Genomic DNA, 62,901 nt, shown 5'->3' with positions numbered 1-62,901 from the left:
CTGTAGAGGTTAATCACAGTATACTAACAGGGGGTACAATTTGATTTGGTGGAGTACATATACATAATGTCTATGTCCTTGTGGATTAGTTGTTGGAGGACATTTGGGAAATATTTCACAGCTAATGTTAATGTTTCTTATATGCCGTCTTAAACCCCTAAGCATTCTTTGCATTCAGTTTGTGCGTGTTCATTTCGCAAGCCTTCATATTTATTTTAACATTCTAAGTGCTAAAATTAATATTAGGTATTTATTTAGACTAGATGTTATAGAAGTGAAGAAAAGAGTGCAGGCAGGGTGGAGTGGGTGGAGAAAAGTGGCTTGAGTGATTTGTGATAAAAGTGTATCTGCAAAAGTGAAAGGGAAAGTTTATAGGACTGTGGTGAAACCTGTGTTGTATGGATTAGAGACAGTGGCATTGAGTAAAAGACAGGAGGTGGAGCTGGAGGAAGCGGAGCTGAAGATGTTGAGGTTTTCATTGGGAGTGACGACGATAGACAGGATTAAAAATGAGTTTATCAGAGGGACAGTGCATGTAGGACGTTTTGGAGACAAAGTGAGGGAGGCGAGATTGAGATGGTTTGGATATGTCCAGAAGGGAGGGACATGGGTTATATCGATATTTAAAGATATTTAATTTCAGGGTTTTTTTTTGTTTTAAACAACTCCACAAACTTGTGAAACAGTTAGTTATGCTTTATTCATGTTTTTTATCATGGTTTTAAATTAGTCAGTTGGCAACAGATTTCAGTTTTATTTCACTGTATAAGAATGTCAGTAAAAAAATCACAATATTTCATTAATGAAATGCACAATTGTTTAAAAATGTTTTTATGCTGCATCATTATAATTTTTTATATAATATAATTTCATAAAGTTAAAAAAACTGTTTTGGGGGATAGCCCAAACCTGTTCCAGCATATCAATACCCCTATACACAAAGTGACTCAAGTGGCATGCCGAGAGCCTTGACCTCGAGCTCACCAAACACTTTTGGAATCATTTGGCATGCTGACTGCACACCATGCCTTCTTGTCTCACATCGTGCTGACCTCTCTAATGCTCTTGTGGCTGAAAGAGCAAATCCTATAACCATGTTATAGCTGGAAGTGGTGTGCCAATTCTGTATTAATGACAATGGCTTGGAATGGGATATGGTTAAACAAGCACATTCAATATAGCTGCATGATCAGGTGTCCACATACCTGTACTTTTGATCATATATTTTATACCCCAGAGTCAAATTAATTTTAACACTGTTTAACTGATGAGAATTCACCAATTGTAGATTTAAGTTGTATTTATTTTGGCATTTTCTCCACATAATCTAATTTAGATGTAGGATGATGTTGGACAGCAATTTGCAGGTGTTAAACCAATTGGATTTAAATCAAATGGAGTAAAGTTTCCTAGCTGACTAGAGCAGGTTATCTTCAAAAATTTCCATGTACTTGGTGTTATCCAAATTTACTTTTGCTGTTTCACAGTTTCCAGTTTCTCTTCCTGAATAGTAAAAAAAATATGTTTATTTTTTTAATGCTGTAAGGCAAATGTCTAAAAATGTTTTTCAAAAGAACAAATTTTTAAAGGCCAGAATTGTTCAAGTGTATCTGGGCAAACCCACACTAATTCCACATTAGCCCCATGTAGGTTAGCACATGCAGGGCTCACAGCAGTTTTGCCCTTAGGTTTTTTGTGGGCAATCAAATGTGATGAACTGGATCTTATCCATGCAAAACTAAACTGTTGTTAACTACAAGTGTTTACATCTTCACATCACAATCTTGTGATCTCTATGGACAAATCAACTCTCATCTATCTATCTCTCTATCTTATCTCACCTCACTTTAGCAATTCAAAAACAACACAAAAAACTAAACAACTAAAAGTATTTTTTTTCCTAACAAAGTTTTAGACTGGTGGTATTTTTAGTTTGTGTCCTAATGACCAGTACCAGAATTGATTTATTGATAGCACTTTTGTAAGTGGCTTTGGATAAGGGTAAGTAAAGTAAAGGTAAATGTAGTGTGAAAGGGAAGTTGTAAATCAGTGTTTAAGGATGAGTCCTAAAGCATAGACCTTAACCGCCAATTGTTTGTTTGTATAAATGGAATAATTATAAGTAGCTCTGGCAAAACCCTTTTGCTTGTGTTTTTGTTTTGTTATATAAATTGCTGGGGCATGAATTAGAACCAGGTGAGGTCCCAGGGGTTAATAAAGCACATACTAAATAGAGTGCCCCCCCTTTGGGACCCATTGTAGGTCAGCAACATGCCCACAGACCACTTTGGGTTTGGTGTGGACTGGCTAAAAAGGAGCCTACTTGGACCCCATAGAAAGGGCAGTATATAAAAAGACAAAAGATGATGCCAAGAAGAAAGATTATCTAGAAATACTGTTGCAGAACCTCTAGACATTATAGATCTTCCAGGAGTATAATGATTCTAAACATACCTCCAAACTGACTTAATAACAACAAAGTAAAAAAAATGGAGTGGCCATGACAAAACCCTGTATGTGGTCTGAAACTAAAAAAACTGTGTCCAAGCAAATCTGACAGAGATGCATGGAGGAAAAGAAAAGATAAGGAATGGGCAAAGTATAATGAGAAGCTTGTGGAAGGCTACATTAAAGATTTGATTGAAGTTGAGCAATTAAATCCCAATGTCATCAAAGTGTAGGTGTACATCTGACTCACTGAAGTGTGTACTTCTCCTCAAGCATATCAAATAAAATAGAAATTTTATAATAAGAAATACAAAAAAGGGTCAATTCGAATGATGATTCGAATTAGAGCAAATTAGAACACAATTATACATGCAAGAAGCAAAAATTCTTCTGCAAATACAAATACACAAAGTTGGTTCATCTCTACTTAAGCACTTGTTATGACTGCATCAAAAAACGGTATATTGCATATGAGCATGATTTTTATGATCCTAAATGCCAAGCAAAATGCAAAAAAAATGCATTGCAAACGATAATTGATAATGGTTTATTAAATAAAATATATTTCATACGTCACACAGCACCAACTTTCTCATTGACATTTTAAACACTTCCTATACAATATTCTTTCAGCTGCTTTGAGAAAAGAGCCTGGGGGTATGAGGGTATTGGGGGCAGCTGCTAGCTGTTAGTGTGAAGCTGAAGTGCTTTAATGTGAAGCCTGTTAGCAGTGTGAAGGTGGACTAACCCCAGCACACTCATTTTCTCTCCTTAACTGCCACACCACTGTTACATGGTGAGTGCAGCAGACAGTGGGAGATGGTGAAAATGAGGAAAACAGTATGAGACAATCGGTTCTCTACGCTTGGCTATAGCCAATGGGTTGTGACAGTTTTCTGTGGAAGATGGAATAATAAACATGGGACAACTCACACTTGGACTAAATGTTTTGGTGGCAGGACACTGCCACAGTGTCTTCTGTGTACCAGAGAAGGAGAAATCATTGCATTGCATTGCATCATGGAATCTTTTTGTTTGTGTTTTTCTTTGTGTGATATTTGAGAGCCACAGTAAATAATATATAGTAGGATTTTTTTGCAATGCAAAAAGCATTATTTTTCAAATGGCCACAAACAACAACATTTTCTGAATATATTATATATCTGTATTTTTTACAGTCTATCATTCTCTCCATCTCTCCATCTCTCTCTCTCTCTCTCTCTCTCTCTCTCTCTCTCTCTCTCTCTCTTTCTAAAGAACGAGTGCAAGCCGCTGCATAGTAATGAACTAAGCTGGTGTGTCTATTTGACAGAGAGAGAGAGAGAGAGAGAGAGAGAGAGAGAGAGACTGAAGAGGGGGGCAAGGACAAGTGTGTGTGTGTGTGTGTGTGTGTGTGTGTGTGTGTGTGTGTGTGTGTGTGTGTGTGTACTGATGCAGTGAGAGCTGTGAGGATAAAGCAGGGAGCAGTGAAGGGATGCAGAGGAGAATGGAGGGAGCCAAGTAATCCCTCTGTCTGTGTACTCTTTCACTCTTTCCTTTCATTTCCCTCCTGTTAGCAGACGGATAGTCCTGAAGATGACTCAGTGTATGGAATTTTTTCCAACTTCAATTCTTTGCAATTTTTCTCTTTCTTGCTCTCTCTCTCTCTCTCTCTCTCTCTCTCTCTCTCTCTCTCTCTCTCTCTCTCTCTCTCTCTCTCTCTCGCTCTTTCATTCTCTTTTACTATTTCATTTTTTTCTATCCAATAATACTACAGTTTGTCCTGGAGGGCCCTGGAGAATTTCTGTAGAGAGCGTTTGAGAGAGAGCTGAAAAAAAGAAGAGTGGGACCGGGAAAAGAGGCTGAAAGAAGAGAAGCGCACAGGAGGAAAGGAATGTGGCTCTGAGGACGGAAGAGCACCTGCTGCCCTTCACAACCTATTTCCTGGGTTGAAGAAATGATTGCAAGGAAAAGGCCATCGAAGAAAAAGAAAAAAAAAAGACTATGTAGAAAATCTCTTTTACAACCCTCGCATGAAGACAGTACTTCTAAATGAAGTGAATTTTCTCTCTGGTACCACATGGATGCCCATTTTGGCGGTATGTCATCAAATGTTTATATGTTAAAGGATGTTAAAATAGCTCACAGTTTTCTTCCATATTAATGAACATTTTGAAAATGAGAAAAATTGACTATGAAAACTCTGTACCTGATGGCTGTGTGGCTCAAATATCAGTTGGAGTTCTACTCTCAAAGGGGGTATTGGTGGGGGTGTTCAGAAAAAAGCACTCCCCCCTTCTTCTGTATTCTTTCCATCTAAGAGGCAGGGGCAAACAGCCAAAGCTAAAGCACAAGGGCTCATTGACGAAAATAAGAATGACGCTTGAAGCTGGGGCCCAATCTCTCCCTCTCTCCCTCTCTTCCTTTATTCTGATTCTAAGGAAAGTTTAAACTTTTCGGTTTTATGTTCCACTCACCAAGCCATGTTGCTTGCTTTGAGGTAAAAAAATATATGTATGTGCATATGTATATGTGTATGAAATGTAATTCTTTTCTGAATTGCACAGTAGGCATAATCTGGACAGATTGTGAAACATTTTGTCTTTTAAACACAGTTTTAACAGTTTTAAGCTCTCTGTCTCTCATGATCACACACTGAAGATGAGGAAATGCAGGTAAGTAAAGTATTCTTCCATTTGCTTCCTATATTTGGCCATAGCTCACCATCCAATATTATAATAAAGAATATTTATATAAAATTACATATATAGAGAGATTTTTCTAGAATATGAAAACTGCTAACAATTACACAACCTAAGCACAGTTGTATTAGTTCAGAATGAGTAAAAAAAAAAAACAACGGTATTTAAGAAATGCATGGGTTAGAATCAATCCATTTAGACAAACCAGCAAATTATTTAAAAAACCGTAAACACATTTATTGTATAATGTGTACACTGTATATTGGGAATCATTTAAACTATCATAAAAAACGTACGTGCCAGAAAGTTACTATATAGAAATTAGAAACGCTGCAACTTCTGCAGAACTTATTTAAGCATAATATTCTTTAAAACAAGAGATCTGTAATGTTTTTAAAAAAATAAAAAATTTGATTAAAAAAAAAACTATAACAACAGTAAATAAATGCCTTGGTTCCTATACTGCTACTGTATATGTGAAAAACGAATGTTTCAGATTTATTCCTAGTATTACGCAAGTGAGGCTTTCCACAAAAATGTGTAGTCTGTATCAGTTTGTACTCCGTTACTGCCTTAATAACTTCAAACAATTGATATTCAACATTGTCAAAGATTACATCCTACATTATAGGCTCAATTTCTTTCAGTGTTATTGGTTTTGGTTAAGAAAGACCATAAGTTTTGCTGAAGTCCTTGGTGAAGCCTAATTGCTTTTCTTAATTAAAAAACACAGTGAATGTGCTATTTTTCTATAACAGTGTGTCCCAAAAATGTTTGTGTCAAGCACCAATTTGGAATCATATATATATATTATAATAATAAAATTTAATAAAAATACTTTTTGTCTGTTTATAGTTACACTTGGCAACAAGTTAGTACCTGTAATCACTTGCATAATAGCAGCTTTAAACAGTCAAACTATTCTTCTTCAAATTGAAATAAATGCGCTTTTCACACTGTCAATGATTAGACTTTTTTTTGTTTTTAACTAATTTATTATTAATCATAGATGGCGAGATAAAGTTTCTATTAAAATAATGATGTTACACTAGTGCATTCTGTGCATTGCATAAACCTGTGATTTGCCTTTCAGCTGGTACTTCATACAAGGTTGCAGTTATACAAAATTATTCAACACCTGATTTTATTTTTTTTTTTTACAGTCTGCCTTTACCAAATGCAATGTAATTCAAATATGTACAAAAAAAAGTCTACCTTTATTTACTGGCTAAATCCAATTTTTCATGTCATGGTTTCATTCTGATCAAAAACACAACGGTTCCTCAGAGCAGAGAGTCCAGCAGCTGATCCCTTTAAAGACATCCATTTAGAAGGGACCTTTGATGTGTGCTACTTCACATATCAATGAAGCGTGCCCTATGTAATGCCCATACAAATACTAAAAATGGCAGGAAGGATAGGATCAGAGATGATGGACTTGTCGGCAACCAGAGATTTACATGGGAAAGGCAATTATGTTCGGTTTATTAACATCAGGATCTGGTCTTAATGCACTGATTGATAAGTTTTGCAGGCTTTCAAGATTAAAGCATCAACTGCTATTGGAAGAATAGAATACATTAGAATAAGATCTCAAATTAAAGAAAAAAATGTGATCATATTTGTGAAGAGCTCTAGCTATAACAGCATTTTCCAACAATTATATTTTTTAGACTAAATAAGCAGGTTGATTGAAAGAAACCCATTTCTTTTCAATTTTCTCATATTACCGGTAACTGGTAATATCACATTCTGCTGATGTCACATTTTGATAAATATATACACACTTTACAGACTGCAAATGTCTGAAATTGCTAAAACGTCTGAAAGAAAAACACCAAATTTAACAATATTAATTTTTAGAGCAATTTTAAGCGGATTATTATTAGGCATATATTAAGGGTTCTTCAAATACACTATAATTCACTGTAAATATTATTTAGGTTTGTTCAGATAATCCTTCTCTGAAATCTCAGGATTCAATCTGCTAATCTAAGAATTAGAATAATTATCATAATAATTGGCCACTTCAGTTGGCTACAATTGGCATAATAATTGGCTATCAAAATGATCATCAGTACAGAAAGCAAATGTGGACACCTGACCCTAAGATTCATAATGTTCTTTTTGAATTTCCTATTCCACATTTAGTTCATGTTTGCTGATCTATTAACCTTCACTATTCTGGGAAGATGTTTTACTAGATTTAACAGTGTGGTGTAAAGATTTGAGCTCATTCATACATAAGAGCATCAGTAAAGTCAGGTACTACTGTAGGATAAGAAGGCTTGGGGTGCAGACAGTGGTTCAATTTATCCCAAAGATATTTAATGAAGTTGAGGTCAGAGCTCTCTAGCAGGCCAATCAAAATCTATGCTGATCCATGTAAAAACCCTATCTTTATGGAGCTTGCTTTGTGAACAGGGACATTGTCATGCTGGAACAGATTTGGGGCTCCTAGTGGAAGTGAATGTAACATTGTAATGCTACCACATCCTATATAATGTGCCTTGAACCTTGTGGTAACAGTTTGGGAAAGAACCATATATGACTGGAAAAGCCAGGTGCCCAAATACTTATATCCATGTAGTGTATATTACATATTGACCATGACGGCATGGCTATAAGAGATATTGTAGGCACATACAACGGAACTAGAAAATGTATTAATGCCATAATACCTGTATAGGTAAACTATTTAATATATTAATGAAACAAACTTTGCACATGATCCCAAATCAAATAATAACAGGGTCGGATATAGAGTGAGGGTCCAATTACATGAACCTAAGTGATCCTAAATTACCTTTATACATACTACATGAAGGTTAAATAGATGTGTGGTTATAAACTGCAGTTGTAGTATGTGGGCATTACTATAGTTTTTTAGTGCTCAGTAATATCAGATTAACAATAATAACACAACAAAATAAACAACCCACTGAAATGATCCGTGTTCCTCGCACTACTCACACTCACCACTTTAATCGGAACACCTGTGCATTTGCCCATTCATTTGATTATCTAAACGATGCCATTGTGGCAGCAGTATAATACATGAAGTCAACTCGATTAAGGTCACAAGCTTCAGTTAATGTTCACATTAAAAACCAGAACTGAGACAACATGTAACTCCAGTTAATTTGACCATGAGATTAGTACTGGTGCCAGAAATAGGACAGGCAAAGCAAAGTTCTTCCAATCTTCAACTGTCTAATTTCTGTAATCATGTGCCCACTGTTGCCTCAGATTTTTGTTTTTGGCTGACAGAAGTGTAACCCGATGTGGTCTTGCTGTTGTCATCTAGCTCTTGTAGACCATCTGCTCCGAGGTTCGGCATTTGTGAATTCTTTATCATTCATTTAAGAGACTTATAAAATATCCCATGAGATCAGCAGTTTCTGAAATACAAATCAGCAACTTTTTCCAACAACCATGATAGGGACAAAGTCTAATTTTTTACACACTAAGATCACATTTTTTTTTGCATTTTGATAAGTAAGGTGACTTAATTGAAGCTCTTTTATCTAAATGACAATGCATTATCCTGCAACCATTGACTGGAAAAGTAACCAGTACACATATGTAGAGTTTATTTGGTGTATATAGTTGTTTCATCTCTGCTTCTCCTACTTTCTTATTTCTGCTCCAAAAAGTTTTTTCAGAATTTTATTACTGTGCTTTTCCCATGGTGCTTTTGTGGCTCCTTTTTAAAAAAGGCAAAAAAAAGACTGGATTCTTTTATAAAATGTAAAAAGGATTCATGGATAAATGTAAGTGCAAAAGTTTTATATTTTATAATTTATAAACCAAGGAAACTTGAAAAAAAAAACTTGAAACCTACAGTCCTCTGGAGTAGGCTCACTGTTTTCATTTTAAAGCCTAATCAACTACATTTTCATCTTAATATATAAAAGATATTAGAGGTCCACTGCTACAGAAATCCTGGTTATAAATTAACAAGACTGTATAAGACATAAAATAAGAAATATATTTACAGTAGATTTATATCTACTATTTATACCAACTAAATAATGGAGCAGAAATGTGTGCACAAAGCGTGACATAAAATTATGAACTGTAAATACCTCTGGTTTTGTAACATTGTATTGTATGATATAGAACTCAGTTTTATAGGCTTCGGTACACTACATGCTGCCAACTATGTAAAATTACACATAACACTACAGTGGCACTGCAAGTAGGTATACAGTGTTTTACTGGTCAACGCTATCTTGCGTTATGTGAATTTGTCCCACACTGTCTTGTGTTGTCTGTCAGTACTGTTTTTTGTCTGCACTGTTTGCACTCGGTTGCACTCGATGCACTTTATCTAGCTTTATGTTCTATGTTGTAGCTTTATGTTGTTTAGTGTAGCACCAGGGTTCCAGAGAAACGTTGTCTCATTTTCACTGTGTACTGTGTCCCACTGTGTATAGTAGAAATAACAATAATAAGCCTCTTGACTTGACTTGAAAAAAATAAGTACTCCATAAAGTATATATTTTAAACACAATTTATAAGAGGATTTTTCTACTTTACTAAAACTTTGGCAAAAAACAAAAAATCTACTTAGTTAATAATGTAATATATTTGAAATGGAATTGAAATATTTTTTTGTGTGTCATTTTGAATTACGACAAACACGTTTCCTTTGTAGATGCACAAAGATTATGTGAATCTGTTGAGCTGCCCTGGCAGCAGCTATGATCAGTGAAGTCATTTTCATGGCTTTTGTCTGACAGGAAAAAAAGGCCAAGAAGAACTCTAGTGTTGAATTGAAAATGAATGTTTGTGTAATTCCCACAGCATTCACCACGCCATAGCAACTGCTGAAAAAAAAAACCTTTTGATTAGCACTGTACCTTTTATTCTTTGGCATGGGCACCATGTTGCATCAAAGCGTGTTTGGAATGGCTTGTGGGACCAAGTGACTTTCAGTCAGATCTCACAACTAAAGCTGTAAGAGGAGCTCGGAGGTGGCTCGGAGTGATAAAAAAACTGAACCCGTCTCTGAGGAGTTATTTTTCAAAGAATAATCAGACACAAACACTTCAAACCTTTCAGCGCAGAACAAAAGTTGAATAATTTATTTTTTGTTGTTTATTTTTCCTTTTTTATGTTGATACAAGCTTTTTTAATCTTCTGGGTTGCCTGCAACTTGGTTTAAGTGGTTTATGCTGCATATGCTCTCTGATAAGACAGCGCTGTAAGGCGCTCAAAGCAGAACAACTTATTAGCATTTTGGTTTATTGTTGTTGTTCAGTGAAATGCTTCATGAATCACAACTGTGTTTTATGGCTTTCTATTCCTATGTGATTCTTTTAATATGTCATGTAGGGTTCAAAGCCATTAGATACGGAGTGGAAAATCGGCAAGAGTGAAACTGAGCTCATACGAATTATTCACAACTCCCAGTATCGCAATAAAGAAAGCCACACAAGTATTACAATATTGCACAAGATATTGTTTAATTACTGGTAGAGAGAGATATTTAAAGGGCAAAGAAGTAAAGAATTAGAAGAATAATATATTAATATTAATGAATCAACTATAAAGAGCAGAAAGGGATAGAAGACTAATTGGAAAGATTTTGTATCTTGTACTTTTTTCGCTTTTATATTTGAACCAACACTCTTAAGGAAGTTGTTATGCAGTTCATTTATCTTTATCATTTGAAAAGGAACTCAACTCTTCAGCCATCACGGAATACATATCCTAGGGTTTTAGTAGACTTTGGCTCCCACTTGCTTTTATGTGTGCATAGATACACCATTTCTTAATGATATTTTCTGTCTTGTTGGCTTCATCCATTTGCTAAATCCGTGGTCCACAAAATTCTGACAAAGCTCGCACTGACCAAAGATATCCATAAGAAGGGGTAAAGAGATAAAATGTTACACAGAATACCTTAAAGACAAATCCCAAGTCCAGTTGACCCTTGAGCAAGGCCCTTAACTGTTCAGTTGTAAGTTGTTCTGGATAAGAGCATTTGCCAATGAGAAACTGGGGTACCACAAAGATAGGTGCAAAACAATGACCTGCATGCCTCATTTCACCACATATATGAGATACTGGGTAAGGTACTAGACAGAAACCCTTTCACATAAAAACCAACACACAAGCCCACCTGAATCACCTCAAACCATGTGGCAAAATGTGTTATGGTCAGCGGTGGCCAATGTAGAACATTTTGGGCATAATTTTAAAAAATATATTTGTTGCAAAAAGAGGACAGATCTTACCCATTTAACACCATGTATCTAGTAAATAACTAGACTGTGGTGGAAGAATCATTGTATGCTTCTTTTCGGCTAGATCTATGCTCTGGTCAAGAGAAAGGAAATCAAAGATAGCTCCAAATCTGTTTTGTGTCAAAATCTCCAGGCCTCTATTAGAGAGCTAACGATGAAGAGAAATGTCACTTTCCGGCACACTAACAACTGAAAGCACAAATACAAGTCAACAAAGGAATGGCTTCAGAAGAACAAAATCAAAGTCTTGGCTCAGAATGGCCAAGTAATAGCTAAGATCTAAATCCTGTCAAAAACCTGTGGAATGATTTGAAAAATCCAAGAGACCATCTTGCAAATGAATACATTTTATAGACTTTAATAGATTTTTAGTATCATCCTTTAAAAACATTTTAAACCTTAACCCAAAAACATATATTTCATGCAAGGGGGTGCTTTAATGAATTATTATTTAAGCACTGTGTAAACATTTTATGGTATTTTTCCTCTCTTTTTCATCATTTTCCTTTAAAAGATTGTTTTTACCTGAATTTTGTGGGGTGCTATATCAAATTAAGTGGAAATATCTGAAAAAATAATCTGAAAAAATTGTCTCTCCACAATTTCATTTGTTTTGGAGCATGGATCTTTAAATTAAATCTAAATTTTAGTTGTTTCTACTGAGAAAAGATCATTTTTAAATAAACAATCCAGATTGCCTATTTCTTTTGATAGTATTAATAGCATTAATTATATAGCATTAATTATAAAATACTGCTTTATATTACCTGCGTAATCTTGATCATGGGGCATGTTATTCGTAGAGTCCTCAGTTTTCATTGTATTGTACTGGCTTCCTGTTCCACTACAGACCTGCACACAAACAAATCGCAAACATTACATTTTTTGTCTTTTTAAAAATTACTTGCCATTTTCATGTTGCAATTTTGACTGCTGATTGTATTGGCCTTGCCTCTGCATTTAGCTGCACAAATGTAAAGAACACATTCACATTCAAGTTTACCCTCTTTTGCATCATGGTTTCCTAGGATAGCAAATTCATCCATTCAGTAAGAGAATAAATAAACACTGAAGAGGGAGAAGACATGCACAGGCAATGCATGCTGATGAGCGTCACAGTAGCTCTCTAATCTGGTCAACAGGAGAGACATTAAATTTTCAGAATGAGAATAAGTATGATATATTCGGGAAGCATCACAGCAGAGGAGAATGGGGCATCTGCGCCTCCACTCCCTGGCGACATGAGGGAGAACGAGTGCAGTTGTAATGCCCGGCACGTTCCATGCTGGCAGATCTCTCTGGACTGTTGGAGCCCATTAAAATGTCTTGTAGTACAGGATAATCCTTTTGCTTGGAGCTGGGCAAAGCAATGCATCAGGAAGATATAAGCTTGATGAATAACCAAAATGCAGCTTAGTCCACATGGAAGTTGAAGCTCAGAGTGTGTGAAGAATGAGAATGAAAAGCAATCCTTTCTCTTGTATATGTGACACTGACATTGTTGGGTTTATATTGTGGATCAAATTATGGGCAAATATTAAAGTTATAAATAGCTTTGTTCCATGCTTCGTTTACACTATTTAGTTAACAGAATTTTTACCTTTTATGCCTGATATAAATATAGATACAAAGTGATATATATTCATTTTCTTTCAAATGTATTTAACACCTTTAAAAGTCAACAGATTTATCTTGATTCTTTACAAATGGCATTCATTACGAATAGCACAGAGATTCCAGACAATATTTTATTACAAATTTATTTGGGATTTTCACCCATTCCTCAAGGCAGATTTGCTTCAGGTTCATCAGGTTGGTTGGATCATCCATGTTGACTGCAACAACAAAAAACAAGATCCAATCTTCTTTAGATGCTTTTTTAGATGCCCTGGTGTTTAGTGAGGCGTGACTTGCATTAAGTTTGCACCACACATAGTCCTTTGAAACTTCCCAATACAATATCTCAATCATGGTCTTGGCACACACAAAAGAATAAAACATAAAAAAAGAACAGAACAAAAACATTGCTCATTGGGTCACTCTATTGCTTTTACAGGGCTTTTCTAAAACAGTCAGCAGAACTCGAAAATTATTGTATTGTGCACCTTCAATCTACACTCAGGAAAAGTACCCTGTAACCTCTTCATAGTGACTGTTAAAGACCAGCCTTGTACAAAAACTTTCTGAGTGGTGTGATGTAGTTCCCAATATTCATTATTGATCCACAGTGGGGATGTAGAGGGATGTTGAATGTTTAATCTACTAGATATAAATTTACTCCCTTACCCTAAATTATAAAATTGCATCATCTTTAACTTTCGGACAATGTGCCTTAGTCTTCACTTTCAACCTTTTCATTTTGACAGAAGGTCTCTTCAATGGCAATGAGATTTCATCTTGTTCAGAAAATGCTACTTTAATATTTCACAGGTGAAGGCCCATAAGTCAGGTATGCCCTCTTTAACAAACTATTTTTCATTTTGCTTTTACAGAACTTCTAGGATTGATCAGGACATTTCCTCTACATGATTGCCATTTTTTGTGAGTCATGTTTTTGTGAGTCATCTATTCCAGCTTTGGCTCCTAGTTTGGCAGCTGTGTCATGTGTATGATGTTTGCCATGTTTCAAATTAAAGTCCATCACAACCTTATGTCAGTTTCCTGATGCAACCACAATGTTTTTCTTTAGAAAAAGGCATTCCAAAAGACTTTTTAAAATGTATAATATAGTATAATATAATATAATATAATATAATATAATATAATATAATATAATATAATATAATATAATATAATATAATATAACAAACATTTTGGAAGGCATTTTGCTATAAAGTGTTAATTTCCCCAATGTATGGAGAGTTTTTGGGACATGCTGTCTCATACCCACAGGGTCCTTGGTAGCATCTGCAGCTCAGGTTAGAATCTGTACAGAAATACTTTCCCAACCAAAAGCAGACCTTGTCTGTTTCACAGATTGTAAAGCTATTGTTTAAAGATTTAATGGATTTAAACAAATGATGATCAGGCCACTGAAACCTCCTGATACATATATCAATAAATATATTCTAGAAGCTCCTGCTGCAAGCCTAGTGGTATATATTAAATATTTGCAATGCATATTGTATGTTGCAATTTGATCTTATTGGGAGCCCAATCTATCTTAGAGTACTGATGTTTTCATTTTGATTTATTGCTCTGGTATTGAGTTTGGCTGTTATCATTTAGTGCCAGAAAGACTTACACAGTTCTGTGTTTTTCTACTTTATTTCCTGCCAGATTTCCCTGCACTTTTAGAGCTTTATAATGCTATAGACTTTACCCAGGTATTCTAGAGCAAAGGTGCACAAACTTTTTCCTATGAAAGGACAGAAATCAAACTTGATTGACCGTGAAACAAAAATAAATAAATGTTGCATTATACCAAACTGTATTATATTAAAAGTGTCTTTGGTTTATTTATGATTTCATATTATTTATTTGTAAATGAATGAATGAATGAATGAATAAAGAAATGAATGAATAAAAAACATTTTCAAGTTTTATTTTAAATAAAATGTCAAAAGTCACCACAGGCCAACTTTGGCATGCAGGCCCTAGTTTGTGTATCTCTTATCTGGAGGATATCACAAATCGCAACATACAAAGAAGTATGTGAAATCCAGAAGAATAACATTTAAGTTCCACTACAACTCGATATTAAATCTTAAATATTCCAATATTCTTAAATCAATTCCATATTGATTCACCATTTGATTAATGCAGAATATATTAATAAATTATGTTGAATTATTGGGGATTTAATATCTAAAATAGGATGAAATATTTGAGTGTAATTTAAAAAGCAATGTTATGGTGTAAATTACATTTTGGAACATTGTTCTGGCTAATAAATTCTAATTGTGATGGCACAGTGGTGCAGTGGGGTTGTCCCAACTGGAAATAAGTGCTTACTAAAAATTAATGAATAAATAAAAGTTCAGCAGTTCCTTATCATTTCTATTCTTATTCCTTTCACAGCACAAGTCCTTTTTTTTGTCTACACTGTTTGGTGAAAGTGACTTAGGCTATTTTTTCATGAACATGAACAAACAACATCTAATTTGTTAATCAGATGGAAACCTTTCTTGGGATAATTTATTCATGAACATGAACAAACACCTGTGTTTTTGGCAGTTGTTTGGACTTATTTGGATTGTTTTAATAGAAGGATTGTGAGTCACAGCGATAATAACCATAATGCAAAGTTATGACAAACTGCAAATACTAAATTAAAAAAACAATAAAAACAATACCCAAATAAATTTGATTTTGAATGAATTTGATTATTCTAAGGTTTAAATTAGGCTTCCTTGATTTAGGGACAATTATTTATGCAAAAAAAGGAAAAAATAAATAACAAAATGTACAGTATTAGAGCACAAATTAATATCTTATTAGTTTTGCAAGAAATTGGTTCAGAAAATCCTAAATCCTTTTATTTCTTATAATGTAAATATAGACCCTTTTACACTGTCAGTTTTGTTTATTATACACTGGTTGTTTACAATGTTTCCTGAAAGTGACTTTTACCTACTGAATAATTGAGTTTTGCTACGAACATGAATAAACAGCTTGTGTCCTGGCAGCTGGTTGAACTAATCTGGTTTTTATTTAATAGAATGCCGTGAGTCACAAAGGTAACACCAAAGTAACAAAGCAACAAACTGTAAATAAAAGAACAGAGTTAACAACATGATTCATCTTTATTCTTATTTTGAATTTGTTTTCTGTTTGTTTGTTAGAATATCCTTTTTCACATTGGTTACTTTTTTTTTTGCCTCCGCATAATCAACAACAAAAAAATAAATAACAAAAATGAACAAAAATATTCTACGGTTAGTATTAAAAATCAGCTTTTTCTTTTGGGATAATCAGTTGTGAAAAAAACAGAGAACAATTAACTAATAATTCTATGTTAGATCACAATATTAGAGAAATGCTTCACCAATTTCACAAGATAAAGGTTCTGAATGCTTTTATTCTTAGAGGTTGGACCAGTGTGGACATTATTTTAATAATTATATATAATTATAGTTATTATAATAATAGTTTATTTTATAGTTTATATTGTGTCACAAAGACAATAACTGAAAATGTGAACAAGGATATTCTAACAAAAAAACAGACAATCAAATCCTAGATTAAAATATAACATCATAATCATAATAATAATAATAATCATCATCATTATCATCATCATCATCACAATAACCAACAACAACAAAATATTTGTTTTAGGTTGACCATTTAAAGTTTAGGTTTATGATGATGATGATACATTTCATCATCATCATCATCATCATCATCATCATCATCATCATCATCAACAACAAATTGAAAACCAAAAATTTGACCAAACTGGACTCATTCTTCTTCTTTTTCTTCTTCTTTTTCTTCTTCTTTTTCCTCTTCTTCTTCTATAAGAACGACAGGAACAACAACAACAACAACAACAATAAAAGTAAGTTCATTTTATCATTTATTTTGAAATTGTGAAAAAGTATATTCCAACAATCAAACAGACAAACAAATGCTAAAAAATTTGATAATCATCATCATCATCATCATCAACAACAACAACAACAGCAAAATAAAAAACAAAAGCTGGACCGATCTGTACTTATATTAATAATAATAATAATAATAATAATAATAATAATAATAATAATAATAATAATAACAATTATTATTATTGTTATTATTATAATAATAATAGTGCGTTTATTTTATCATTTATTATTTTCGTGAGTTAAAAAATGATATTCTTAAATCCTTAAAAAAGATGATCATCTTCATTAACAGCAACTACAAAATATTGTTTGAGAATTACTACTACTAATAATATTTGAACACAAAAAAGAAAGAAAAAATAGAACTTATGTTAATAACCAAATTTGATTATTATTATTTTTTGATTTATATATATATATATATATATATATATATATATATATATATATATATATATATATATATATATATACATATATATATATATATATATATATATATATATATATATATATATATATATATACATATATATATATATATATATATATATATATATATATATATATATATATATATATATATATATATATATATATATATATGTATATATATATATAAAATTTCAACAACAAACATATTTTTAAACATACATAAGAAATTAAACAAACAGAACCTATACAGGACAATACATACATATACATATAAATACATACATAACAAATAATCAAATACATAAACATAAAAAAAGGAAATCAATAAATCACAACCAACTACAGAGGAAAGACTTATACAGTAGAAACATTACAGAAATAATTAGATTTCTGAAATAAAAGAAATTCTTTTGTTTTTAACCAATCTAATAAATGTAATAAATATGTCAATTTCAATTAAGAAATGTGAAAAGAAAAGCTGTGATTTTGAAAGTTTTTGTTTATCAATTAAAAAAAATTGCCCAAACTAAATAAGAAAAGTTAACAATGTAATCCACTGATATATTCGTTTTTAACTTTGTAGTGGAAAATGATCTCTTTTAATTGAAATATAAAGATATAAGTTATTCCACACTCTTTTTTAATAACCAAACTTTATAAAGTACAGGGGTCTATATGACGTCATTACAAATTGGCGCGAAACCCCGTGTGAAAGCCCGTATGTTGCTCCTGTCAGCTGCTGAGGCGAGTTTTACTGCAGAAAAAAACGGCACAGGACGCTCTGTTTACACGTGAGTGGGCTAATAATAGAAAATAAAAAATACTTTATTTGATATAAACTAAGACTATTAACTGTTTGAGGGAGACACGGCTGGTGAGCTGAGTGTGTGTGTAGCACCTGTTCTCCTCTCACCACCCTACAGCATGTGTTGTTAGCAATGTGAGACTCTGTGGGCTTTTAGCTCACTGGGGTTTTTGGTTACCAGCGGCTTAAAAGAGCAGCAAATGCACTCCGGGTCCCTGCACCATTAGAGAGTATGTATGTGTGTGTGTGTGTGTGTGTTAGTAAAGTAACAGTTTTCTAAGCATTGTCATGCCGGTGTTTGTGGAAAATCCCTCTCGGTTTTCGAAGCAGCGGCTGAAGTCGGAGTTGGTTAGCCATGGTGTGGAATTAGCGCCTTCTGAGAGAGAAAAACAGGCTTATCTTCAGGTTTACATGCAACATGTGGCCAATAAATCTGCTGATTTCTCTAGTGATGAAGAGGAACAGGGACAAAATGGACATGTAAGTTAATCACCTAATAAATCCTGATGGTAGGGAGTTTTAGATTCCTCAGGCTTGATGAAAGATTTCTGTTCCTGAAATTTCCACTCAGGTTTGGATTAAAATGGAGATTAAAGTCGCACTCAGGTTTGAGTTAAAGCCCGATATTTATATTAAACAGTCAAACTGGATCACTAGAACAATGCAGTAAGAAATCTGATCACTTTGGTCATGGTTGCTTTGGATTTGTCTTCACTTTAACACTGAAAAGAGATTCCTGGACTCCTGGCTTTGTTTTATGGTTTGACATTTGTGAAGTGTTTCAAATGTACCATCTCATTAATTTATATTTATTTTGTTATATATATATATATATATATATATATATATATATATATATATATATATATATATATATATATATATATATTCTTTAATTATTATTATTTTTTTAGAGAGGTTTTAACAGGACACCATAGAAACAAATATATAAAGTAAGTTGGTATGGGATTTTTTTCTTTAAGCTTTGTGTGTAAACCCAAAGTAAACAGCTTTTTACAGAAAGAAGTCAATGTTCTGTTTGGTGTTGAGGATTTGTGTTTTGACGTGAGACTATAAATTATCCTTAGGGTTCATTTTCTCTATCTTGGCTGTGACCAGTCCAAAACGTGTACCTGATGGACAGAACCATTTGGACCATTGTGGTGGTGTTGAATAACATCATCTTGTTCCTTTATAGAAACAACTTTTCAATTATAGGAAGCCTTTCTATAATCTCCTTTATTGAAATGCAGTAATTGTCTTCTCGCAGTGAAACAGATCCAGATGCAGTACCAGCAGCTGAAAAGGCTTTTCATCAATATAAGTGAATTTTCCCGTTTCTAGCTTTGCCCCTGACGGTCCATTGCAGCACAACTAAACATGCAAATGGTGGCACAGGAACTCTCAGGAGCGCATTTGTTTAATTTTAGCGTATTTTTTATTTTATTTATTTTTTTACTACCAATGATGTGCTGATAAGTTCATTACTTTGGGCTTTGGGGTTTTTTTTGTATGTCTAACTTAACTGGCTACTATAACATTTCAAACTTCGCTACTAAAAGTGTTTACATTTTGCTTTTTACAATTCAGAAACATGAGTTCAGGAGCTGCAGCTGTTCATTATACATCCACCTGCCACAGAGTGTAATATCAGTACATTACTGTGTGTGTGTGTGTGTGTGTGTGTGTGTGTGTGTGTGTGTGTGTGTGTGTGTGTGTGCGTGCACCCACACATATGCACGTGTGGTAGAGAGACCCTTGCACAAGGCAGGGGAATCTGGGTCATGTTTCAAAAACCTCTCGTGTGTTGGATTTACAGTTTATAATCATAAACATAATATTGCCACTTTAAAATTCAATTTCCAAACTTTTGAGTATTTTAAGAACTTGCAGTTTTCCAACAATTTTTTTCTACAAATATGTCAAATCAGTTGTATTTTTATTTTTATTTTTTGGTGAATATTTGTGTGTGTGTGTGTGCGTGCGTGCGTGTGTGTGTGTGAGACCACAGGAAGAGGAAAAGGGAGGAGAGGATTCTGACATGGTAGACCTATGCTCACTGACTGATAATCAGTTAAAACACAAACTGCTCCGGTATGGAGTCAAAGCTGGACCGATTGTAGGTCAGTATGATTTGATGTTCTAACATGAATTATTTTATATACGTTAAATAGAATTGCAATAAGTACCTTCTTTTACATGCTCATTATTTAAAAGAAAGAAAGAAAACTAAGGTGGAGAGATGTTTGGATGCACAATTAAGCCTAATCATTGCGGTTTGAAACACTCAATAAATACCAACTGTCAAATCATTGATGTTGCTTATTACACTGTAGAGACAGCAAAAGAAAATGTTTCAGCAAAATGTTTTAATGTTCATAAAAATGCAAATAAAAAAAAACCAAAAACAAACATCCAGCACAACAGAACTCACTGATTTAGTTAGTGAAGCGATTACTTCAGCACAAATGTGCATCGATTGAACAAAGAGTGCCGACTATGATCCTGTTCATCAAATGCTATTACTGAATATATTCTGACGTGCTAAAGGCTAGAGAATAATATTTAAGACCAAAATAATCATTATTTTTCATTGTAGATTTGTAACCATAATGGAGTAAATAATTTTACGGTGACTAACATTTTACATAAATGAGTTGGGCAATGAAAGCAGGTTTATTTCATGGCCTTAGAATTACACTGTTGGTGAATATTGCACGTATGGATTCTGACAAATTTTCTGTCTCTGTCTTTGTGGCGGTAGCTAGCACTCGAGCATTGTATGAGAAGAAGCTGTACAGGATGATGACACAGCACTTGCAGAACAGTGTTAACAGTAAAGATGATGCTGGGAAATACTCTGATAGTGAGGAGGAGAAGGGAGAAGAGGAGGAGTCTGGTATGGACTATTGTTACATTTAGTTCTTAACTAAACCCCCTTTTAACTTGAACCTTTTTACACATCTGTGCTGTAGTTCTGAGACTGTAATGAATTGCAAAAAAGACCTTTATAATTCTTAAATTATTTTTTTTAAACCAACACTTTTTGTACAGGATCAGAGCTGCTCGGCCCAGAGAGTGTGTCCATTACAGATCAAAGTTTGAATCCTAGCACGGTATGTAATTTTTTTTATTTTTGTTTATTTATTTTTTCCCCTATACAACTCTGGCACATATATCCTTCAAATATTGTACTATGTAAAATGGATCTGGATTCTGGACAGAAACAACTGATGGAACTTATAAACTGACCAGCTTAATGAGAATTTGTTTATTACATTTAGTCAGGGTAGCTAAAAGGATTAAAAAATATGGAGAGATAAAAAAAAATAAATAAATACTCATGCAGCCAGACTGCAAAAAGATTTGAGTAGCCTGGGTAATAATCTGATTGAAGAATCTATGAAAGGGATTTTTTTCCAAGAATCTGATTTGGCCATTGACCTTAATTAAAATGTTCTCTGATTATAATGGATTGCCTGTAAAAGACAGAGAGGACTATCGAATGGTGTAACTCTAGAGAATATTTATGGTTTTGTGTCCTGTATGTGGACAGGAATGATCCTGAGCAGTGGTCTAGCATGCATTGGACAGGCATTTATACATAACCTATGGGTATTGGGAAATTAAAGGCAAACAGGTTTATTGATGCTTCAACTTTGTTGTTTGTGGGCATGTTCAGTGTGCATTTTGTTACGGTTACACTATCAGATGGCATGGCACTAAAAGCCAAGTTAACATTGAGTCAGGTGCAGTAAACTACTTTGTTATTTGTACAAAGTACCGTATTTTCCGGACTATAAGCCGCTACTTTTTTTCTCACGTTTTGAACCCCGCGACTTAAACAATGAAGCGGCTAATTTATTTTCCGGGTTTTTCCCGGTTTCACAAACTTCAAGCCAAAAAACGGAGCCCCATAAAATTAGACCAATGAAATTGCTGAACGGGTTCAGGTGAACCAATGAAACTCTTTATATTAAATCTGATGCGATCCACTGAATCAGGCCGCACCACATCATAAATATGGATGATGTTCCTCTGATGTTTGACCTGCCGCTCACTCGGACTGTCTACAGGAAAAGCGAATCATTCGTCATGCTGAAAAAACCGGGCATGAAAAAACGCACTTCACCTAAGTTCTGAGCTGCACAGCATCGGGAGAAAAGCTTCACCAATGGTGATTTTTAAACGCACGACGATGCCAAAAGAAAAACTTGAACAAGAAATTGTTGTGAAAGGAAAGAGGAAGACAGTAAACAATTACTTTTTTGGTAGGCTACTGTTTAGGTACAAGTCGTGTAACATACACTGTCTTTTATTAAAACCTGTGTAAAGTTCATTAGCTTCAATGTAGACACCTGCGGCTTATAGACAAGCGGTGTATTTATGTTCAAAAAACCTTTGTAAAATTCAGTGGTTAAAATTCAGTTAACACTTGGTTAACAGAGCATATTTTATTCTACAGTAACAGATAGTTCTAATTAAATATCGATTATTATTAATTAGCCTAAACCCTGAACCATCTCTTTTTGGAGTTATACTTTGAGTGTCTGTGCTTCTTCTCTTTTCAGACTTTTGATTTTAAGCCAAAAAATAATAATTTTTAAATGTTGAGGGCTGCACTAGCTTTTGTGGCCATTGCATCACCTGTGCAGGAGATATTGATACCCTGAGTGAGTGAGTTGTCCCAGAAGCTAATTTTTGTATGCTTTATTTTACTTAACGGCAGTATAATTTATATATATATATATATATATAAAAGCTTCCTGAGGGGGAGAGTGGCATTAAATTTAAGGCAGAATAAACTGCTGCAGGCCAGTAAGAAATTACTCAGCCTGGCACTAATCCAAGAAGTGATGGTTAGAAATGTGTAACCTCTAATAAGTCAAGGCACATTGGCAGAGAGAAAACCTAGACAACTTTGAAGCACTCTTTAGACTCTCACAAACTCTATTGGCTGTTGTGGAGTCAGTGAAGCCCTGTGACTTTCCTCTCTCCTGAATTTCCTCTTTTAAAAGGAGATGTGTCAACAGACAAAAGCTAATCATTGGCACTTGGGATAATCAGTGCAAAATGGGCTTTAATCGAGTTTGGTTTTAAATGACACAGAAAAGGGTCCGAACACTGGTGATGGTTCCTGGTTTTTCTTGTTTATCATTTGAGATAAAAACCTGTTTGTGCTTTTGAAGTTTTTACAGATTAATTAGATTAAGACTGTACTACAATTAAATTAAAACATTCTATAAATAAATAAAATACAATTTAAATGCAATCTATATAATATTCAGTTTGTTCAAGTGAAACAGACCAGCTCTGGAGACTCATTAGAATCTGGCTGATAGGTTGTTTTTATTATTTATTTATTTATTTATTTATTTATTTATTTTTCTTGCATAGATTAATGCACTTTTTAATTTTGTACACATAGGTGGGGCTGAAATATCAGAGCAACGAAACATTTTATCCTCAGTGCTTTGCCCCCCCTATGAGACAGGTACAGTAACAGCATTTTAACATGGTGGTAACAAGGGTACAAATCCACTACTTTTTTGTTCACTTTTTAATCACATTATACTTAAATGTGTTGTTAGTATTAAAAACTTCTATCGAGAGAAAAGTATTTTTTTGTTTTACTGTAATAATGAAGCAGTGGGGATTCCAGAAGTGACTCATCAACTTGACTATTAAATCATTCCTTATGTCCATAATTGGAGCCAAGGCATTCAAGGCTCTCCATAGTAGAGGACATTCTGAAGGGTATCCGAATTGGAAGTTGTGACCCACTGGACAAAGAGAATCACTGCAGAAAATTCTTAAAATCATCTTGTTGTCATAGAGTTACTGACAGCATGTCTCTCTCATAGTAAAGTCAGAACAAATCACCAAGGTGAAATTGAGGTTTTCCTCTGTCCCTGGAGCTCCTCTTACTGGATCCTGGACAGCACCACATGCTGGTCTGTTCAAAGAATGTCCTCATATGTCAACCATCAAGATAGGACAAGGTCAAATGGTTTGCATACAATCTCCATAATTGCCTTATTGAAAGCAAGATTCTTAGTGGGATTTACCAGTGTTGTACAATTGTGTATGGAATGCACTGTGAAGGTGGCACATATGTTAAGGGTAGTTATATATGAACATCAAGATTTGAGAGGTTTGGCAAATAAATCCATTACTTGGTCTGGTCTTTCCTGTATGCCATTAACCCATGACTAGCTCTGTTGTATACTATTCCTTCTTTACCACAGCAACATGCTACAGTGTCACTATTACCTATCTACACTAAAGGTGTATGTAGCAGCAATAATACACTCAAATTACTTTAAAAGATCAAATAGAACCTATAATGCTTGTCACAAGATCTTGGGTTTTGTGTTTGCTCTTTGGGTTAACTCATTTGTGCAAAGTACTAAAGCATTATGTTGTCTTGTTTTAATGGGGCTCATGCTGTCTGGATATAAAGTATAATATTTGCTAATTTAGTTGCAATTGTGACTAAAGTAGATATATTAATTATAGGGCAAGAATCAAGAGGGATCGTTGGAGAGCCTCCAGAGCCGCTCCCTGTCATTCAGTATTACACAACTTGTGGAGGAGGGGAGTTTGGCTGTGTGGTGGTGGTGGTGGTGGTGTGGCTGTGTGGTGGTGGTGGTGGTGTGGCTGTGTGGTGGTGGTGGTATGGCGTTGTGGTGTTGGTGGTGTGATGTCATGGTGTTATTTTTGTTGTGTACAGAATGTTTTGTTTCATTGGTCTTTGTGTGGTGGACAAAGCATGTTTAAAAAAAAAAAAAAAAAAAAGTGCAGCGTTCACTAAGCCCTGTTTATTTGTGAATGAGAATTTTAATCTGAGTGCCTATATGGCCTGCAGATTGAGAATCGTCTGAGCCCTCAGTCAAAGTCAGCAGAGACTGAGAGAAGCTATAGCCAGACACCACTGGCAAGCAGGGCACAATGGGTCAGTAATCCTATTAAATGTGTGAGTAAACACACACACACACACACACACACACACACACACATATTGGGATTAGCTAAAATTACAGGCTGCAGCTTTGTAAATATCTACAAGATATTTTGGTCTGAGTGCATATGTCAGTAAAATGTGAAGTTGTTTGTGTGCCAATTTGTTTTTTTTTTTTTGGGAGTTTCAGTTCAACAGAAGCCCAGTGAATGAGTCTCTCTATCTGACCCCTGAGTGTTTACCCCTTCAGAAGCAACCAACCACAATAGAACCAGCGATAGTAACTCAATTCTTTGTTTAATGTGTTTCTCTTTCCTCACAAACTGGGTGCACATTTTGTGTTCTTGCAGGAGTTTAACTTCTAATTTTCTTCTTATTTAAACACTCACTATTTTCCCTTTTTCCTCACGTGTGTACTGTGGCTCATCTAGAACAACCCATTGTGATTAGCGCAACATTTCCAACCATAGAGGTTTCAGTATTTTCTTTTTGTCATTCGCCAGAGGCTTGCTGTCCACTTTGTCATATCTCTGTCTTTACTCCTCACCTTATTTTGCTGTCAACTTGCATCAGGTAATCCTTTTCTATTTCTTCTTCTGTTGTAGGAATCAGTCACTGATGTTCTGATGGAGATGTTTCCAGATACTGCAATGACACCAACTGGTATAACGTGAGTCCATTAAGGAGAAATCCATTGCAAACATTATGCAAAATGTTCTTTATGTATAAAGTTACAGTGTGTGTCTTTTTGTTTATAAATGGGATTATTGTGTAGCAGTTATCAAACTCGTACTAAGTTTCTGGCTTTGCTGCACAATGCAAATGCCATTAGTGGTGAAAGATCGCTAAAATTACTTCTAAATTACTTCTGTACTTTATCATGGTCAAGACTGAATTATGTATCTCTTTTCTTCCCAAACTACTTAATTTCATTTAAATTGACACTTACCAACTCGCCTACCTACAGAGAGAGATTAAGAAATATTTGAACAAAGTTACTGATCTTTAAGTTATTTTATATTACTATAATAATTACATTTTATATTTTTATATAAATATGCACAATGGACTAGTTTTATTTTCTTACTGAAGAGATAAAAGCTCTAAAGATGATTCCGAATGTGGCATTTGAATTTGGAATCGTTGGCTGTTAACTCTCAGTATGATGTCCGTAGAGATGTCATGCCAATAAGGCAAGCTGTCATTGGGTCGAAATCTAAATCTCGCCAGACATTTGGTGTGGCCATATCAACTATTTGGTACATTTAAAAAAAAAAAGGAGAGAATGAACTGGTCAGCTCAATTCTCAGAGGCTACAGAAAACAACTGTGGTTGATTTACAAAACAATTCTTTCCCTGAAAATTATACCCTCATGACAATTGGCAAGATAAAGAAGCAGAGCGTCACCTGTGACCAAACCCAGTGTCTCAATGTCTATAGGTTTCCAGACTCATTGACTGCAGAGGATTTACAACCAAGTATTAAAAATGACAGTTAAATGTAGTGTTTTTGTCCCTTATATAAAGGACCACATAAAACAATTGCTGCAATTCCAACATTGTTCAGTGATTTGAATATAAATACTCTTCAGCCTTTTGATGAGCTGATTGAAAGGCCACTAAAGCTTATATAACTTCTCTGTTCATCGGCTGTCCAAAGAACTTTCACAGAATCTCCTGTAAAAGCCGTGAAGTTTAAATGTTTTGAGAGCATAGGGAAGCCCTACACAATCTTACAATTATTGTGCCTAATAAATGATATTGTGTCTGTTGTCTATTATGTCTAATGTTATTTCTAATAAATAGATATGCCTAATCTTATTTCTAATAAATAGGGATATGTTGAATAAACATGCTAAAATATATGGGTAATTTATTTTGAAAATGCAACCAGAGCTCAGAAAAGAGACAGAGGTAGAATTTCTAGTGTTATTCCAATATTTATTTCTGCCACAAATATCGCAGCTCTTTTTGAACACTTTCCTAGCTTTGTGGAATCACTTGGAACTGGACTTGCATCACCGTCTGACACCGTCTGGTTCTCGCACTATACTGCAGGAACGGGGAGAAAACTATTTCTGTCAGGGACAGTCGTGGGAAATGCCTTTGCAACTCGCAAGTGTTTGGACAAGCTGCCACGTAAGGCTGTGTACACACACAACGTCTTTTTGAAGCAGACAGTAGATTGTGAATTCAAAAATGGCCTGAGTTTTCTGGGGCATTCTCAACTGCATTTTAAAACAGCAATTTTTAATCAGTTGATGTGTGTGTGTGAACACAGCATTACTTTATTATAGCTTGGCAGCTAAACAATGTTGGTTCAGGCTTCTATCTTTACGTAGCAAAACAATTTTTCATCCACAACTCTCATAACAAATGGTAATTGATTTTGTTTGGTGCTGAGGTTTGATATTGAGAGTTGAAAGTGATTGGATGATGGACGAGTCAGCCAATTTATCCTTGTTGCGATTTTTCTCTCTTTCACCTGTGTGTTAAGTCTATACCGGTTTATTTATATCTTTAGCTGGTCTTCAAGCTTTATTTTTCTTACTATTTAACTTGGCTTACCACCATTGCTATTTGCTTTTTAATGCTACTTTAACACAGTCTGGAATTCTGTGTATTGAGATTAATGAAGTCAGAGCACAGCACAGCACAAATTTATAAAATGTTATTTAAGTGGCTTGCAGTAACATTTTTCTTCCAGAAAGGAGCCAAATTACATTCAGTTAATTATGAAATGTTACATCCTGAGGCTTTAATTTATTACTGTTGATTTTTCATTAACTCAAACCCCCACCCCCATTTATTTTTTGTTCCTTAGTGCCACCAAGAGACGGTCTATAAAGGGAGCAGCAGGTCGTCCCGTACAATTCAAATACCCAGACACCCCACTGAGTCCTGCCACACTGGAGAGACAGGAGATCCAGCAACGTCTGGTTCCTCTGTGGGTGCAGATTGTGGTCTTCTTTCTAGTGGTTGCTCTGCTGTACGTCATGTACATATCAATGGAAGAGCCACTGGAGAATCCTTTCAGCACACTGCTAAGCAGCCTGAGTCAGGAGCCGAGCAGCGATGACCTTGCACTTGTCCCTAACTCTCAGGACACACACACCTGAGACACCTGAATTTTATTGTGTATTGGACTTTTTGCATAGAATTTCTGCAGGATTGCAGGGTTTTCACTGTTCTAGTCAAATAAATCTAGATGAGTGTGGTTTGATCTGTTATATTTTCCTGTGTATGATTTTACCTTGTTGGATATTATCTTTTGTCTATTTACTTCAGGATCAATCAAATGAACTGGTGAAGTGTTGTTTGGAGAGCCACAGGTGCCCATGTCTTACCCACAGGAGTATTGTATTGTTTTGTTTTTTAATTATTCCATTGTCATGTTGAATAAATAAATGTTTTGAATAGTTCTGAGTATTTAATGTGTGAGGAGTTCAAACTTACTTACAATACTTGCTTTTTATAAGAACTTTCAAACTTTACTGTATTAGCTTGATTTTAAAATATGCCATTTCTCCCCATGCAGTTTTCTTCCACAGCAGCAGGTGGCACCGTTGTGGTTTTCGCGTCTGTTCAAATAACAGCTGTGTTGCCAGGTCCGCGGTATTTACAACATGGCGAATTCGTATAGTAAATGTATGTGTTTAAACAGGTGACGTTAGTTAGACTACATTAATGTAGTACGGGAGAGGGCTGGGTGTCATTTTCTCACTTTTTAAACGTTGACAATTTGTCCTTCCTCTAAAAGTTTATAAAATTAAAAGCAGCCTGGGAGTGCTATACGGTCTTCTGTAAGCTGTACAATGTCTTTATGTTGTGCCATTTTTCTAGTTGTGTTAAATAATTTTTTTTACATTGCAAATGCCTTCAACGTGCAACCCATGATATTTAGTAATAAACGTGATTTATGTTCGTGATAAAGTTCTAGTAGTCTGAGTTTGGTGGCGCGGACCTGGCAACCCCGATTGATCCGTTTATACCCTTGGAGTGAAAATGACAGGACGCAGCACTCCGCCGAATATGATCAGATTTGTGAAAGTGGTGGTGTTTGGTCTATTGATAACGCTGCTTGTTTTATTTCTCGCGGCCACAACAAGGACTTTTACGTTAGAGGTAAATGCAGGACTTCAGCTTGCACAGTGGGAGAAAACAACACGCATATCGCCTGCTATAAACCCCGAGCAGAGGGAGAACCTGCTCACACATTTCAAAGGTAACCTGGTTGAAGTCTGGAGTTGAGTTATATGGCACTGATGCACTCTGTAGGAGTGTAATTTTCTTATTTTATCACAAAAATACAATGCTGATTTGCCCACGTGTCGAACAGACTCATTAAGCCTGTGCATCAAATAAAACCAGGAAACTATCAACTGAAAAATAACAGATTTTGCAAACTCAGAATATCAGGTCTGGACCAGGTGCACAATGGATTCACAGATTTCTTAAGGTAGCTGTCATTATGTCCTGGAGACATGGGGGGTTGCAGACTTTGAAGGGCTTACACACTCACACTCTAATGAGCTCATTAAATCGAAACACCTGCAAAGGTTTTCTGAACCTTTAAATGGTGTCTCAGTCTGGTTTGGCTTCACAATCATTGGGGAAGACTGCTGACTTGACAGTTTTTCAAGAAGACGATCATTGAGCACATGATGGGTAAGACACAAAAGGTCCTCGCTAAAGAAGCCTGTGACCTCCACGCACAGACATATTCATGTGCTACAACTGATGCATTCCCTGTGTCAAGCCACCCCTGAACCAGAGACAACGTCAGAGGTGTCTTACCTGGACAAAGGGGAAAAAAAAGGACTGGACTGTTGCTCAGTGAGCCAAAGTCGTCTTTTCAGATGAAAGAAAATTTGCAATTCATTTAAAAATCAAGGTCCCAGAGTCTGGAGGAAGAGAGGAGGGGCACAGAATCCAAGTTGCTTGAGGTCCAGTGTAAAGTTTGCACAGTCAGTGGTGGTTTGGGGAATTGTGTCATCTGCTGGTGTTGGTCCACTGTGTTTTATCAAGTCCAAGGACAGCACAGCCGTCTACCAGGATGTTTTAGAGCACTTCGTGCTTCAGCTCTAGAGCTTTATGGAGATGCTGATTTCATTTTCCAGTAGGACTCAGCACCTGCTCACAGTGCCAAAAGCACCAAAAGTTGTTGAAATGACCATGATGTTGGTGTGCTTGACTGGCAAGCAAAAAAAATGCAAATGAGTTGAAGGCCACTTTTTTTATTTGATAAATTGGTGTCGCATTCAGGGTGCTTTCTTGTCTTCTTCTTAGGCCCCAGGATACATTTCAGTTCAGTTTTATTTGTATAGTGCTTTTAAAAATAGATGTTGTCCCAAAGCAGCTTTACAGAGATAAAGAGGTTATAAAGTCAAAATGTATACATTTAGTGCCTGTAAGTTTGTTCCTTATAGGTTTTGCCCTAATGAGCTTGCAAGTGGTGACTGTGGTAAGGAAAAACCTCCTAAGATGGTGTAAGGAAGAATCCTTTAGAGGAATCCGACTCAAAAGGGAATCCATCTTCATCTGGGTGGCACCAAATGTTCATTCAGTACAGTTCCATCTTTGTTGAAGTGTATGCGCGCTAAGACGCAAAAGTCTTCATGCATACTGCGGTCCTAAGCCATTTTTTCCTCTGTTCCTTTTTACTAGAGGCAATTCGTATTCCCACTGTGTCGTTCTCGGAGTCTCACCAGAACACAAGCGCTCTTCAAGAGTTTAACCGTCTTCTAAAAAGAGGTTAGACATTTTTATGATTCTGAGACATCGCCAGACCAAACATAATTCGCTAAAAGTTAACAGCCATTCGAAATTTGTTATAAAAGTTGACTTTTATCTACTTTTCTCTTTCAGTCTTTCCAACAATCTTCTCATCCACTCTAGTTAAGCATGAGGTGGTTGGGAACTATAGCCACCTGTTCACAGTGTCAGGCAGCGATCCTAAGCTGGTGCCCTACATGCTGTTGGCGCACATTGACGTAGTGCCAGCCAATGAGACTGACGGGTGGGAGGTGCCGCCCTTCTCAGCCAAAGAGCTGAATGGATTCATTTATGGGCGAGGGACCCTCGACAATAAACAGTCTGTCATGGTATGGTAGGCCTAGAGAGGCAGCAATTTCTTTTTGTTGGTTAAAACAATATTACATTTGTCTATGCAAACTGCTCCTGAATATGATTACATGTGCATGTGAAGGGGATTCTTCAAGCTCTAGAGTACTTGTTGGAGCGAGGATATGTACCACGGAGAGGGTTCTACATTGGCCTGGGTCATGATGAGGAGGTTAGACATGTACATTACTGATCATGTACCAATCCCTTCTTTTACAGACAATATCTCTGACCTACATTATTCCATTTGCTTTCATAGCACTAAACTATTATTTCTACATGTTTATCTACACACGAGAGTATGAGTCAGAACTATATTGGAAAGCTTTATTAGTATTATTAAAAACTATAATTATAATAATTAAAAGGTCGAGTTTTAAAGTAAGTAGAATAAAATGTTTACATTCTTGACATCCTCTTGTGTCTGTGCAGGTCAGTGGTTATGGTGGAGCACTAAATATAGTCAAACTGCTGAAGAATCGTGGGGTGAAGCTACAGTTTCTTGTTGATGAAGGCCTTGCAGTACTGGATGGCATTATAAGTGGTCTGAATGGACCAGCTGCACTGTGAGATCCTTTAAATGAGTCTTTTTACTTTATGGTCTCATATACACTCAGCTCCTGAATTGGTGGCACCCTGGGTAAAGATGGATAAAAAGGTTAAGTGAAATGTCTCTGTGGTTAATGAATGATCCTACTCCCCCAATAAGACACATGAAAAAAATACCTGTCAAGTATTGCTTATAGTATGAGGATGTCAGGTATGGCAGAGACCTATGTGAGGGTGATGCAGGACATGTATGAGGACAGTGTGACCGCATTAAAGTGTGTAGTAGGAATGACAGACTGGTTCAAGGTCGAGGTGGGATTGCATCAAGGATGGGCTCTGAGCCCTTTCCTGTTTTCAGTGGTGAAAAGAGAAGAGGTGGAGAATGTGGATGAGTTTAGGTACCTGGGGTCAACAGTGCAAGTAATGGAGAGTGTGTTAGAGAATTAAAGAAAAGAGTGCAGGCAGGGTGGCGTGGGTGGAGAAGAGTGACAGGAGTGATTTGTGATAGAAGAGTATCTGCAAGAGTGAAAGGGAAAGTTTATAGGACTGTGGTGAGACCTGCGATGTTGTATGGATTAGAGACAGTGTCACTGAGTAAAAAACAGGAGGTGGAGGAAAAGAGGAAGAACAAGGAGGAGGTTTATGGATGTGGTGAGAGAAAACATGCAGGTAGTTGGTTTGAAAGAGGCAGATGTAGAGGACCAAATAGTATGGAGACGGATGATTCGCTGTGCCGACCCCTAATGGGAGCAGCTGAAAGAAGAAGAAGAAGACCTGTCAAGTATTGCCCTCTGTGCTAACAGTACTCTGATAGGATTATCATGCTAGATATGATTTGACAATAGAAAAATATTGAATCTGAGCACACAACCCATTAAAGTATCTACCTAGATCCCTTAGTATCCACCAACAATGAGTTTAGGTCAGGAGAATTGGATGGCCAGATGGTATGAGTCCAGGCCAGATATTCAACCTCTCAAAAATGTGTAAAATAAATAAAAGAACAGCATGCAATGATTTGCAATTCTCATAAACCCACATTTTATTTAGAGTTGAACACAGAAAAAAATATCAAATGTAAGTAATTGTTACATTTGAAGAAAAATATTATTTTGGAGAGAATTTTCAATTTGTTGGCCTCAACAAAAACCTCCAGAGATCATTGTCCATGAGCACTAAAGAGTTTGTGCTAAAGAGAAGAGGGACCATCCGACTTATCAGTTATCTTGATGGTATGGGGGTGCATTAGTGCCTATAGAATGGGCATCTTTCAAATGTGGAAAGGCACCAACAATGCTGAGAGGTATATACTGTACAGGTTTAAGAGAAACTTATGCTTCCATCCAGATGAAGATCTTCTTTTTTTTTTAGGAAAGACCTTGCATATTTTAGCAAGAAAATGCTAATCCACATTGTGCATTTATTAAAACACCATGGCTTGGTAGTAGAAGAGTCTGGGTAGAGTCTGGAAATAGTAGTAGAAGTCAGTTTGTAGTAAAAGAGTAGAACTAGCCTGCCTGGACTCCAGACCTTTCACTAACTCAAAACATTTGCCTGATCATGAAAAATATACAAAATATACAACAAAAAATACCCAGGACTGTTATGCAGCCAGAAAACTCCAACAATTGGTTTCCAAATGTATACTTTACCAAGAGTGCCAATAGTTCCTGTGCAGTACCATATCAAATGTTCTTTTCAAATCTGTTTGTGTTTTATCTCATTTGTATGTGTATATTGTAGGATAGGTATCAGTGAGAAAGGGCATGCCACAGTGAAGCTGAGTGTCAGTATGAAGCCAGGTCATTCATCTATGCCTACCAAACAGAGCAGCATTGGCATCCTGGCTGCTGCAGTCACAAGGTGAAATGAAACTACACAACCTGCTAGTATAATACATGTATATTTTGTTATTCTTAATTTTTCACATTTATTTCATTTGATGCCTACACTTGATTTATTATCTTGTCAACACTTGTTTTCTTTATTCTATCAATTTAAATAAATTGGACCAATCCACTAACACAAAAAACCTACAAAGGTACTTTTGCATCACAGGAATTTCAGGATTTATCCACCTTTAACATTTGTGTAATTATCTCAGACAGGGATTTCAACAGGTTTGCCTGAATAAAAGATGTCTAAAAAAATGTGTTGCTAATTCAAATCCTTAATGATTCTAATCTAATTATAAACGTCTCAGTGAGAAACGTGTGAGCGAATGGCATTGCAAACACTGCTTAAAAATGATACTGATTAATAATGATACACTAAAGTTACATATATTCTTCCTTTGAAAAGTTCTGATATGATTAGTTACATTAACTACATATATAGTTGTAACTTTAGAAATGTCTCTGACTAAAGAAATGCATGAAATTGTTCTTTGAAAGTATGTTCATTGTTTCTTCTTCTGGAACCGCGTCATTCTGTTCTGAGCATAATAGAGCATGGATGGTGTATTCATTTGTTCAGGGGGGTGGAGGGATTTTGCATAGCACAGCATGTATTTGGGAGGTGAGAGGAATGCTCCCTACAGAGATATGTTTTTAAGCAATAACGTTTATTGATGCACAACGGTTGCACTTTTAATTTCCATAGCAATTGGGTTTTCAGTTCTCTTTCACATATGGAGTTGTGTCCAAATTCTTGCAGATGCTATATTGTATACTACTGATTTGTTTTGGGAAAGAAAGCTGACACATATAACTATATTAGTTACATTTGTAAACAGGAAACAATAACATACTGCATTCTTGTGCTATTCTATGTGCAGGTTGGAGGACTACCCGATGCCTAGATTGTTTGGCTCTGGTCCTGAGGGAAGCACTTTTGAACACCTTGCACATAAGGTAAATTTAAAAAGAGAAAATCCAAATGCTGTAAAACAGTAAGGCAACGTAAATGCATTCGAATAATCCTCTGTGATTTTTGTTGCAGTTTGGCCTGCCTATCAGATTCATCATGTCCAATTTGTGGCTTTTCAGCCCCTTGATGAGCAGGTCATTAATATTTTGCATAGTAGTAGTATTATTACATGCAGAAAAATAGTCTATAATAGTTTTAAGATTAAATCCAACTGGCTGCATTTATGCACATGACCTAAACAGGAGTTTATTTCCAGGGTAATGGAAAGAAGGCCTGAAATGAACGCATTTGTGCGGACAACCACTGCAGTCACCATGTTCAATTCTGGTGTGAAGGTAGAATACTATTATTTCCTTTTATAATACAAACACAGATTAATCATTCAAGTAAATGCACCTCTTTGCCCTTACCACCGACAGTCCAACGTCCTCCCGTCACATGCCGAGGCTGTTGTGAACCTGCGCATCCACTCTGCACAAACATTGCAAGAGGTCAGAGATTATACTGTTGTAGTGGAGATGTAGACTACTGTGAATGCTTTATGGTATTGTTATGGCATCAGCTTTTAAACAGGTTGTGAAGTAAATTTCCTAAATGTTTATTTACTTTCTGCTATTTAAAGGTAGCTATCATGGTGCAGGTTGATGAACATTAAATTTAACACATGCATAGCAGACAATTTGACAACTAAAAATATCTCCTTCCATGTTTTTTAATTTTTTTTGCCTCTTCAAATCTTTTAAATTCAATTAAGTTTTTTATTTATTAATTTTTTTGTATAGCGATTTTTAACAATGGACATTAGCCGAATGCAGCTTTACGCAGATAAAGAGGTTATTATCTCTGTAAATGTAAAATTTTAGTGTCTATAAATTTGTCCCTAATGTTCAAGCCAGTGGCGACAGTGGCAAGTAAAGCTCCCGAGATAAAGAATCTTTTATGAAGAAGTAACCTTGAGAGGAACCAGACCCAAAAAGGAAACCATACTCATCTGAGTGGCACCTAACCCCCATTCATTATATTCTATTGTAGGTACTGGACTTGATTAAATCCACTATTTCAGATGATCGTGTTAAAATAGACCTGATTAATGGCTTCGACCCCCTGCCCATCAGTTCCTATGATGAGCAGTCGTTTGGGTATCAGGTTATTAAGAAGACGGTGTTGGACATGTTTCCTGAGGTCACTGTTGCTCCAGGTGAATTTTATTTTATTGTATTTAGCTGATGAAACCTGCTTTATATCTATACCTCACCATGTGTGCTTTCAGGGGAAAACCCATATATTGATGATTAGATTGACCAGTACTAGCTGAACACAAAGTTTAATATTGTAATTTTAAGGGAAGTGTTGGGTAAATGTTTAGGGAGTGTTTGAGGGAAATTTCACTGGGTCATTTTAACTAAAACATGGTTAATCTTTGCTTTTCCTCTCCGCTCTGTTGCTTTGCAGGCATCTGTGTGGGCAACACAGATAGCCGTCATTACACCCCGCTGACCAAGGACATTTATCGCTTTGCCCCAACCTGGTTCAAACCAGGTGACCCACAGAGGTAGGTTTTTTCTTTTAATGGCAGGATTTAATGCTGTTAGTGTTGTGTCTAATGTTAGGGGTGACACTAAGGGTTTAAACCTATTCTGTTGTCCTCTTGTGAGACCTGCTTTAATATACCCTGAACACCAAGTACATGCTTCTGCAGTTTTTACAACCACAGGTCCAAAAAAAGTTGGTACACTGTGTAAACCGTGAATTAAAAAAAATGCAATGGTTTGCAAATCTCACACATTTTATTCACAATAGAACATAGAATACATATCAAATGTTTAAAATGCACCATTTAAAAAAAAAAAAAAAAAAAAAACTAAGGTAATTTTGAATTTGATTGCCGCAACATGTCTTAAAAAAGTTGGGACGGGGCAACAAAAGTCAAGAGAATGCAAGTGTTATTAAGATTAAACAGTTGGAGAAACATTTTGCAACCAGGTCGGTAAGGTGATTGAGTATAAATAGTGTATCTTAGAGAGGCAGAATCTCTCAGAAGTAAAGATGGGCAGAGCTTTAGCAATCAGTGAAAGACTGTGTTGTGGAACAATTTCAGAATAACATCAACATAAAAACAGTTGAATACCTTATCATTTAACGTACCGTAATTTCCGGACTATAAAGTGCACCCATATATAAGCCCCACCCACTGAATTTGACAAAGATTTTTATTTTAAACACAAATAAGCCACACCTGTCTATAAGCCTGTCTACACTGAAACTAATGAACTTTACACAGGCTTTAACGAAAGACAGTGTCTGTTACATGGTGTAACGGGGGAAATATGTTGTGGCTCCTTTAAGAGCAGAGCAGCATTTTGGGAATAGGCTGCTGCCGCATTTGTCCGCTATTACTGCATGTGTGCAAGACCGAGGAATATGTCCCTATTATTTTCTGATGCTCATTTCTAAGTTTCTTTGACTAACCCGTAACGCTGTTGCCAAGAAAAATAAAAAAGCACGAGTTTTGGAAACCTTTCTGTGCTTATGATTTCTGTTGCAACTGGAGTTAGTGAGCTCTCCCTTCACCCAGACTCAACACGTTACAACAGCTTGTATCTAAACAGTAGCCTACCAAGAAAGTCATTGTTCACTGTCTTCCTCCTTCCTTTCACAACTATTTCTAGTTTATCTTTTGGCATCGTCGTGCGTTAAAAGAAAAAAAAGTTTTTTCTCCCGATGCTGTGCAGTTCAGAACACAGGTGAGGTGCGTGTTTTTTTTTTTTTTTTCCGTTCAGAAATTTCTTTGGTCTAATGTTATGGGGCTCAGTTTTTTTAATTGAAGTTTGTGAAACCGGGAAAAACCCAGGAAAAATTCATAAATAAGCCGCGGGGTTCAAAACGTGGGGAAAAAAGTAGCGGCTAATAGTACGGAAAATACGGTACATAATATCATCAAATGTTTCAAAGAATCTTTAGAAATCTGGACAAGGGTGAAAATTTATATTGAATCCTCGTGATCTCCAGGCTTACATCGTCTTGATTATGTCATGGAAATCACTGCATGGACTCATTTTTACTTCCAGATATCATTGTCTGTGAACACAGTTTGCAATGTCAACCTTAAATGCAGGTTAAATCTCTACCATGCAAAGAAGGCGGCGTGAGCATTATCCAAAAAGGCTTTAATCTTCTCTGGGCCAGAGCTCATTTAAAATGTACTGAAGCAGAGTGAAAATGTTTTGTGTTCAAACAAATCAAAATTTTAATTTAAACTTTTTGGAAAACATTGGACACCACATCCTCTGGATTAAAGAGGAGAGGGACCATTCTGTTTCTTATCAGCGCTCTGTTCTCCTGTCCCATGTTTCTTGGAATTGATAAATCAGTAAACAGGGAGGACAGAAGAGTCACTAACATTACTTGTATAAGTAAGTGAAGGGTAAGACAGCTGCAATCAAGGACTGTCCCTGAACATACATTATGAGTAGAATTAATAAACAGATGTTATTTAGAAAGCTGAATGATAATGTACTGTATGTGGCCATGTGTACACATGGGCCAGGTTTTATTCAGTATAGATAAATTATCTATACTGAAGCAGTATAGATTCTGGACTGGGCCAGATGTATTGGATCAAACAAAATGAAAACATTCACTTATTGGATTTGCTATTTAAAGATCTTAATAAACATGTACTCCTTTCATGTTAGTGAGTCAGCATTTGCATTTCTTTCCTGATAGTGAGTGACAAATCATTCAGCAATGTGCACAAAAACTGCCTAACTGCAACATTCTTCAAAGTTTTGTGAAGTATAAATAGTCGTGGAATATGTAGGCTTAAATAATGCTGGCAAGTATTCGGAGTCTCCATATTTAGTGGCATTCCTTTCATGTGAAGACGTTGGTTTTTAATATCAGTGTTAAAGCCTTTCATTTTTTTCATGCAAAAGATATATTTTAAAATGTTTTTAGAAGGCAGTTAAATAAGTAATTGTAAAAGGTAGCAACTGTTTTGTACTATATATGGAATAATGCGATTTATTTACGATTTCATTTATCAGCTGTGCATATGCATGTATGTGTGCACTGAGCGAGATTTCATAAAAGTTGCTTGTTCATATATTTCCTCACTCCACTGAACTCATGTTAAAAATAACAGCAGTGTAATATGATGTTTAATCAGTTAAATTTGCTATTGGCATAAGTGAAAAGAAAGTCATTTGGTGCTCAAACCATATAAAATGAACCAGGGATAGGCAGTATTTGAGTATATACTTCTGGTAATAGAGTGTATTTAATTGGTGAATATTGTACCCTTACTGAAGTAGCTGTTTAGTAGGATCATGATTTTACATTCCGTTGCATGAATGACTGTCTGACACACAATATATTATGTTTATAATTAACAATCAAATGATTGATTATTTAGACACTAGTTGCTATGAACTCGGGTGTCATCAGTTGTCTTCTTAGGAATGACATACAGTTGTGTTCAAAATTATTCAACCCCCAATGCTGTAAATGGTTTTAGGGAATTAAGTGTACATTTGTAATTGTATTCAGAATGAAATCCTACAAGGACTTCTTAAAGAACCATATGCAACTAAAATGACATCAATTAGTTTTGTAATACAGTAGTAAATGTTTCTTTTGTGAATTCTTCATTGACATAATTATTCAACCCCTTAAAGACTACCACTCTGAAGAACAGAGGTTCAATGAAGTGTTTTCAATCAGGTATTGAAAACACCTGTGGATATCAGGGAGCAGCAATAAAGCCTAATAAGCACCAATTAGGCAGCTTTAAAATGACTGTGATACTCAGCTCCTTCTAGACATTTACTGGTGTGGTTACAAACATGGTGAGGTCAAGAGAATGGTCCAGGAAGACAAGAGAACAGGTGATTACTCTTCACAGGAAGGGCAATGGCTATAAGAAGATTGCAAAGATGTTAAACATACCAAGAGACACCATAGGAAGCATCATTCGCAAATTCAAGGCAAAGGGCACTGTTGAAACGCTACCTGGTCGTGGCAGAAAGAAGATGCTGACTTCGACTGCTGTGCGCTACCTGAAGCGTAGAGTGGAGAAAAGTCCCCGTGTGACTGCTGAGGAACTGAGAAAAGATTTGTCAGATGTGGGTACTGAAGTTTCTGCTCAGACAATACGGCGCACCCTGCGTAATGAAGGCCTCCATGCCAGAACTCCCAGGCGCACCCCCTTGCTGTCCCCAAAGAATAAGAAGAGTCGACTGCAGTATGCCAAAAGTCATGTGGACAAACCACAGAAGTTTTGGGATAGTGTTCTGTGGACTGATGAAACAAAATTAGAACTGTTTGGGCCCATGGATCAACGCTATGTTTGGAGGAGGAAGAACAAGGCCTATGAAGAAAAGAACACCTTGCCTACTGTGAAGCATGGCGGGGGGTCAATCATGCTTTGGGGCTGTTTTGCTTCTGCAGGTACTGGGAAGCTTCAGCGTGTGCAAGGTACCATGAATTCTCTTCAGTACCAGGAGATATTGGATGACAATGTGATGCAGTCCGTCACAAACCTGAGGCTTGGAAGACGTTGGACCTTTCAACAGGACAATGATCCCAAGCATACCTCCAAGTCCACTAGAGCATGGTTGCAGATTAAAGGCTGGAACATTTTGAAGTGGCCATCGCAGTCACCAGACTTAAATCCGATTGAGAACCTCTGGTGGGACTTAAAGAAAGCAGTTGCAGTGCGCAAGCCTAAGAATGTGACTGAACTGGAGGCTTTTGCCCATGATGAATGGGCGAAGATACCCGTAGATCGCTGCAAGACACTTGTGTCAAGCTATGCTTCACGTTTAAAACTGTAAAAGGATGTTGTACTAAGTACTAAGATTGAATGTCACTTGGGGGTTGAATAAAACTGATAATGATGTGAGCTCAGAAAAGACATTTGTGGTTATTTCATTATAAATGTTATGTTGTATTTGTCTGACCTACACGTGCCTCTTTGATTTAATTGTAAGCAGGATGACTGAATGATCATAATCAATGTCAAACCGACCAAAACAATAAATTTCAGTGGGGGTTGAATAATTTTGAACACAACTGTATTTGTCATTGAGTCTGTATTGCTGATGTAAAGTAGCCCTTCTTTACCAAACGCCAAGTAACTGAATTAGGGTACAATCACAAGTCGTTCGCAAACTGTTAAATATTAAACTGTTGGTTACTTTAAAACTAACCTTCATCTGGGAGATCACAGGGAATATGCATGTGAATATTTGATCTGTTTACTGGTTGCATATGTAAGATTTATTGCTCAGACAGAGAAAAGCTGTTGCTATCAAACATTGTTTACTTAATCAACTGAGTCAGTGTAAAGGTGAAGGAACTGATCAAATACGCCAATTAATGGAAGGTTTGCAAAGAAATTTCATGCTCCCTTGTATTTTTTTGTATTTTTTAAAATTCAAAAATGCAGTCGTTATTCTTGATATATAATCTGGCTGCTGTATTTTGTAGTTTATTTTGATACAGTTAAGGTTAATACATTTTGATGTAGCTTTGCCCAACCCTAAAAGGAACTGTGTAAAATGTAAATAAAAACAGCATGCAATGATTTGCAAGTCTCATAAGCCCATATTTTATTCACAATAGAACATGGAAAACATATAAAATGTTTAAACTTAGATAATCTAAAATTTTAAGGAGAAAATAAGGTTGATTATGTGGAATATGTCGGCTTGAACAATGCTGGCACTTAGCCCATGTCACAAGGTCCAAAGATAAGTTGTCTGTGGCAGTGAACTCTATTGGTTAAACCCATGCCTCGATTTAATATTCACAAGTATTTGAAGTCTCTATATTTAGAGGCATTCCTTTCATGTGAAGACATTTAATGTGGTTTTAATATCAACCAACAGTGTCAAGACCTTTCATTATTTTTTTGCAAAATATATATTTTTTTAATGTATTTAGAATGCAATTTTTTTTTTTTAAGTAGCAACTGTTTTGCACTATAAATGGAATTATTGAGATGATTTTGAAATTAAATATTTGCTTGTGCATATATCTCCACACAACACTGTACCCATGTTAGAAAATCAGCATTGTAATATTATTATGTTGAATCAGCTGAATTTACTATCAGCATAGTAAAGACATTTGGTGCGCAAACCATATAAAAGGAACTTTTAAAGATTAATTGGGATTATAGCTTGTAAAAAGATTTAGCTCATGCAGCTTTGTGGATGGAGTGTGATTTCATCAACACTGGAAGCTCTATGTTGGGACTTTAAGAAAATTTTGTTGGTCTCTATTCAAAGGTTTTTAGCTGCAGACACATTTAAATGAATACTGGCATTTTTCCTACTAACTACGAGTTGAATAATGACACTGAATAATGAATCCTAGCTTTAGTTATGTTGCTCACACTGGAATACATTACCAAAACCCAAAAGCGGAAAAGTGCAAAAAATTAGAATTAATAAGAAAAGTCACTCATTGTTTAGAAAACTTTTTGTAAAAGTGGCAAATTAAGCTTTTTTTGCATTGCTTTCACTTCACACTAAATGATCTTTACTTCATTGTAGGCGACGAAGTTGTGAAGTTGTTTACCACATGAGGGGGATTGAGGGTGTGTCTGTATGCAAATGAGTGTTTGGCAATAATATTGAATGTGTAGGATTTATTTGTGGTGACTGTGTACAGCTGTATGTATGTACATATTATAAATTTTTTTGTGTGAATGGGCTGCTCTTTACAAATCCTTAATTTAAACACACTAATATATTACACCTTCAATGTCTAATGAGAGATGCATCTAAGACAGTAATAACACAAATGGAGAAAAGGTCTGAGATGGCATCTTTTTATATGAGAGAAAAAAATGTAACTTACCTTTGGGATAAATTGCTATAATTGTTGAGAAGTGCAAAATGAAATGGGAATGGTAGCTTGAGAGGTGCTAAGTTGAACTAAATTTGAACATGTCCTTCTGAGCTGTTCTGGCCAGAATATTTAGGGTTTATTGTCTTGCTGTGGTGCGGTGCTTTGAATACGTAGTCACATTATGTTAAGCAGTTAACATGCTATACAACAACACTGCACAGGTTCTTGTATGTACAGTATACCTACTCAAACGTAGTTCTTTTAAAATCTCTCCAGGCCACTGTAGCCTTTATCTGCTGATCGACAGCTATATGTCTCTTTCTCTTTCTTATACCCGTGTTTAGATTCCATGGCATCAACGAAAGGATCTCTTCAAAGAACTACGAGGAGCTTGTGCTTTTTTATTTTCGGCTCATCCAGAACTGTGACATCAGAAACCTACCACCTGCACACACCAGCCAACATGATCTGTGATTTATTCTGGTAAAGTGTGTTTCAGACCCCTTGAGTTTCAGAACATCACGATCAGAACATGACGATATTTTGTCAGACAAGGCAGTTCACAGCATAGGAATGATTCCCTAGTTTGTCTTGATTTTTGTATTTTTGAGCACTTTAATCAGGAGCAGCTGATCTCAGGGATAATTGTAATATGAATTGTGAGGTAGACAGGAATGTTGCATCCAAATGATGTTTTAGTATCTGTAGTCAGGACTAAATTTGATAAACTTATACTATGATCATATAGTGGTAATAAAAATAGGAAAACGTGGCAATTGATCTTCAGTCATTAGGATACATTTTAGATGAAGGGATCAGTTGGAAATGGTTTATAAATTACAATAGCAGGGCTGTTTTATGTTGTCATTGTGTTTACATTACTGATTCCCATATAATTTTTTTTCATCAAAATAAATGTGAATGATGGCAAATAACAACTTCATAGGAACAAGTACTGTAAGTGCTGTGTATTTGCAGATATACTGTGCTGCTAAAAGTATTGCTAATACAAAGAAAATGTTTACACTGTATATCCAAATGTTTTTGGGCACCTGAACGCATATGTTCGGGTGAACAGCTTACTCCAGATGCTGTTATAATATCCACAACTCTTCTGGGAAGGCTTTCCATTAGTTTATCAGTAATGGCTTTGGGGAATTGCCCATTCAGCCACAAGGGCAGTAATGAAGATCACTGAAGTTACTTCAGTTTAACAGTTGCAAACCATGTCTAGATGGACCTTGTTTTTTTATGCACCGGGGCATTGTGATTGCCGGAACTGTATTTGGGCCTCATCGTTCCAATGCAAACTGTAATGCTTCAGAATGCAAAGGCATTCTATACAATTGGGTGCTTTCAAACTCATGGCAACAATTTGCGTCAGGTGTCCACATACTTTTGTCTGAATATACAGCCTGAATCTGTATAGAGATTATTCACCATGCTGGAGAGATGCCTTTTTCTAATGTGGTGGTGTGGTTAATTTGTGTGTGGACAAATGTGTTAATTTTTTCATTTGTTATACAACATCCTGATTTCAAAGTTTTATATGCATGTACAAGCCTAGGCAGAGGTATAGTCAGGTCAAGTCAAGTCAAGTTTATTTGTATAGCGCTTTTCACAACAGACATTGTCTCAAAGCAGCTTTACAGAAATCCACAGTCAAGGTATAGGCCAAGATCTAAATCACCTAGCTTTTTTTTTATTGGTTTTAAAAAAACTAAATTGCACAAATAGACCTCTCCCTGCACTAACAATCCCAGTTCCAAGATATTTTTGGCACATTTTATTCATTGCCATGATTTTACCTTTCCTTAGAAGGCTGTATAAGTGAATTCTAGCCAAAGCGTATTTGAGAACCATTGAGTTTAATGATGCACAGTTTTAGATCAATCAGCCTGCTCAACCAGTAAAAGTAAACAAGTAATTGGTGGCCCAGTAGGGCTCCAGAGCGCATTTGTTTAATTCTGACCAGTAAATGCTTAATATTTTGCTATTTGTAGCTTGGCAAATATTTATTTTTTGTGCAGGAGTGTACATTATCAAAATACAGTGAACTGGAGTTTTGTAGAGTCAAAGCTACTGAATAAAATGCACAAAGGTCTGCTTTGCATTGCTGTGCACCAGGAAAACTAAACTGCACTGATTTATCTTCACATTCTGTAGTTATATTTTTAGAACCAGCCAACATTTTCTAACTTTGAGATTGTAAAGGATGGTTTGCATCATTACATAATGTTTTTTGATGGCATGGTAATTTGAAAATTAAAAAAAATGTATGTAGGTTGATGAATGTAATTTTGTTTGGGCACAGAAATAATAGTGATTTTTTTTTTTTATTATTATTATTTAGTGCATTTAGCAATTGCTAATTAAGGAATAAAACTATATCCACCAAAGAGCATCAGAACTTGTCTGTGTAACATTTTTTTTAATTGCATAATATAAAAACATCAATTAATACTGGCTATAATTAAATCCTATAAGGAAAAAATGACAGAAAAATTTTACACTTATAGAATATTTTAAAGAGGAAAAATAAAAATGCTTGTACAAGTATCATCCCGGGTGTGTAGATATCTACAAAAAAGTATGTGCTGTTTTATTATTGTGTGAAAAATGTAATTGAAATCATGAGATTTAGAAACTGAGTGTGGTAGTTTTATGGCCAGTTGCAGCATTTGCAGCTTATGTTGAAGGTGGTGCCAGCAGGACAGGGCATCACAAATATTCTCCCAGCAGCACATTGGATGAAAGATTTGTTATCAAATGGATTTGGGTAGATGCCCTCAGCCTTGCCTGTGCAATACTGAAGTCGATCTGTAGGAGGACAAGCTTCAGCATGAGGCGCTTCAGTAGGAGGAATGGGAGGAGCTTCAGTAGGAGGAATGGGAGGCTCTTCAGTAGGAGGAATAGGAGGCGCTTCAGTAGGAGGATCAGTCAGAGCTTTTGATGGAGGAACAGAAGGAGCTTCTGCAGGAGAAAGAGCAAATGAGGAAATAAAATCAGGGAAATTCTTATAACAGTATTTCTGAAAATCACATTGTAATTTATTTAAAATACCATTGTTTAGGAGACTCTTGAGCTCACTGATGAGAGGGTATTTTCCCAGACCACAGAACTGTCCAGTAAAATCATCCAAATCCAAAGACCACACAAAAGCCCCTCCAAAATTATTATTTTTCAAATAAGTGACCTAAAACAGAAAGGAAACAATAAGGTCTTTCTTGCATCACTATAGAGCTGCTGTTGCTTCATTAAATTCTGCATTAACCAGTTATGCTCCAGGCATTCTCTTCTCCCTTTCAGGCCCCAGACCAGGAAAAGATTAACCGACTGTATCCAGTGCAAGCGCTGGACATATACGTCCACAGAACAGAACTGTGGAAGAAAGTCAGGCTTTCGGGGTCAAAGTGCACTCCATTTGAAGTGTGGCTTCCTCTAAGGCCTTGTCCTCTGGAGTTTCCCTCCAGGACATTTGCAACAAATCATTAAATTCCCTGCATTATGTTTTTTTTTTCTAAATAAGTTTAATGCTGTATCACATTACATGGAATTTACTCACACTACAAAGTTTTAGTGGAATCTTTAGATGGAAGTTAATATATAATGTGTATTACAAAAACAAAACAGTACTAAATTGAGAAGATTTTTTATTTTCGTACCTTCATGCCAAAGCTCTCCTTTGTGTCAAAGCCAACCCATTGACCATCTTTTGTTGCATAGGGTACCTTTTGATCTTGAATCCATTGTATGCTGGTTCCTTGAATGAAACTGCAGATCTGATGGTGAAACAGGTGGTGGTCAAATCTCTTGATGAATCAACACAGTGAAGTTTGTGTGGCTCACAAACAGTAGGCTGTGTACAAACCTCATAATAAGACCAGAAGCCTGACTCTCTGGTGTAGGTGCCAGGAGATCCAGGGCCAATTGTTGGAGCTCCCAGTCCACTTGCTGCAGATGACAGTCGGAAAGTTCTGCCATATGTAGCAAAACCCATCATGAGCTTCTCTACTGGAGCACCCTGATTATTCCAGTATGTCATGGAAAAATTCTGCAAATTTACAAACACAATGTTGCAGTGCATCTGCGATTGCCAAGCTCAGGTATTAGTGAAATTGTAAAACGCTTTGTCTTTACAGTATTAAGGAAGAGTTGCTCTCCTGTTTCCTGAGGCCATTGATAAAGAGGACTGTTGTGGCCAGTGAAACTCTCCCAAGACCCATGAAAGTCATAGGTTATCACATTAATAAAGTCCACGTACCTGTATAAATAAAGTACTAATAAATTTACATTGTAAATCATGAATTAAACAACATATTTTACGGAAAATCTTTTTTACTTAGATAGGTGAATACAGTACTAGCAATCCACTTCTTTTAATCCACTTCTTTCCACATCTTTTAATTTTTAAAATAAAATTCAATATTGAGAGTTTGAATACACTAATTTCAAGCTTAAAGTCTAAGCTGTTCTATTGTTCTAAATTATTCTTATTTTTTGTGTTTATTTAAAAAAAATATTTCTGTTCTGAATTTATACTATGATCTAATTTGGTTACTTTCAGCTCATCTAACATAGCCTACTTGGCAATCTCAGCAATTTCATAACCAGCATATATGGTTGCTTTTCCCGCAGCCACTGCAGCTGTGACCATAAGTTGGGGATGTCCTGTAGCAATGCTTTCATTCTTATAGGCCTGTTGAAGTTCCTACAGGGGCGAAAACACATTAAAAAATATATTTAAAAAAATTACCACAGCAAAAGACATTGGCTAAGTAATCTAGGCAATTGCACTCAAATATCATATGACCATATATTAGAAAAGCACATTTCTTGTGGAAAGAAAAAAAAACGTAAAATGGGAAAGTGGTACAGTAGGTTAGGCTTAGGAGAGGTTGCTCTGTTGGATTTTTCATGTGAAGTTTATTTGATCTTGTTCAGTATTAAAATTATCTGTGAATCGAATAAATAATTTTAAATGATAAGAGAATCTAATAGCCAGCACATTTTTAGTGAATAAATACGATTAAAAATTATTTCTTGGTTCAAGTAAAATTTTTGTTAATAGGTTTTATAGTAAATATAATCAAAGGTAATCCTTTTTGCCAGTTTTAAAACCGAATCTGAAACCACATCATTCTGAAAACTTGAATATTTTAGCTTCTTGTGTAACACTCCAGAGTACGATGGCAATATACAGAATAAAAATGTAAAGTCCTGACCTGACAGAGCAGAGTGAATCTTTGCTTATCCTCTGGAGGGCTACCGCGGGCTCCAGGATACTCCCAGTCTAGATCCAGCCCATCAAATCCATATTTTCTCAGAAAGCTGATGGAGGACTGGATGAATGTATTTCTATTTTCTTTTGTAGACACCATGATAGAGAATCTGGACAGAGAGATCATTTTGTATCTGTCTTTTACATTTAGCAAAGATACAATAAAATATTTCACAGCACAACAATCCAAGGAAAAAAAACTTACTGTGTTGAACCAAAGTTCCATCCTCCAACAGCCAAAAGTGTCTTCAAGCTTGGATTGCTGTTAAATTAATAACCAGGATTAGCAAATACGTTTTTAAACCTTGATATAATATCTTTACCCAACAGAAGCAAGTTTCACCTTTGCTTCAGACTATTGAATGATTGGTAAAGAGTCTCATCGTTCCACTCGTAGGTCGCTAGCTGATTCGCAGAGTTAATGATGGAGAATGCGTAGATCAGATGTGTGCACAGGAAGGGATCAATGTTGCTAGGCACATGCTTCACAGGATCAGGTCTGTACTGGGCCCAGTTAGTGAAGTAACATACAAGTTGATAGGCTGAACCTATATTTAAAACAAAATGCTTCAGTATATGGATTGGATAAGTAAAAACAAGGAATTTTTTTCTGAAATACTGCATAGAGAAAGCTCACCAAGATGAATAAATAACAGGCAAAAGCCTATGAGGAAAAACAAATATAAAGTGCTATGTCTAAACACACAAGATATAAATAAGTATATCAACAGTCACATGCTAATGAATAAATAACATGATCAGTACCTGTGAGTAGAGTAAGTCTTGTCATTGTGGTCAAGTGGAAGCAAAATAGAACTGTGTTGGTTTATATTGTAGCAATGGGCATGAACATGTGAGCAGCAACCAATCAGATCTGTCCTATTTGCATAATCTGTTTGCAACCACATTGAAAGCTATTATCCACGAATGAAGAAAACTTGTAACAGTGGTGAACTTCCCCAGGAGTGGCAGACCTACCGAAATACCAAGAGTACAACAATAACTTATCCAGGAGCTCAAAAAAGAACCCAGAACAACATCTAAAGAACAGTAGGCTTTACCTGCCTCAGTTAAGGACAGTGTTCATGATTAAACAATAAGAAAAAGACTGGGCAAAAGCCATTGCTAAACATCTGGCATAAAACTAACACAGCATTTCATAAAAAGAACGCCATACGAACATTCCAACATTGTAGTGATATGTAATGGTCTGGGCCTGCTTTGCAGCTTCTAGACCTGAATGATTTGCCACAATTGATGTAACCATGGATTCTGCACTCTACAAGATAATCCTGAAGGAGAGAAGTCCACCTCTAAATAAAAAAATAAATAAAATTTTTGTAATCACCTAGACAAAGATCAGACTTAAATCTGACTGAGATGCTGTGGAATGACCTTAAACAGGCCATTCATGCCTGAAAACCCTCAAATGTGTCATGGGGCAAATATTTTTTCACAGCACTGTACCTTATGGTTTCACTTAATTCACCAAATACTTATTTTTTATCTTTATTTTGCAATCATAATCTGTGTAGTTTTGTTAAAATGTAAAATTTTGTTTAATGACTAGCAGTGATTCATAAGTAGTCTACTTTTGAATATTATCATGGTGGAGGAGTAGATACAAGCCTCTGCTCTTCAGAACTGTTTTGAGTGCATTGACTGGGACATGTTTAGGGAGGCTGCAACCAACGGTGATTTCATCAACTTGGAGGAACACACATCATCAGTGACCAGCTACATAGCCAAGTGCATTAATGTCACGTCAATCTGCAAGACCATCACTACACGCTCCAACCAAAAGCTTTGGATGACCGCCAAGGTGTGTGTGCTGTTATAATCTAGAGACTCCACGGCCTTAAGAACAGCAAGAGCAAAACTATCCTGAGCCATCAGAGAGGCGAAGCGTGGACACGCCAAGAGAATCCACGGCCACTTCCAGGACAGCGGAGACACTTGGCACATGTGGCAGGGCATCTAGGCGATCACAAGCTGTGTACAGCTTCACTTGCTTGTGCCCTCCCAGATGGGCTGAACGACTTCTACTTGAGGTGCAGAACAAAGTGGTGGCAAGGAAAACCACCCCTACTCCCAACCACTAGGTGCTCTGTCTAACCACAGGCTGAAGTGAGGAAAACTCTCAGAGTTAACCTACTGAAGTCTGCTTGACCAGACAACATTCCTGGCAGAGTGTTTAGGGAATGTGCAGAACAGCTAGCAGATGTCTTTACTGACATATTCAACATCTTCCTGAGCAGCGCCGTTGTTCCTACATGCCTCAAGACGACGACCATTGTCTCTGTGCCATCGCGCGCACACACACTGACCATGATCATGCTCATGCTTCAAGAGGCTCTTAATGAGGCACATTAAGAGCCAGCTATCACTCTTACTGGACCCCATGCAGTTTGTGTATCATCCAAACCGTTCCAGGGACGATGCCATTCGCCACAACCCTCCATCTCACCTACTTGGACAATGAGAACACATAAGTACAAATTCTGTTTATAGACTTTAGTTCAGCATTCAACACAATCATCCCAAAGCACCTTATTGAGAAGCTGAGCTTATTGGGCCTGAACAGCTCCCTCTGTAACTGTATCCTGGATTTCCTCACTGAGAGAACACAGTCAGTCTGGATTGGGGACAGCATCTCCAGCACCACAACACTGAGTACTAAGGCTCAGCCCACTGCTGTTCACTTTGTTGACTCACGACTGTGTAGCAATTCACAGCTCGAACTACATCATCATGTTTGCCGATGACACGACCATGGTGGGTCTCATCAGCAAGAATGACGAGTCAGCATACAGAGAGAAGGTGAAACAACTAACAGTCGGGTGTAGAGACAGTTACCTATCTCTGAATGGTAACAAAAACAAAAAGATGGTTGTTAACTTTAGCATTTACATTGATGGATCCTTTGTGGAGAGTGTCAAGAGCACCAAATTCCTTGGTGTAAATCTGGTGGAGAACTGGACCTGGTCACTCAACACCAGCTCCATCACCAAGAAAGAACAACAGCATCTTTACTTCCTGAGAAGGCTGGGGAAAGCCCATTTCTCACCCCACATCTTGACTATGTTCTACAGAGGTATCCTGATCAGCTGCATCACTGCCTGGTTTGGGAACTGCACCATCTTGGATCGCAAGACCAAGTGAGGACAGCCAAAAAGATTATTGGAGTCTCTCTTCACTTTTTCACAAACATTTCCACCACACACTGCATCCGCAAAGCCAACAGCATTGTGGATGACCCCACAAACCCCTCACACACACTTTACTCTCCTACCATCAGGAAACAGGTTCCGAAGCATTCGGGCCTCACGTCCAGACTGTGTAACAGTTTTTTCCCTCAAGTCATATTTTCGCACAACATTGTGTTTTTGTTTACACTCTTGCTTATGGTTATCTTTTGCACAGTGTACTCTATAACATATTATACAGTAGGTTTACTGGTCGGTGTTATTATGTTTTTTGTGTATCTGTCCCTCACACTGTCTTGTATAGTCAGTTTGCACCGTTTTTTTTCTTGCACTAGTTGCACTAGGTTGCACACGATGCACTTTATGTGGCAAGGACACTTACTTTAGTCCTTAGCTCTGTGTCCTGTTTTGTAGCTCTATGTTGTGTGATGTAGCTCTTTGTTGTTTTTATGTAGCACCAGGGTTCTGGAGAAACGTCTCATTTCACTGTGTACTTCATCAGCAATATGTGGTTGAAATGACAATAAAAGCTTCTTGATTTGACCTTTGACATTTGTTTGTCCCTTAACTCACCAAACATTTTTCTACGTCCCGAGGCCAACCAGGCATTCCTAAAACTCAAGGACGTTTTAACATTTATACTATGTCCCCAGGTCCTCCAGTGGTGCCACAGCACAACCCTGTACTTCCTCCCTGGGGGTTCAAACCCCTAACCCTATGCAGGAATGTTTCTGGTAGTCTATGGACAAGAGAGACATTCCCAGCTTTGTAGCCACCTAAACCACCTGCGTGCAGCACAAGACTACTAAGAGCCCTCCAGCCAGCCTGGTCCCCGTTCAAAAGCAAAGATGCCTTTGGTCTCAAATTGCCATGGACTATCACCAGATTGCCCTCCTCAGCTGAGCATACTGCCACCCTTCTGTCTGTGTTTGACCGCTTCTCCAAAATGGCTTACATCATCCCCCTTCCTAATATACCATCCACCAATGAGACAACCCTTCTGATGCTCCAGCATGTGTTTCATCTCCATGGTTTTCCCTGCAAAAGTCTTATTGGACCAGTGCCCTAAATTTGTATTTAATTTCTGAAAGAAGTTTTTGGATTCTCATTCTGCCTTCCCTGTGTTTCTATGTTGGATTATCTGTCCATGCCTGACTCTGACTTTGCCCACCACTTTGCTTTTGTGATATTTATTGCATTTGCTGTTATTAAAGAAATCTGTTTTATTATATTTCTTGTCTATGTTCTGCATTTGGGTCCTACAGGTAGGTAAAAATTATATCTTATACATCTACAAGCCTAGGCAGAGAATAAGGGGAAAGCCATAAATGCCAAAATATAAACCTTTTAATGGTTTTAACAACTAACCATTGTTCTGGAAATTACACAAACAGTATAGATCTCTCCCTGCTCTAAAAAAAATCCTTGTTCTATTTATAAAGATATGTTTAGAACATTTTAAGCATCATGATTTTACCTTTTCAAACAAGAAGACTGGATAAGTGAATTCTAGCCTCTTTCCAAACAGCAAAATGCACAAGTAATTGGAGGCACAGGATGACACAAGAAAACATTTGATTTGATTAACCAATAAATGCATAATATTTTGCCATTTGGGGCTTGACACATTTTGTTTTATTTCTGCAGGAAAGTACATTATCAAAATAACACAGTAAACTGGAGTTTTGTAGAGTCAAAACTACTGATTAAAATGCACAGGTGTTGCTTTGCATTACTGTGCACCAGGAAACTTTTTAATGCACTGATTTAAACTTAAGATTATAAGGAACAAATATATATAACTGCTTTATCTCTGTAATGCTGCTTTGAGACAATGTTATCATTTAACATTTTTTATTTTTTGGTTTAGACAAAAAAATAATATATATATATTTTTACTGCAATTGTTATTATTGCATGTACTATATAATACTATTTACTGCAATTATTTAGCAATTGTTAATTCTGGAATGATACAATTGACATTACAGAGAATTATAAGTTTCATGAATATGTTATATAATTTTTTTTCATGTGCATACTATAAAAAAAAGTAGAAAAAATACTGGATATAATTAAATCCTATAAGAAAAAAAAATTACATACAAAATTTACATGTATGATATTTTTTACAGAGATAGTAATAAAATGCTTGTACAAGTATCAGTCCAGGTGTGTAGATATGTACAAAAAAGTATGTGCTGTTTTACTAATGTGTGAAAAATGTAATTGAAATCATGTCTACATGTTTAGAAACTGAGTGTGGTAGTTTTATGGCCAGTTGCAGCATTTGCAGCTCATGTCGAAGATGGTGCCAGCAGGACAGGGCATAACAAACATTCTCTCAGCAGCACATAGGATGAAAGATTTGTTATTGGATGGATTTGGGTAGATGCCCTCAGCCTTGCCTGTGCAATACTGAAGTGGATCTGCAGAAGAAGAAGCTTCGGTAGAAGGAATAGCAGGAGCTTTAGTTGGAGGATCAGTCAGAGCTTTTGATGGAGGAACAGAAGGAGCTTCTGCAGGAGAAAGAGCAAAAAAGGAAATAAAATCAGGGAGTCTTATTATTAATAACAGTATTTCTGAAAATTACATTGTCATTTATTTAAAATACCATTGTTTAGGAGACTCTTGAGCTCACTGATGAGAGGGTATGTTCCCAGACCACAGAACTTTCCAGTAAAATCATCCAAATCCAAAGACCACACAAAAGCCCCTCCAAAATTATTATTTTTCAAATAAGTGACCTAAAACAGAAAGCAAACGATAAGGTCTTTCTTGCATCACTATAGAGCGGCTGTTGCTTTATTAAATTCTCTTCACCTCAGTTGGGCATTATGCTTTTTTTTATTTATCACATTACATGGTATATACTGACACTACAATGTTTATGTGAAATACTAGATGCAAGTTCATGTATACACACAGTACTTTTTTTTTAAACGAAACTTGAGTTTGACCATGATATTCTTTCCTCACTCTTGTTTTCGTACCTTCGTATCAAAGCTCTCCTTTGTGTCAAATCCAACCCATTGATCAGCTTTTGTCGCATAGGGTACCTTTTGATCCTGAATCCATTGTATGCTGGTTCCTTGAAGAAAGCTGCAGATCTGATGGTGAAAAAACATTTACTGCCTCTCCATTCAAATCTTTTAATAAAACAACACAGTGAAGTTTGTGTGGCTCACAAACAGTAGGCTGTGTACAAACCTCATAATAAGACCAGAAGCCTGACTCTCTGGTGTAGGTGCCAGGAGATCCAGGGCCACTTGTTGGAGCTCCCAGTCCACTTGCTGCAGATGACAGTCGGAAAGATCTGCCATATGTAGCAAAACCCATCATCAGCTTCTCTACTGGAGCACCCTGATTATTCCAGTATGTCATGGAAAAATTCTGCAAAATTACAAACACAATGTTGCAGTGCATCTGCGATTGCCAAGCTCAGGTATTAGTGAAATTGTAAAACGCTTTGTCTTTACAGTATTGAGAAAGATTTGCTCTCCTGTTTCCTGAGACCATTGATAAAGAGGACTGTTGTGGCCAGTGAAACTCTCCCAAGACCCATGAAAGTCATAGGTCATCACACTAATAAAGTCCACGTACCTGTATAATTAAGAAAATACTATTAAATTAGGGAGACCAGTAACATTGTATATCATATTTTTTTAAGAAAATCTCATTCTTTTATATAGTCTGAAACTATTATAGCATGCCACAATCAAAGGAAATTATTATATTTTTATATCCTCATTTTAAAATACTTATCCAATCTTACACTGATGTTAAGCTTAAAATTCCAAGCTTTTATATTGGCAAGTAATTATTCTTATTTTAGTGTTTATTTCTATAAATATGTCTATGCTGAATTCATACTATGTTTGATCCAATTTGATTTATTTCAGCTCATCTAACATAGCCTACTTGGCAATCTCAGCAATTTCATATCCAGCATCTATGGTTGCTTTTCCCGCAGCCACTGCAGCTGTGACCATAAGTTGGGGATTTCCTGTAGCAATGCTTTCATTCTTATAGGCCTGTTGAAGTTCCTACAGGGGCAAAAACACATATTAAAAAAATATAATGACACTGGGTAAGTAATCTAAGCAATTGCACTTAAATGTCATATGACCATATAATAGGCAAGTAGCACTCCCATGATTTCTCTGAGGAGTTGGTGAAATATAAGAAGAAAAAGGGGAAATTGGTACAGTAGATAAGGTTAATGAAGGAGTTTGTGTTTTGAACTGTGGAATTATTCATGTACATGTTTAAGTTTAATTGATCTAGTTTAGTATTAGACTTATTTTGCATCGATCTGTAAATTCAATAAATAATTTTAAATCCGAAAGCAAATAAATGTTTACTGAATTAAAAATACATTAATATCTAATATAACTACTGTTTATACCATTTACATTTACATCCTATTATACTTTTTATAACATTTCACTTTGATTTTACATTTTTATATAGCACATAGACACTTTAATGACAATCACAATCATACTGAATCACTTTAATCTGTACTTCTGTCTATATCTGTCATACATATCCATCCATCCCTTCTGTTTAATTTATGTATGTTTGATTTCCAATGTGATTCATTCCCAGTGTGTGTGTGTGTGTGTGTGTGTGTGTGTGTGTGTGTGTGTGTGTGTGTGTGTGTGTGTGTTCAAAAGTAATTTTAAAGCAAGAAAGTTTTTAAAAAAGAAGTTAAAAGTTTTTTTTTATCTGGTTATCTTCAATTCTTTACTGAAGACATGAAGATTTTTTGGCATTTTGTTAATAGGATTTCTAGCAAATATAATCAAAGGTAATCCTTTTTTGCATTTTCGAAACACAATCTGAAACCACATCATTCTGTAAACTTGAATATTTTAGCTTCTTGTGTAACACTCCAGAGTACGATGGCAATATACAGAATAAAAATGTAAAGTCCTGACCTGACAGAGCAGAGTAAATCTTTGCTTATCCTCTGGAGGGCTACCGCGGGCTCCAGGATACTCCCAGTCTAGATCCAGCCCATCAAATCCATATTTTCTCAAAAAGCTGATGGAGGACTGGATGAATGTATTTCTGTTTTCTTTTGTAGACACCATGATAGAGAATCTGGACACAGATCATTTTATATTTGTCTTTTACTTTTACTTTTAGCACAGATACAATCAAATATTTCACAGCACAACAATCAAAGGAAAAAGAGAAAAATCTTACTGTGTTGAACCAAAGTTCCATCCTCCAACAGCCAAAAGTGTCTTCAAGCTTGGATTGCTGTTAAATTAGTATACAGGATTAGCAAATACGTTTTTAAACCTTGATATAATATCTTTACCCAACAGAAGCAAGTTTCACCTTTGCTTCAGACTATTGAATGATTGGTAAAGAGTCTCATCGTTCCACTCGTAGGTCGCTAGCTGATTCGCAGAGTTAATGATGGAGAATGCGTAGATCAGATGTGTGCACAGGAAGGGATCAATGTTGCTAGGCACATGCTTCACAGGATCAGGTCTGTACTGGGCCCAGTTAGTGAAGTAACATACAAGTTGATAGGCTGAACCTATATTTAAAACAAAATGCTTCAGTATATGGATTGGATAAGTAAAAACAAGGAATTTTTTTCTGAAATACTGCAAAGAGAAAGCTCACCAAGATGAATAAATAACAGGCAAAAGCCTATGAGGGAAAACAAATAAAATGTACAGTGTCCAAACACAGGATAAAAATGTCAGAGAATATGTCAACAGTCAAATGTTAATGAATAAATAACATGATCAATACCTGCGAGCAGAGTGAGTCTTGTCATTGTGGTTGCAGTTGTATACTTCCAGTGGAAGCAAAACCAGAACTGTGTTTATATAGTAGCAATGGGAATGAACATGTGAGTAGTAACCAATCAGCTGTGTCCTATTTGCATAATCTGTTTCATAATGTAAACTACATATATAAACAGCAGTTACATTATAGATTTTACTTAATCTACCATCAACGTTTTTGAAATATATTTATTTTGCAATCCTATTTTTTGTTTAATAAATTTTAATACAGATTTGCATTAAATATTTTTTCCCATGTAATTTTTTTGCCTACAATAGTATGGGAAGGACCTTGTGACAATGATTAGCAGTGATTCATATGCAGTCTACTTTCAAATATTATCATGTGTCACATCTTTAAAGCATTTACTACCGGTAAACAATGACTTGCCCTTTTTATGTCTTTAGTTCACATTTTTGCAGTAAATACCCACAGTGTATGTGTCAGAAAACCTCAATAGGTGTTCCATGAGTAGTAATTATTATTTGACCGTATGCATGCAACAGCTTTGTTTTCCTGCAATACAATGCCCACTTATTTTTAGAAGGTATGAATGAAAAGAACGTGACGAAAAATAAAAGAGTGCAATAATTTTTTATTCGCTTTTTTTTTTTTTTTTTTTGGATACAGTTAGTTAGGTATTTTGTTAGTTAGGTACAAATTCTGCCGTGCTTACTTTAAAACCTTTTTAATAATATTTCAATATTTCAACTGAATAACAATTCTAAAGGAATCACAGTATTCAAAAATTTTGCAATTGCTGGCAATAAGAAATCATGTTGCTCAATTTTGAAATGTATTTCTCAAACAGCACATGAGTTAATAGGAGTTAATAGGAAGTTGCCAACTGATAAACTATGATTTACTCATCTTTAAATGGCTAGAATGGAATGCTTAACAATTATTTGTGTGTGTGAGAGTGTGTGTGTGTATATATACAAGGAAATTTTGCTGCTTAAATCTCTTTTAGATTCGATTTAATTCAAAGAAATGCAACAATAGAAAAGAAACCTTTAAACATGCTTTTTTTGCTTATATTCAGTGTTTATGCAACATGCATGTCACAGACATAAAAAACAGCAAAGGTGCAGATATCAGAAGGGAAAATGAAATACAAATCATTTAACTGAATAAAAGACTTAGAGTAGACAGAATATAAAGAAATATAAATACATACTGTCCATTCTGAAGGTATTGAAAAGACAAGAATAAATAGTTTTTGCTGTACACTGCAGTATTTGGGTTGGAAATCAGAAGATGAATATGACAATAAATCAGAGTTCAGGTTTAATTTTCTGATATTTCCTGACTTTGAGATATATAAAGGCCATACCACAAGAAGCAAATAAAAAGAAATTATCTGCTCATGCTCAAAAACACAAGCAGTTCGGTCAAGAACAGTGAAGATCTTGTCATGGCTTTGGCTTTCATAGCTGCTTCTGGTTTGGACTCACTAATCATTATTGGTAATGGAGCTCATGGTAGCAGACAAATTAATTCAGAAATGTGACTAGATGTTCCCAATTTTAGAGAAATTGTCTAGAGCTGTCTCTGGAAATACCATTGATTTTTGTTGTGTGTTCCAGATCATTATTTACATAATGTAAATGAAAAAATATCCATAAGTGTAAAGACTTATGGAACAGCATGAAGTTTCCAGTGACATTACTAAATTGAGCAACAGAGGGGGCTGCTTATTATAGCAGTTTGTCTGACTCAATGTAAAAAAAATCATTTGAGATTTATTCTTCTAACAAGAAAAAGTAACAAGTATAGAATAGATTAATCATTTTAAACTTTTTTAACGAATTAGTTTGTCTACTGTGGGCTACATCTATTAATAATCATCATGTATGTTATTTCTTAAGATCATTTAATGACTGATCAATAGCGAAGACAAAATATTTACAACACAAATGCAATATTTACAGGACAGACAAAATGTTTGCTATACAGATACAATATTTACAGCCGTACATGGAGGAACAAAATATGGCCAAGGAAATACATGGTACAGAGACATACACTGTTTGAGTATGCATTATTTCACTGTGAAAACAGCTGACAGACTGTGACAGCTATTACTTCAAGATGTATTGCTAAAGGCATGCTATTGTGCTTCAGTTATTCTTTGCATTATACACATGCACCTTTACTGGTATCACTGCTATACATTTCAGTTTTTCTTGCTATTATGTTGGAAAACTGACATTCGGTTTAGTTTTTGAAGGGGGGGCATCATGTTCTGCTTGTCACAGTGTGTCACAGCACATGCTGGAATCCATGTTTCCCTCAATGAACTGCAACTCCCCCGAACCAGCAGCAATCATGCAGCCCCTGACCATAATGCTACCACCACCATGCTTGACAGTAGGCAAGACAGTTTTCTTGGTACTCCTCACCTGGGTGTCACCACACGTTCTTGACATCATCTGGGCCAAACAGGTTAATCTTAGTCTCATCAGACCACAGACATTAATTCATGCTCTTGGGCAGGAGGTCTTAAGCAAACTGTTTGCAGGCTTTCTTGTGAGCCACTTGCAAAAGAGGCTTCCATCTGGGATGCCGGCCATGCAAACCAACTTGTTGCAGTGTGCGGTGTATGGTCTGAGCACTGACAAGCGGACCTTCCACTTCTGCAAGCTCTAAATCAATTCTGGCAGAACTCATGCAGCTGTTTTTGACACTAGCTTCTGCATCTGACACACAGCACAAGATCTTCTTTGATCGTCCATTGCGAAGCCTTCACCGAGTGAAACTCGTATTGGGAAAATGTATGATCCTGGCCACTGTATTGTAACTCAGTTTCAGGGTGTTACTGATCTTCTTATAGCCTCGGCCATTTTCGTGGAGAGCAATCATTCTAATTCTCAAAAGCTCAGAAAGTTCTTTGCCTTGAGGTGTCATGTTGAAATGGTCACTGTTAGAGAATTATACTCAAATCACCAAATTTTAACCTCTCTAATACAAGATAAACAAATTTGTATGGTCCTGTCAAGCAGACAAAAACATGAACGTGATGAATAGAACATGTGGCTTTGCATGGTTACATGTTAGTTAGGTACAATTTCTGCCGTGTTTACTTTAAAACCTTTTCAATAATATTTAAATTGAATAAAAATTCAATAAAAATCACAGTATTCAAAAAATTTGCAATTGTTGTCAATAAGAAATCTTGTTGCTCAATTTTTGAATGTATTTCTCAAACAGCACGAGTTAATAGGAAGTTGCCAACTGTTAAACCATGATTCATGAATGAATCAACAATGCTTAACAATTATTTGTGTGTGTGTGTGTGTGTGTGTGTGTGTGTGTGTGTGTGTGTGTGTGTGTGTGTGTGTGTGTGTGTGAGAGTGTGTGTGTGTATATATACAAGAGACAATTTGCTGCTGAAATCTCTTTTAGATTCCATTTAATTCAAAGAAATGCAACAATAGAAAAGAAAAATTTTTCTGCTTATATTCATTCTCTCCCTATTTCTATCTTCATTATATCTAATTTAGTAGACATATGCTTTTTATATTATTTTATTTTGACAAAAGTAAATTCTCTCAGCTTCATATTATTATGCACTGTTTAGTTTTATACTCAATTTTCTAAAGGAAAAGATGCAAAGAACATGTAATCATTTGCTTTGTCATAATCATGAATATAACAAATACACAAAAGTACAAATACGCATTAAGAGTTTCATCAAATTCACTTAGGTTTGTGTGATGCAAGTTTGCGGGTAGGAAATGTAGTAACTGCATATCCAATAAAAATTTTTGCGCAAATGTTCTGCAAACAGGCACGTGTTTGTGCAACATGCATGTCACAGACATAAAAAAAAGCAAAGCTGGTATCTGCAGAAGGGAAAATAAAATACAAATTGTTTAACTGAATAAAAGACTTGATATAAAGAACTGATGGTAAAAGTAGACAGAATAAAAAGAAATATAAATACATACTGTCCATTCTGAAGGTATTGAAAAGACAAGAATAAATAGTTTTTGCTGTACACTGCAGTATTTGGGTTGGACATCAAAGGATGAATTTGACACAATAAATAAGAATTCAGGTGTAATTTTCTGATATTTCCTGACTTTGAGATATATAAAGGCCATACCACAAGAAGCAAATAAAAAGAAATTATCTGCTTATGCTCAAAAACACAAGCAGTTCGGTCAAGAACAGTGGAGATCTTGTCATGACTTTGGCTTTCATGGCTGCTTTTGGTTTGGACTCACTAATCATTACTGGTAATGGAGCTCATGGTAGCAGACAAATTAATTCAGAAATGTGACTAGATGTTCCCAATTTTAGGGAAATTGTCTAGAGCTGTCTCTGGAAATACCATTGATTTTTGTTGTGTGTTCCTGATCATTATTTACATAATGTAAATGAAAAAATATCCATAAGTGAAAGACTTATGGAACAGCATGAATTTTCCAGTGACATTTGAGCAACAAAGAGGGCTGCTTATTATAGCAGTTTGTCTGACTCAACGTAAGAAATATCATTTGAGATTTATTCCACTAACAAGAAAAGATGAATAATTTTAAATGTTTTAATTAATTAGTTTGTCTACTGTGGGCTACATCTATTAATAATCATTATGTATGGTAATGTATATTTCTTAAGATCATTTAATGACCGATCAATAGCGAAGGCACAAAATTTTTAACACAAATACATTATTTACAGCACAGACAAAATGGATGAACAGTGCCGGAGACCGAAGTGATGATGAACAAGGTTTAATAAAAAAACACTGGTCCAACACAGAAAGCCACAATAGAACCCACAAAGTCCATAGAATCCATGTAGTCCTAAAGAAAGGCAAAGTCCATAGAATCCGAGTAAACCTTGAAAAAGACTAAGTTAATAGAATCTGAGTAATCTTTGAGAAAATCAAAGTCCGTAGAAAGGTTAATCCACAGCAAGTTAGTCTAAGAGAGTTCCCCAGAATGGACGAGGACACTGGGGCAGAGTGGGTCTTGCGCAGTGATGAGTGCCAGGTGCAGGTATTTGCAAACCCGGTTCCCAAAAAGTTGAGACACTGTACAAATTGTGAATAAAAAAGGAATGCAATAATTTACAAAACTCATAAACTTATATTTTATTCACAATCTTCTTCTTCTTCATTCGGCTGCTCCAATTAGGGGTCGCCACAGCGGCTCCTCCGTCTCTATTCCACCCGGTCCTCTACATCTGCCTCTTTCACACCAACTACCATCCATGAACCTCCTCCTTGGACTTCCTCTTTTCCTCCTTCCTGGTGGCTCCATCCTCAGCATTCTCCTACCAACATAACTCATGTCCCTCCTCTGCACATGTCCTAACCATCTCAATCTTGCCTCCCTCACCTTGTCACCAAAACGTCCAACATGCGCTGTCCCTCTAATAAACTCATTTCTAATCTTGTCCATCGTCGTCACTCCCAACGAAAACCTTAACATCTTCAGCTCTGCTACCTCCAGCTCCGCCTCCTGCCTTTTACTCAATGCCACTGTCTCTAATCCATACAACATCGCAGGTCTCACCACAGTCCTATAAACTTTCCCTTTTATTCTTGCAGATACCCTACTATCACAAATAACTCCTGTCACTCTTCTCCACCCACTCCACCCTGCCTGCACTCTTTTCTTTACTTTCCTAACACACTCTCTATTACTTTGCACTGTTGACCCAAGGTACCTGAACTCCTCCACCTTCTCCACCTCTTCTCTTTGCAACCACACCACTCCACTGCCCTCCCTCTCATTCACACACATGTACTCTGTCTTACTCCTACTGACTTTCATTCAACTTCTCTCCAGCATGTACCTCTACCTCTCCAGGCTCTTCTCAACCTGCTCACTTCTCTCACCACAAATCACAATATCATCCGCAAACATCATAGTCCAGGGAGACTCCTGTCTGACCTCGTCCGTCAACCTGTCCATCACCACTGGGCCAAACATTGATGCAGTCCAACCTTCACCTTGAACCAGTCTGTCGTTCCTACTGCGCACTTCACTGCTGTCACATTGTCCTCATACATGTCCTGCACCACCCTCACATACTTCTCTGACACACCTGACTT

General features: G+C 36.2%; 4 protein-coding genes across 8 annotated transcripts; 2 read left to right on the top strand and 2 right to left on the bottom strand.

Moving 5' to 3' along the window:
• Window positions 1–17,661: 17,661 nt before the first annotated feature.
• On the top strand, window positions 17,662–28,555 carry lemd1 (LEM domain containing 1). Of its 4 annotated transcripts, none has more exons than XM_046869085.1 (10): window positions 17,662–18,161; window positions 20,187–20,298; window positions 20,940–21,074; window positions 21,230–21,291; window positions 23,604–23,669; window positions 24,695–24,772; window positions 25,044–25,151; window positions 25,327–25,416; window positions 25,742–25,806; window positions 27,961–28,555. In XM_046869085.1, exons 2-10 carry the CDS (start codon window positions 20,217–20,219, stop codon window positions 28,253–28,255), a joined length of 981 nt encoding a protein of 326 aa, XP_046725041.1. In that variant the 5' UTR covers window positions 17,662–18,161; window positions 20,187–20,216; the 3' UTR covers window positions 28,256–28,555. The 4 variants fall into 4 exon arrangements, with proteins under 4 accessions (XP_046725041.1, XP_046725043.1, XP_046725040.1 ...); XM_046869084.1 differs by lacking the exon at window positions 17,662–18,161 and adding an exon at window positions 18,180–18,655 and having other exon boundaries at window positions 25,044–25,130; XM_046869083.1 differs by lacking the exon at window positions 17,662–18,161 and adding an exon at window positions 18,181–18,655.
• A 118-nt stretch (window positions 28,556–28,673) lies between these two features.
• LOC124398756 (N-fatty-acyl-amino acid synthase/hydrolase PM20D1.2-like) lies at window positions 28,674–43,564 on the top strand. Of its 2 annotated transcripts, none has more exons than XM_046869080.1 (13): window positions 28,674–29,361; window positions 30,804–30,890; window positions 31,005–31,240; window positions 31,345–31,431; window positions 31,692–31,825; window positions 33,552–33,671; window positions 34,585–34,660; window positions 34,749–34,810; window positions 34,933–35,011; window positions 35,096–35,167; window positions 35,709–35,874; window positions 36,129–36,228; window positions 42,878–43,564. In XM_046869080.1, exons 1-13 carry the CDS (start codon window positions 29,142–29,144, stop codon window positions 43,005–43,007), a joined length of 1,569 nt encoding a protein of 522 aa, XP_046725036.1. In that variant the 5' UTR covers window positions 28,674–29,141; the 3' UTR covers window positions 43,008–43,564. The 2 variants fall into 2 exon arrangements, with proteins under 2 accessions (XP_046725036.1, XP_046725037.1); XM_046869081.1 differs by lacking the exon at window positions 28,674–29,361 and adding an exon at window positions 29,758–29,804.
• Window positions 43,565–44,387: 823 nt separating this feature from the next.
• Window positions 44,388–48,604, bottom strand: LOC124398758 (acidic mammalian chitinase-like). The gene is made up of 11 exons (XM_046869082.1): window positions 48,580–48,604; window positions 48,452–48,478; window positions 48,158–48,362; window positions 48,020–48,076; window positions 47,759–47,924; window positions 47,120–47,244; window positions 46,674–46,797; window positions 46,405–46,587; window positions 46,199–46,315; window positions 45,597–45,729; window positions 44,388–45,506 (listed from the first exon to the last, which is right to left on the bottom strand). The coding sequence occupies exons 1-11, from the start codon at window positions 48,602–48,604 to the stop codon at window positions 45,196–45,198; spliced, it is 1,473 nt and encodes a 490-aa protein (XP_046725038.1). The 3' UTR covers window positions 44,388–45,195.
• Window positions 48,605–52,515: 3,911 nt separating this feature from the next.
• LOC124398642 (acidic mammalian chitinase-like) lies at window positions 52,516–56,825 on the bottom strand. Its single transcript, XM_046868847.1, has 11 exons — window positions 56,799–56,825; window positions 56,667–56,693; window positions 56,373–56,577; window positions 56,235–56,291; window positions 55,964–56,129; window positions 54,942–55,066; window positions 54,500–54,623; window positions 54,231–54,413; window positions 54,014–54,130; window positions 53,635–53,767; window positions 52,516–53,539 (listed from the first exon to the last, which is right to left on the bottom strand). The coding sequence occupies exons 1-11, from the start codon at window positions 56,821–56,823 to the stop codon at window positions 53,292–53,294; spliced, it is 1,410 nt and encodes a 469-aa protein (XP_046724803.1). The 5' UTR covers window positions 56,824–56,825; the 3' UTR covers window positions 52,516–53,291.
• Between the last annotated feature and the right edge of the window lie 6,076 nt (window positions 56,826–62,901).

Source organism: Silurus meridionalis, chromosome 16 (assembly GCF_014805685.1).
Source record: "Silurus meridionalis isolate SWU-2019-XX chromosome 16, ASM1480568v1, whole genome shotgun sequence".
Classification (NCBI taxonomy): Eukaryota; Metazoa; Chordata; class Actinopteri; order Siluriformes; family Siluridae; genus Silurus; species Silurus meridionalis.
This window is presented reverse-complemented; position numbering and strand designations above follow the sequence as displayed.

What these genes read in the sequence shown, in the direction of transcription:
- LOC124398642 (XM_046868847.1), bottom strand. Translation starts at nt 56,823, where the DNA reads ATGACAAGACTCACTCTGCTCGCAG. An exon ending in GAAATTGCTGAGATTGCCAA is followed by an intron (nt 54,624 to 54,941) that starts GTAGGCTATGTT and finishes TTAATTATACAG; the next exon opens with GTACGTGGACTTTATTAGTG. An exon ending in AGGAGAGCTTTGATACGAAG is followed by an intron (nt 53,768 to 54,013) that starts GTACGAAAACAA and finishes TTTCTGTTTTAG; the next exon opens with GTCACTTATTTGAAAAATAA.
- LOC124398758 (XM_046869082.1), bottom strand. Translation starts at nt 48,604, where the DNA reads ATGACAAGACTTACTCTACTCACAG. An exon ending in GAAATTGCTGAGATTGCCAA is followed by an intron (nt 46,798 to 47,119) that starts GTAGGCTATGTT and finishes TTATTTATACAG; the next exon opens with GTACGTGGACTTTATTAATG. An exon ending in AGGAGAGCTTTGGCATGAAG is followed by an intron (nt 45,730 to 46,198) that starts GTACGAAAATAA and finishes TTTCTGTTTTAG; the next exon opens with GTCACTTATTTGAAAAATAA.
- LOC124398756 (XM_046869080.1), top strand. Translation starts at nt 29,142, where the DNA reads ATGACAGGACGCAGCACTCCGCCGAATATGATCAGATTTGTGAAAGTG. An exon ending in CCTGCTCACACATTTCAAAG is followed by an intron (nt 29,362 to 30,803) that starts GTAACCTGGTTG and finishes CCTTTTTACTAG; the next exon opens with AGGCAATTCGTATTCCCACT. An exon ending in TAACCGTCTTCTAAAAAGAG is followed by an intron (nt 30,891 to 31,004) that starts GTTAGACATTTT and finishes TTTCTCTTTCAG; the next exon opens with TCTTTCCAACAATCTTCTCA.
- lemd1 (XM_046869083.1), top strand. Translation starts at nt 18,464, where the DNA reads ATGCCGGTGTTTGTGGAAAATCCCTCTCGGTTTTCGAAGCAGCGGCTG. An exon ending in TCAGTAATCCTATTAAATGT is followed by an intron (nt 25,152 to 25,326) that starts GTGAGTAAACAC and finishes TGGGAGTTTCAG; the next exon opens with TTCAACAGAAGCCCAGTGAA. An exon ending in CCACAATAGAACCAGCGATA is followed by an intron (nt 25,417 to 25,741) that starts GTAACTCAATTC and finishes CTTCTGTTGTAG; the next exon opens with GAATCAGTCACTGATGTTCT.